General features: G+C 39.8%; 1 protein-coding gene and 1 pseudogene across 1 annotated transcript; both read right to left on the minus strand.

Moving 5' to 3' along the window:
• Positions 1-976: 976 nt before the first annotated feature.
• MND1 (meiotic nuclear divisions 1) lies at positions 977-51684 on the minus strand. Its single transcript, XM_029077175.2, has 8 exons — positions 51610-51684; positions 42346-42411; positions 40354-40411; positions 35267-35415; positions 14010-14084; positions 11618-11732; positions 4698-4742; positions 977-1314 (listed from the first exon to the last, which is right to left on the minus strand). The coding sequence occupies exons 1-8, from the start codon at positions 51610-51612 to the stop codon at positions 1208-1210; spliced, it is 618 nt and encodes a 205-aa protein (XP_028933008.1). The 5' UTR covers positions 51613-51684; the 3' UTR covers positions 977-1207.
• Positions 51685-61713: 10029 nt separating this feature from the next.
• LOC114815634 overlaps positions 61714-72089 on the minus strand; it is a 10926-nt pseudogene continuing 550 nt past the window's right edge.

Raw genomic sequence — 72089 nt, forward strand, 5'->3', positions numbered from 1 at the left:
ACTGAGGCACAGAGAGATGAAGTGACTTGCCTTAGGTCCCAAAGCAGACAAGTGGTGGAGATGGGTTTAGAACCTAGGTCCTCTGACTCACAGGCTGATGTTCTTTCCACTGGGCCACACTGCTTAAATCAACAAGGTCTGATAGCAAAATTTCTAAAGCCTTTAAAGAATTAGCAGAATGCTGCTGCTGGGCCACCAGTTATTGAGTTTGGGAATTATAAAAGATGTGAAAGAGAGGACAATTCTAATGATTATGGCTTTGCTTAAAATCAAAGAGGAAAATACAACAAAGATCAATCAATTTGCAGCCACATAAAAAAGATATGAGTGCAAACATCATGACTTTGCAGTGATAATGCTCCACGATGCTCTCATTAGTACCAGTGAGAAAGTTTCTTTCAATTCATTTGGCTTGACTTCTGTGGCTCTGCTCAGCATTACCTAAATGCAACATGAAACCAGATAGTAGGGGAGGAAATGTGCTTTAGAAAAAAAAATATTTTTGTCAATACATGCACCAAGGATCTTAAAATATATAGATAAGCAAAGTGGAATTCTCTGTCACACCCACTGTTGGCAATAGAAGGTTAGAGGGAAGGGGCTGGAAGGAGAGAAAGGACCTTAATTGAACATATATGGCCTGAAGCTAGCGCTGAACAAAAAAGAAGGGGAAAGAGGCTACAGGCTGAGGAGAGGCCCTCTGAAAGATTGGGTAGGCTGAAAAAGGAGGTTCTGTGGGGCCACGAAGACTGACAATTAGCAGAGGATAAAAGACCAACAGAAACATAAAACAGAGGGTTGCAGACGAGGACAAAGCCAAGATCTTAAATTCCCTGCAAATTCTTTGCAAGTTTTGGCTAGTTGTGTATTTTCTAAAACTTCTTTAAATATATGTTGGAGGAAACTGTAAAAATAAGCTGTTAGGATTTATTAGAATGCTTGATTTGAAAAAATTTAACAATGAAACATGCACATATAAGCTTAACTCAACTTAGCCAACTTTATTGCAAAACAACTTATGACCATGGTATTTTCTTTTAATACAAAAGGAAGAACAAATACATTTTGAACTTTATCCACATTAATACCTGAAAAAATAAAATATAGGTTATGATTTATACATCAATAACAATTCACCAAATTTAGCCAGGCAACATTAAATGAGATATGTACAGTTAAATACAAATGCTGAAGACTGCTGGGCATTTTAGTCTATGTAGTCAAAGTCTTCTGGAATTCCAAAGTTTTTATCAATTTTATTCTCTTCAAATCCAAATTTCTTTTTGGCCCAAGATTTTATTGCAAATATATTATCTGTGAAGATACAGAGAAATATTTCAAAGAAAAAAGTCACAACATTCCACAACATAGTTTGCTGCGGTTCTCGCTTCTTCAGACATAGTTTGATCATTCAGAGGGTGCCAAAATAAACAGGTAGTTGCCAAGTTGTTTTCCTTCACTGAATCAATTAGTAACATGATAACAGTTCTTTAGGGGGGAATTATAAATACTATTACAAACAGAGGAGCAGAGTAGCCTAGGGGATAAAGCAGGGACCTGAGAGTCAGAAGGACCTGGGTTCTAATCCTGACTCTGCCACTTGTCTGCTGGGTGATCATGGGCAAGTCACAACTTTTCTGTGCTACAGTTACCTCATCTGCGAAATGGGGATTAAATCTGCAAGCCCTAAGGGGGATAAGGACTGTGTGCAATCTGATTATCTTGCATCTACCCCAGTGCTTAGTAGAGTACACGGTATGGTAAGCACTTAACAAATACCATAAAACCCCCCACAAACCACCCCGCCCCAAAGCAAATGAACTATCAAAATCAATTTAAATAATATTTTCTCATTTTAAAGTTCAACATTAATTTCTTAGTAGCTTTTTTTTTTTTTAACAGTCTAATAGGTCTTGCTGGAGGCACCTGCCAAGGGAGGCTGATGGGGAATTTGTGATAATATAGTAAGCACCCATGGAGAAAACAAGCCATTTTCCTGACCAAGTCTTTGGGACCTTGCAAAAATTTTAGGATGGAGTTATACCAGCGTGGTCGACCAAAAATTTTCAACAGGGGCACTTTTAAATATTTTAACGGCCATGGGCATTTGGCTGTTAAGCTGTTTTTTGCTAAGCCCTCTGGGCAGGTGAAAACTCAGACACCCAGCAAGACATGGAACAGCAGAAAGAGCAGCAACAGGTAGGAGGCACTTTGACATGCCAGCCCCACAAAACTTAAGTAAATATCGCCAGACACTATTTCCCCATCTCTAATTTCTTTTAACATCTGTCTCCCCTGTAAAGTGTAAGCTCTGTGTGAGCAAGGGCTGCATCTACCAACTCTGTCCTAGTGTATTTTCCCAAATGCTTAGTACAGTGCTCTGCACACCATAAACACTCAATAAATACCACTGCCTGACTGACTGAAGCATTTCTGCAGCTGCCCAGTGTCCATGCCTCTGCTGGAAGTCTGGCAAGTTGAGAGACCTCCAGGGGCAGTTTCCCGCCTCACATGCTTCTTTGCCTCTTCTGTGAAAATTTCTCCACACGCCCATGAAGGTGAATGTAGGCGCATGGGTAGGAAAAGGGAACTTCAGATTGTTACTTGAAGCTGCAGGGGATTTTTCTAAAAAAAAAAAGACCACAACCCTCTTATATCCAATACTCTTGTGCCCATTCAGCCGGCAGAGGGCTCTGATAGATTTTGAATATGTCCTCTCTTAAACAATGACATTTTCCTTTCAGTGGGTCATGGGATGAGACTAGGTATTGAAGGATAGGGTACTAAGGTTAGGAGTAAACAAAGTGTCATGACTAAAGAGAAGGCAGCTGAAGCAGCCAGGGAGCAAATGAGGAGGGCAGGCTTGACATTCACTCGCTTTCCAGTTCTGGCCACATCAACTTGACTTACTGCCCAAGAGAACTACTATGAGGCTGGTGATAATATTCATTGTGCTCTGTTGAAGCCCTCAACAGGCAAGATCCCAGATGGGTTTACAAGTCTGCTGATTCAGGTCGGATCACCCTCAGGCCACAGCAGAAGGAGTGGTGGCACTGTGACAGAGCTGCTGAGTGTCTGTTTCTCCTACATATCCGTCCAACCACTCTCAAAAATTTATAGACCCCTAAAAGTGTTTAGCCCTCACCTTTAATACTTTATCAAAATGAGGTTTTATGATGTGTAATAGATGCTTTGTTACATGCCATCCTGATAAAAGTATTTTGAAAAGGATGTAAACATCTTTTAGATATGGTTGAACTTGTAGTCATATTTCTAGCCAGAACTGGGAAAATGCATTGGTTTATTTTAATAAGCTTATAAGATAATTATTGACAGCTAAACATTCTTCAGCCTGGATAATATTTTGGTGACACTAAGTAGGAAAGAGCAAATTCAGCCTAAAAGCTAGGTAAACGGAGATTTTACTTCTGATAAAATGCCAGTGGTTGACACCATTTTTTTAAAAGCTGCCAAAGAATCTCAGTTTGTGGCAATTTGCTTCTTTTATCTCCATTATCTTCTTGTAACACATGTTTATATGGGGAGTATCAAGTTGTAACTACAAAATGGAAATACATGTTAGTAACTGCCAGAATGACTCTAAAAATATCTTCTCTCTCTGCTTTTTAATTCTTCCAGGGTCAAAAGACTTTTAAGAACTATTCAACTGTATCTCAAAAAGCCAACCAGGACATGAAAAATCTCTCCCTAAATTTAGGAACTTTTGGGGAAATTCATATCTGCTACTGTTTTTACCTTGTGATATGCTAGCCTTTTTCCTAAATCCAGTAATTCCTGCTTTCCAAATTTAAGTCGCCATTCAGTTATATTTTAACTATTTTTCTACTTCTATCTCACTAACTTATTTACACGGTTGCTGAACTATTAACCTTCTAATAATATTTGCTCTTCCATTTAACTGTAAAATACAAAGTATTTGACAAATTACAATGTTGGTATTTGTTAAGTGCTTACTATGTGCAGAGCACTGTTCTAAGCGCTGGAGTAGACACAGGGGAATCAGGTCGTCCCACGTGGGGCTCACAGTCTTCATCCCCATTTTACAGATGAGGGAACTGAGGCACAGAGAAGTGAAGTGACTTGCCCACAGTCACACAGCTGACCAGTGGCAGAGCCGGGATTCGAACTCATGACCTCTGACTCCAAAGCCCGTGCTCTTTCCACTGAGCCATGCTACTTCACCACCACCACATTTCAATGTGAAATACTTACCTTAATAATAAGACTTCTCAGTTTAATAGAATGCTAGAGGTTCATCAGTTTTATTTCCCTCTCCTGTAGGAGCTGTGGGCTGGTGAAAGCCCGCTGAGGACTGCCTGCCTTTGCCGACCCTTTTGTGTCTTTACGAGTCTTTGCTCACTCTCTCCACCATTTAAGGGTGGTGTAGCTATGTAACAACAGAGTGTCTGAACCACCACCCTAGCTGTTTGGCCTTAAAAGGGGGTAGGCAACCCAGATTTTGACCAGGTGGCTGACTCATTCCTCAGACACAGCAGACTCCAGCCTGGCAGCGGCTGGAGGATCTGGGAGGGTCGGAGGGAGCTCTCTTCCCCTCCCTGTCCTGGAAGGGCATGTTGCTAGCCCTGAATACAAATGGAACAAATAAAATCAGAGGCTTTAGTTTAAAACTACATATACTGTCCCAATGCCATTAAGTAATTAAATTGTACGTATACCAGTCCATCTGTTGGCCGCTTCCTTGGCTACAATGTTTGCTTGACCTGGAAAAAAAAAGTAGACATGCTTCACCATTTATTTTGATGTCCATAAATGTTTGTGGATACATAGATCGACATCACTAGACAGTTGCAAAGACCCCATAGCCTTGTGAAAGGGATAATGTAAAAATGGCCAAGACCACAGATGAAGCTTACCAAGTTCGGCAATATACTTTTAGAAAGCATTTCCGATTGCCCTTTTCATACAGTATTATCAAGAACACTGAAACAAAAGCCACCCTGAGCTGCAGGGATCATTTGGACAGGCATTAGGCGAATGGCCTTAACAGCTCTGGAGTTACCGGGCTCTCTTGGGGCTCGCAGCTGAACTGAATTCCACTGCTATCTTGGAGAACGCTCCCAAAATGGCTTCACCTTCTCTCCAGCGAGAAAGTCTGGAGGTGACTGTGCAACAACCCTGGAGGGAACATTTCAAGAGTGTTGGCACACAGTGGGAAGTCAAATAAATACTACTGATGGTTGTTGCCTGATGAGCCACCATGGTTATATCGAGACATTTTAACACCTGGGACACAGCCAGGCCCCGCACTGGTTGCGGTGTTAAGCAGCGTGTTCAGCACTGGGAGGTTGGAGAGCAGGAGGGGAGAGGTGCCACGCTTGCTGAATTGCTACTGTGGCCCTGCTCTTGGCTAGCAGACCTAGATGGCACTCCTTATCACTGAAGAAACCCCCATCTCCACATCCACTGACCCATGAATAAAAGGTCTTTGAAATACAGGAAAGAAATTCAGTCTCCCGAGGCATTCCCCGGTTAAATTAAAATGGGGTCTGGCTACCCACCTAAACTCATAAAAACCCAAGCATAGCGATGCAACAGACTATCAGTAAACAAATCACTCCAAAGAAACTACCAAACAGCCAAACAGTGACATGCAATATTTGTTTTACATTTAGATTTATTCACTTTTAAAGGTTTAGAAATCTGTTAGTCTGCATCTGTTCCCTTTGTTAAATTTATGCTCGAGTAAATTGCCTAGATACCATGAGTGCTTGACTACTTAACATTTCATAACTAGATTGATCATTATTTCAAAATATATCTGCTTCAATATTCTTCAAAAACTTTCTATGAGAACTGGTTTTGGAAGAGTTTATTAGTTTTCTCTCCCCACTGAAATGAATGCCAAGTTATTCCTATTAATTCTCACACCTTCACATTCCTTGATTATTCCCAAACCTCTTGCCAGTACTTGCCTAAGTATATTAATATTCAACTGTCAACACAAACCATATAATATTTACCTACCTCTAGGGCTTATTGAGAAACCAGTATAAGGTAAAGTACCCAGCCTACAAGGATACAGAGGCTACTGTTCCATCAGCAGATTAATTGTTACAGTTTGTTGCTGGCTCAGAAAATGAAATGTTTTACTCTGAATGCTTTGAAGGATGATGATGATTATGATTTTTGCCAAGCACTCTACATAGTGCTGAGGTGGATACAAGCAAATGGGGTTGGACACAGTCCCTGTCCCATGTGGAGCTCACACACTCAATCACCATTTTACAGATGAGGTAACTGAGGCACAGAGAAGTAAAGTGACAAGATCACCCAGCAGACAAATGGTAGAGCCGGGATTAGAACCCATGACTTTCTGACTCCCAGGCTCATGCTCTATTTACTACATCATGCTGCTTCCCTGGACTTTCATATCCTGCTTAAAAAAACAAAAAACAAAAACAAAAAACCCAAAACAAACCATGATCTAGTATTCTAGCGATGAGTTCATTTCAGTGAGTTAGAGACCAATAAAGGACTCTCAGAGATTCTGGGGGGTCCTTAGCCATCCCTCTCACTGTTCCCCTGGATTTGTGCATCATCCACCTCTTTCTTGAGTACTTCTGGAATAGTGGATGTGATTCAATGATAGACGGATGTTTGGGGAAGGAGAGAATGTATAAATGCATTTAAAAGACAAGTTCTGGCAATGATGATAAATTTTTAATTTGAAAATACTTGAAAGTACACAGCCATAGTTTATGTTGGCATATACAAATTACATGAAATCACAGGAAAATGTTCTCATGGCCCTTCTGATTTATATCCTGCTAAGGTAGTGTGTGTTCATTCAACATGGACCTAACCGCCCATTGTCTACATTTTAAGCAAGGCATATGAATATTGGGATTGACATTCAAATCACTACAGTACTCCATCAAAAAGCTCTCAGGAAGTTGACTCCAATCCTAGCAATTAAAATTCAAGGAGAGATGTTGGAGTCACTATCAAAATATCAGACTGATGAAAAAGTGACAGGGGGTGAAGACTAGAATTGGACAGGTTTCCAAAGCTAATAGGTAAGGAAGCCAATAATTTACATCTTTTTAGTTCTGACAGGAAACTCTCGGGTCTTGAAAGAGATCTGTAAGAGTGACATTCATAGTTGTGCCCCAAAACCTGTGGGGGCAATTGCCTCCATCACCCCAGTGGAGATAGGATTTATGGCTTTAAACATACAACTGAGGCATTTGGATGAGTTAGATGTGAAACCCTACTTATGGTTTACCAGGCAGGTGTAATCACTACACTGCTGTATGGAGATGAAGTGTGAACCAGACGACAACTTAAAGGTGCTGGGAAATTTTGTTAGTGCTGCCAATGGAAGATTCTCCGGATCTAATGGGAAACAGACCTGTTAACTACAGAATCATAACATAGGAAGAGTGGGAAGGAATCGAGATTTGTTCCAGGCCCTTCCCTTGAGGGAGATGAATAACAATCATCCAGGACCGATTGTTGTCTATTCTTCTCTTAAAGATGGTTGAAGGAAATAGATTCCACCACCTTCTTTGTTAGCCCATTCTTCCTTTTACCCATCCAAAATCTCTCCTGCCTTTTTGCAAACCCATTTCCCCCTTTGGAGTCAGTGATGTAAATGAGGAATAACCATTTCCACTGAAAATCCTTCATATTCCTGAAAACCTAACAATTCCTTAACCCAATGCCTGAAGCTTTCCTCCAAGTATTTATTTTTTTCTCCTTTTATTTGTTTTTGTGAAAAGGATGCAAAAGAAATCCTCTTTGCTTGATTTTTCACATCCTTTTAAAGACTGGGAAAATGAACTGGGAATTGCACTCTCTCAAGGGCATCCCTTATCAGGTGAATGCTTCAAGTCCTGAGGCAGAATCAAACCCCAGATGTACTCAAAATGCCTGTTTCTAGGTCCCCAAAGCATCTTATATATTTCCAATTAGGCCAATGATGTAACCAAGAGAAAACTGTTTCAAATAAAGTGATAATGTATCCACAAGGAGTCAGGATTTGTGAAGCTTCATTCTCGCACAGGGACACACTCTGGCACTTAGATATTATTGGTTCGTTGATTAGCATTCCAATCTCCAGCTTAACCTCAATCTCAAAGGTGTTTTTTTCCCCAAAAATCTTCGACTAAGTATCTTCAAAAACAAAAAAGCATAGAGATTTCCAATCATAGGGCTAAGGAGAAAGCATGGGTTATGGGCAGTTTTAAGGAAGATACAGGCAATAAGTTTGGCTCCAAAATATTGCTTTACTGCACAATCTTGAGCAAATAGCAATCTCTCTTTATTTAAATTGGCCTTGTGTCTGACCTGATCATCCTGTATCCATCCCAATGCTTAGCACTGCTTAGTACATAGTAAAACATAATAACTATTAAAATGTAACATATACTGGCTTCTTTAATCATGTAGGAAGGCTGAGGGTATAGCAGTAAATGCTTTAGCACTAAGGTACCTACCAGTGAGAGATGAGAATGTTTAAAATAAACAGACACAATGTGTCAGTTCAAAAAGCATTCAGAAGGCATCAAGGAGTAGGCAGAGAGAATACCCTTGATTACTGAAAGTACGATACAATAAAACCGTGGCTCAGAAAAAAGGGGATATGAGATTGGAAAAATAAAATATAAACAGGAATGTTTTTATGTAATATTAATTGCTATAGCTCTTAGCTGGTCCTCAGATCTGACATGGCAATCAGAGTGTTTTCAAGGACTCAAAGGAAACAGAATACAGACCAAATAGTAACTACACAATAATTTTTTTGTTGTTTAAAACTTACAGGACAAACTTAGAAGAAAATGAAAACGCTTTAAGAATGAAGGAGGATTGGTTTCTGCGAGGTGAAAAGTTACTGGCTATACATTAAGCACCTGGAGAGGTAGAATTATTCCTCCAGATCACTATCTAGTAAATGACTTCTCTAAGGGACTTTAGTACCCTATCAGTATAAGAACTAGGGCTAGGTGCATCCAAGAATTAATTTACTCATCCAATAGGCTATGATCCATTTGGTTCTATAAATCACCTAACTAGTCAATTTCATTTTATAAAGTGTTCAAAAGATTTCAAACACAGAAACTTTTTTTTTTAAGATAATGGAATGACTGGACAAATATTAAGGCTAGTATTTTCAAATAATGAATGCTGTAAATGAATTTACAGTAAATGCTGCTGGCAGGATTTACTCCAATTTCACCTATTAAAACTAATACATCAGATTAGGAAAAAGCACCAGTCTTTATTATTTCAAATTCCCTTACTACATCATAGAAGCAACTACTAAAGGTAATGCAGCTCTGCTATGGACTGGGGGGGGGCGGGGGGAGGAATAGTCTCAACTTCAAAAAATTAAAAAAAATTCAAAACTACAACGTGGTCTGATGGAGGCTAGTGTGAGGCAGGGCAGCTAAATTGTAATAGGTATTTTAGAAAATCCCATATAAGGCAGGAGAGCACAAAATGGATTCCAACTTAACTTTAGGACCAGGGAAAGTCTTAGGCCCTAAGGAAGAAGAGGCTCAATGAGATGAACATTTTCCTCAATGAATCTAGAAAGTTAGCGTTATTCACAGGGCCACCATGTGGTATCAGGCTACCTTTAAACATTACTAGTGCAAAAAAACCTCTGACAACTTGAAGCTTTCCTTACATGCTACACACCAGCTGAGTGTGTGACATTAGCAATCGTTTATCGATGACTACAAACACTTTCACATTCATCCTGAGTGGCCCACAGCTTTTCTGCTAGCCAAACAATGGGTGGGCAGAAAGAGTTGGGGAAACAGCACAAATCCTAATGTTAACGGGAACAAGGTATGAAAGTCAGGGTGGCTAGATATGCCCAAATGTAGAAGTGACCAACCCTGTCATAAATCATAAAGTATTTGCTTAACATGAAAACTTCTTGTGTTATAAAGCTACCAAATTACACGCTCCAAAGAAATTACTCTCATGGGTTCTAGAAAAGTCTACTCATTAAAAACAGCACAGACATACATCCCAGCAATTCAAATATATTTTCCAAATTGCTCAATGAAGAAACACTGAAACAGAAAATTTGAGAAATTTTGATTCATGGTTTCCAAGGCAATTTTAACACTGCTCCACGTACATATGTAGTTTGCGGTTTTGCATTATTTAAATCGTGTTTATATTAATAAAAAGGCAGAAATGTCAGTTTTCCAATCACAGTTGCTGGAGAACTATGGTTAAGTTTCTTAATTTTTTGTGCCTTTAAGCTAAGAGCACACAACCTTTTTATTTCAAAAAATGAGCAAATTATGCCCAAAATGAATGCATTTATATGCATTTGCTTAAGTCACTCAAAAGAAACCATTACATTGCTTTTCAGTTATGCACATTTCATTTAGCTCCCATCATATTTTGCATTAGCTCCACCCAGAGTGCTATCATGGGGTAAGGCACCTGGTGCCAATTAGGCTTAAAGTAACTATTTCCTGAGTCCCTCTTTCCCCTCAGTTTTAAAAACGCCGGAAGTATCTAGAAACACTAAGATTGTCAATTGATACTTTTATATTTTAACCTCTCAGCTCAATAACGCTCTACATATGTATTGGTGCAACATTTTGCAGATTTTCTTTTCAATTCACCTTTGTCTTTATATATATATATATATATATATATATATATATTATGAGGGCATCTGGGCTAAATGCTTCCTTCAAAGTCCTATGATATTAGGAATACCTGAATGGAATCAGAAGAGAGAAGGGTCCACCACACCTCTCTTGTATTCTCCTTCCCAAACCTAGTTATACCGAAACAGATAGGAGAATCACCCGAAAGCCTCTGGCTGTGGCCTGCTGACGGTTCTGGTTCCAAATCACATGCAGGGTAGGACAACTGGGAAGTATACCCATAGAAGGCATGTTCGCTTCTCTACTGCCCCACTTAGAAAAGATCCCAGGCCGAGGAAAGGCTTGAGTGTAGCAGTTCGCTAGAACTGGGTAAAACACATACTTCCTTTCTACCAAATAGGCCCTGGGAATCCTAGTATGCATTTAGAGTGGCCCTGGACACCCCTTCATTTTTCTTCAAACTCAGCTCATTTACTTGAGGTGATAAAATTGAAGGAATTGATCTGAGACAACTTAAGTCAATCACTAACATTTCTGAACTGTCATGCAGAGAACATTAGAAAAATAAGAGCGATTGAAAATTAGATTCTGTACCAGCTTGGAATTTTCCAGGCAAGAAATAAAAGGGAAATGTCATACTTTGGACTGTAGGTGTAAGATGAAAGTATTCTTTTTGTATTTTGTATCTTTCCGAGATTACTCGAATTCTTTAATTAAAACATCTAATCCCTCTCAACACCAAATATTGGGATCTGAATTCTAAAATTCCAAATGTTTCAATATTTGTGGAATTCAGCACACAGCGAATATCCCACAGTACAAAAGTGAAAAAAGTGGCACAGAAGATCTCATTTCAGATTCAGTAGCCCACTGTGCTGCTTTTAAATAAAACTAAACATTCCTGGGCTTATTTATATCTACCAGGACTCTAAATTCAAGATGTTCATTTAAGCTTTTCTCTTGTTCAACTGATTCAAATAACTACACAAACTTACGGATTTCTTCCACCACGTCTGGGTCACATTCTCTGTATTTTTCGACTTCTGCCTTTAACTGTTCCCTTTGCTGCCGAAGTGAAGTAAGCTCCTTTGCTAGCATAGTACGTTCTTCCTGTATTTGACAATTTGGGAGTAACAACCATTACAAAGGAAACTCTGTGGTTGCAGTAATAAGGAAACAGATTACAGCACTCAGATTTTTAAGTTTTACCATACCATCAGAAGGGCAAAAGTCAGTGAAAATGATCCTGGTTCATAAGTACTTCCTCTCCAGGCAATTGTTCTTATTTTGTTTTCTCTAATTACGCCCCCTGAAATTTTGCCTTAGTTTTAGAGCAATCAATCAGTGACATTTATTAAGAGCTTACTGGTGTTCTGCACATGTACAATTTCTTGGGAGCATAGAGTAGTGTTGACAGACATGATCTCTGCCCTCAAGGAGTTTGCAATCTTGTTAGGGAGACAGACATTAAAACAAATTACTGGTAGAGGAAGCAAGAGAATATAAGGCTAGGCACATAAGTACCCTGGAGATGGGGGACGGATGAATATCAAAGTGCTTAGGGGGTATGGACCAATGTATCCAGATAAAGCAGAAGGGAGGAAAGATAGTGTGGAAAGATGAGAGTTTAGTCAGGGAAGGCTTTCTGGAGGAGATATTATTTTAGTAGGGCTTTCAAGGTCAGGAGAATGTTGGGATTATTTATTATTATCATTTTTTTTAAGTGCTTACTATGTATCAAGCACTGTTTTAAGTGCTGGGATAGATACAAATTAAACAGGTCAGACATAGTCCCTGTCCCACATGGGACTCACAGTCTAAGTAGGAGGAAATACAGGAATTAAATCACCATTTTATAGTTGAGAAAACTGAGCCACAGAGAAATGAAATGACTTGCCCAAGGTCACACAGCAGGCAAGTGACAGATGGAATCAGAATCCAGGTCCTTTGGCTTCCAGGCCCCTTTTCTTTCCACTAGACCATACTGCTTCTCATGGTCTGTGGGATATGGAGGGGGAGGAAGTTCCAGGCTGGGTCCAGGGGGGGGCGGGTTGACAGGGATGGGGCGAGAGAGGCTAGATCAAGGTGCAGTAAGTAGGGTTAGAGGTATGAAGTATGCAGGTTGGGTTGCAGAAGAGGAATGAGGTTAGCTAGGTGGGAGAGAGCTAGCTGAGTGCCTTAAAGGCTACGGTGTGGCATTTCTATTTAGTGAGGTGATGAATGGGCAGCTATAGGAGGTTTTTGAGGACCAAAACAATAGATTTGTATACACATGCAGAGATCGGAGGGAGGAGATAGGTTCACTTAGGGTGAATTGAGGATAGAGAGGCAGAGGGCAGGTACTTCTGAAGTTTGTGTCATGGAAGTAGGGTAAAAGTCTTCCCCAGAAGGGCTCCTGACCCTTGCCCAGTACTACTACTGTTGTTTTTCCTCAATCCAATGGCTTCCTGAAGGAGGAAACCCACAACAGAATGGATAGCACCTGAAAATCAGTTGGATTGCTAATCCATGTGTACACTTGGATCATATTTGAATAGAAATAGGTGTTGTTGGTTCCTGGAGTGTTAGAAAGAGGCAGGCAGAAAACGTATCTATTATATGGTACTCTCCAAAGTGCTTAGTACAGTGTCTGCACACAGTAAGCACTCAATAAATATGATTGACTGAATGACTGTCAGGTAAGGACCTGCTTAAACAGAAGTACTTACTGCCTTATGTAGAATAAAAACAAAATTCACTCACAGGCAGCAGCCTTCTTTCATTAGACTTTTAGAAGGTGTAATGCTCTGCCTCCACACTGATTTTGGTGCTCCTGTTACTAACAATTCTTACTGTTTATCCTTGCCAGATCTTGGGCCCCTGCTTTCTGCAGGAGATTTGTAAATACAGGATAAATGGAAAGTGTTTCTTAGTTCACCCTAGTTGGCAGTGTTTTCCAAAAGTGATCATTATAGAAAGGAAGAACAGCAGTGGATCTGGAATGAAAAGTACATTTTTCTTCCCTTTTTTATTCCACTTCATAGAACATTAAAATTTGGATTCAAAACATCTGTGACTATTCTTTTAAAATCATTTTGCATTTATATAAACCCATAAAGGGTGTTGATTACTTTCATTTAAAGTCAGTGCCAGAATATTGAAATATGTATTAAAATATATGATATTAAAAGAAAAATCCCAAAAAAACCCTGACCCAAAGCCCAACTTTAGAAATTTTCCAGAATTCTGACCTGGTAAACATTAATTTACTGTATCTGTGACATTACCTCTTCATAGAAATCAATCCATACTGGAAAATATTTTAATGCAGGTTATCTATCAGGGTCTGGCAAATGTCATATTTCTCCTCAGAACCATAACCACTAAGGAAACCAAAAATAAACTTACTGTGTCCTCACGGCCAATCTTTGCTTTCTCAATGCTTTGCTGAAGATTTTCTTTCTTTTGGTTCCCCTCAGAAAGCTAAAGGGGGGAAAGAAACAATCAAGACTTTGTTTGCTAAAGTCCATTTTTTCACTGAATCTGAATTAGGTGTAGTATGGGACAAGGAAAAATGCAATTTAATCACAGAAGATTTTAGAGACAATTCAAAATCAAATTTGAGCAGAACTGCATGGATTCCCTGAGTCAAAGGAACAGCTCCCAGTTTCCCCCACATTTCAGTCACCCCCACTTCTTTCAGTCTTTGTTTAACACTTTTTCTTATCTGACTTGAGAGGTTCTACTACTAGGTTATAACATCAAATTAAAATTTGGAAAAGCTTTATATTTGCCTTTGCCCTCACTATCACTTTTACCTTAAATCTCTTCTCCATCTCTCATAACATTATGACCCTAAAATGACCATGTATTTGCTAAAATCTGCTTTCCTCTCCATCCAAACTGCTACTATACTGATCCACACTTATTCTATCCTGCCTTGACTTCTGCATCAGCCTCCTCACTGACCTTCCTGCCTCCTCCCTCTTACCATTTCAGTCCACACTTCATTCTACCACCAGATTATTTTTCTTAAAAAAAGTTCAGTCCATGTTTCCCCACTCGTCAAAAACCTTCAGCAGTTTGCCCATCCATTTACACATCAAAAAGAAACTCCTTATCAGCTTCAAAGCATTCAATCTGCTCCCTCCTTCTACCTAACCTCAATGATTTACTACTTTACCCAGTCTAATGCCTCCAGAATTGTAACTCCTGTGGGCAGGGAAAGTGGCTGCCAACTCTGCTGTATTATACTCTCCCAAGTGCTAAGTACAGTACTCTGCATATAGTAAGTGCTCAATAAATACCATTGATGATAAGAATGATAAATAAAACAAAAACATTACTCTTCATGCTCTCAAATAAACCACTTTTGGAAACTATCTAATCAGAGATCCTCAGTCCTTGGAGCTAGTTAATCTTGTGTCCAAGACTTGTTTTCATGTAGATGAACAGAATTTAAGTAGTCAAGATACCACTGTTCAGTAAGTAGATAAGAAATTGAAACAGGAAATAGCTTAGAAGGCATCAGTGCAAAACTATCTCCCCAAGTGTGGCAAATTCATTAGCTTGGAACCTCCAACCAAATAAGAGAGCTAGATAATTGGAGAAAATTACCACACCCCTCCCTTCCCTCTTCCTTTTCTACAAGCCTATGAATCCCTCCTGGCCTTTTCCCCATAACTAAATCATTTCCAAATGCATTAAAACTCCCCACCCTTTAAGGTTGTTTTTTCCTTAAAAGTACTGGCAAAAACTTAAGAAGCAGGCACCTGAGTAAACTGAAGATCTTACGTTACCTTCCTTTAACTGAATACATAGACTTGTTCTTGTATTCACAGATGACTCTGCTGCTGGTGAAGTTTACCTAAATGAGCTTCAGTAAAGTTACCTATGGGTGCTCCAGTAAAACAAACCCCAAAGGAACATTAAATCGTTTGAAAAACAATTAACCATTGAACAAAATTAACCTTTCAAGTAGATGATTTTAACTGACTTTTAAAGGGTGACAGAGCAAAATTTGTTGGCTGGAAGAGGCTCTTGTGAAAGTAAAAACTAATATTTTTGAGAATTTAGTAATTCCACCTTGTGCTCTAGAAACTTTCCTCTTTTCTGAAGCACAAAATCAAATTAGCTAGTTACCTAGTTGTTGATTCTGATCCCACAACAAATACACACATCACTGGGGCCAAGGTGACAATATCAGATCAGATATGACTCTTCTGGAGAGCAAGCATCTCCAAGCAAAGGAAAAAAAATCCACTGGAATGACCAAGGTCCAAAACAAACACTACAATCATAATATCAATTTTAAATCTGACATAGCATTGAAACTTAGAAAACTCCATTTACACTGTTCCCGAAGGCAGGTATAGCATAGAGCCAACTCTGCTCTCCATGAGGGTGGGGTGTCCGTGTTGGTGTTTTGGCAGCCAGAACTCTCATAATGCTGAGACTGGAGCTGCAGAATGGCAGAAGATCCCGGAGCCACACACTGTCATTTAGGGCACTACACAGCTCTCTATCCTCTGCCTATGCTCTTTTTACAAGCAGCAGCTGCCCAAAGTGGGCAGCAGGAGAAGGCAGGTTTATTCTACCCCACCTTAATTACTGTATCAACCTCCTTGCTGACCTCCTTACCTCCTGTCTCTCCCCACTCCAGTCCATACTTCACTCTTCTGGCCAGATCATTTTCTTAGAAAAAGATTCAGGCCATGCTTCCCCACTCCTAGAGAAACTCCAATGGTTGCTCAACCACCTCTGCATCAAACAAAAACTCCTCACCATTGGCTTTAAAGCACTCAATCACCTTGCCCCCTCTTACTTCACCTCACTACTCTCCTACCCAGCCCTCATACTTCACTCCTCTAACGTTAACTTTTCACTGTATCTCAATCTCATCTAGGTCACCACTGACCTCTCGCCCATGTCCATGCCATGTAGAGAAGCAGCGTGGCTCAATGGAAAGAGCCTGGGCTTTGGAGTCAGAGGTCATGCGTTCAAATCCCAGCTCTGCCACTTGCCAGCTGTGTGACTGTGGGCAAGTCGCTTCACTTCTCTGTGCCTCAGTTACCTCATCTGTAAAATGGGGATGAAGTCTGTGAGCCCCACGTGGGACAACCTGATTCCCCCGTGTCTACCCCAGCGCTTAGAACAGTGCTCTGCACATAGTAAGCGCTTAACAAATACCATCATTATTATTATGTCCTCCCCCTGGCCTGGGACACCCTCCCTCCTCATACTCAACAATTACTCTCCCCCCTTTTCAAAGCCTTATTGAAGGCACATCTTTTCCAAGAAGCCTTCCCTGACTGAGCCCTCCTTTCCTCTTCTCCCCCTCTCTCTGCGATGCCCTGAATTGCTCCCTTTATTCATCCCCTCACCCCCAGCACTTATGTAAATAACTGCGATTTATTTATTTTTATTAATGTTTGTCTCCCCCTGTAGACTGTAAGCTCTCTGTGGGCAGGGAATGTGTCTGTGTCTGTTTATTGTTATATTGTACTCCCCCAAGTGTTTAATGCAGTAAGCACACAATAAATACAACTGACTGACTTGAGGTTTCCAGTGAAGCCACTTCTGGTTTATAGTAATAATAATTATTAAGCACTTACTATGTGCCAAGCACTGAGGTAGACACAAGGTGACCAGGTTGCCCCATGTGGGGCATACAGTTTCAATCACCATTTTACAGATGAGGGAACTGAGGCACAGAGAAGTAGAGTGACTTGCTCAAGGTCACACAGCAGACAAGAGGTGGTGCCGGGATTAGAACCCATGACCTTTTGACTCCCAGGCCGGTGCTCTAGCCACTATGCAACACTGCTTCGTTGGCAGTGCTACAGAGACCTCATTTCCTGTGCCCGCTAAATAAATAAAAGGGAGAACCCCGTCACCCCAAACCCATTAAATGTCGGGGCTTTACTGTGTTACCACTGCTAAATAAAAGAGTGTCAATTTATAAACAGAGTCTAAGTGTGAAAAGTCCCTCTGATCTAACTTTCATGCTAATTAAAATACCTCCTGCTTTCTACTTTTGCTCTCTATACTACTGCCAGATGAAAGGTTTTGCTCAAAAGGAAGAAGTGTATGTTTTACACTGTTTAACAAAATCTCAGTTTAAGTGAAAGTTGAAGGAGAAATGAGGGCAACAGGGAAGCAGCTGAGGAGAAAGGGAAACTTAACAACCCAAAGCCGATTTAAAGAGACAGAGAACTGGTAGAGAACTGGCACATTTATCAGAAAGTCAAACACAAATTTAACATTCACGCACCCACACCTAGATTTACACAAAATTCATATATAGACCTAGATCTGCAATCTCAAAATTGTAATTGATTGGCACTTTCAAAAAGTATTCCTACAATTCAAACTTTTCACTAATTAAGACTGGTTACACAGAACAAATTAATCAAGTTTTACTGTAATACATATATTTAAATTGAGAGCTAAGAATTTTGCAAATCAATCAATGGTATTTCTTGAGTGCTTAATATGTACAGAACACCATACTAAGCACTTGGGAGTACAATAAAACAGAATTAGCAGACATGGGTCTGTTATATTGCTATACTATACTCTCCAAGGACTTAATACAGTGCTCTGCACATAAAAAATGCTCAATAAATATGAATGACTGACACGATGCCTGCCCATAATGAGCTTACAGTCTCGAAGAAAGAAACGAGTTAATATTTTAAATGTAATTGTGGGCTATTTCAAATATATAGCTAAAATGGACAATCCTAGACATTATAAAGGAGAAGTACAGGTTATTCGAAAAAACTTACCCTAAAAAGTGAAAAAAAGCAAACTGTATGATAAAACTCTCATTGTTGAAATTCTGGGAATTTGTGCTTCATGGAGGGCAGCATTTTCAGTTTTGTCATCTTGAGGCCATTTAATAACACAGGTAAAGCAGAGACAGTAACCATCCCCAACGACCTTAACATACAAAAGTGATTTGGGTCAGCCCCAAACCATGGCCACACCCTACCTGGTTCTTAAAGTCATCCTATGTTGAAGGCCTGGCCAACCACCTTGCTCTAATTCTGAACCAGCTGCATATCACTTGGAATATCTCTACAATTCCTAACCTGGACACTGGACCTGACTCAAACCAAGGCCTCATATATTAGTCCCTGAGAGATTTCACAACTCTCTTCTTCTTATTTAGAAGCAGCATTGCCTAGTGTATAGAGCCCTGGATTGGGACTCAGAGGACCAAGGTTCTAATCCCGCTACTTGCCTACTGTGTCACAATTTCTCTGTCCCTCAATTCCCTTATCTGTAAAGTGGGATTAAGTCTGTGAGCCCCATATGGGACAGGAACTCTGTCCAACCCTATTTGCTTGTATCTATCCCAGAGCTTAGTACCATTTTTAAAACCAAAATGATTACTATTGTTATTACTGCAGTAAAGCTGGATTCTTTGCAGTAAGAGAACAAACCAAAGGCATGAGGCATAACATATGGCGGAATGCTACAAAAATAAAGATGGTTCCTACTAAAAATGAATCTTGTATTAGGGCAAAATACGCAAGGCAAGGGACTTATTGCAGGTATTGCTTCATTTTTTTTCTCTCAAATGGCATTTAAGCACTTACTATGTGTCATGCACTATTCTAAGTCCTGAGGTAGATTCAAATCTCAGAAACAGTTCATCTCCCACATGGGTGGTGCTCATAATCTAACTTGGAGGGAGAACTGGTGTTGAGTCCTCATTTCACCATTGAGGAAACTAAGGCACAGAGAAGCTAACTGACTTTCCCAAGGTCACACAGCAGGAAAGTGGTAGAGCTGGGATTAGAGAAGCAGCATGGCTCAGTGGAAAGAGCACGGGCTTCGGAGTCAGGGCTCATGAGTTCGAATCCCAGCTCTGCCACTTGTTGGCTGTGTGACTGTGGGCAAGTTACTTAACTTCTCTGTGCCTCAGTTCCCTCATCTGTAAAATGGGGATTAAGACTGTGAGCCCCACGTGGGACAACCCGATTCCCCTGTGTCTACCCCAGCGCTTAGAACAGTGCTCGGCACATAGTAAGCGCTTAACAAATACCAACATTATTATTATTATTATTATTAGAACCCAAGTCCTCTGACTCCTAAACCCGTGCTCTTTCCACTAGGCCACACTTCTTCCCCAGTGAAAAACCTATATATTATTTAGACGATGCTTACAAAGAATGTTTCCCTTTAATTAGAAAAAAAGCATATTTGTCTGAAGATTCATACATCTAATACAAAGTTTTCTTTTGTATAAACAATACGCCACCAATATATTTGACTTACAAATCATAGTCCAGAAAATATAATGCTAAGGTTCTTTAAATAACTAATGCATTGCTTAAAAGGAAATGACGTTTCCAACAGAAATTTAAAATGACTGTTTCAAGCTGCACAGGATGGGAGTTCTGGTTGCTTTCGGGAAATGACAGATTCCAAAGACATCAGATCCAAATGGAATGGAGGTTTCCATAGTAAGGTCGCTGTGGGCAGGGGAGCATTTAATACAGTGCTCTGCACACAGTATTGCTCAATAAATACGACTGATTGAAAGGAAAAGTATACAAATGACAGTGCACCAGAGATCTCCTTGTTGAAGAAAAAACTAGTCCAAGTCTTTTGTTTTTGCATTTGTCAAGGCACATTACTATTTGTTTTCACAAGCTGTGAACTGTCATGAAGTCAGTGGAGTTAAGTAATTTTGCAGGTCGGTTTAAAAAGTGAAATGCAACTAAAGTTCCGCAAAAACTGCTACTTGCACTACTTTTGCCAGAAGTGAAGGTGAGGCTTGGATTACAGGTGCTAGAAATTTGAAATGTTACACCATACAGTTTACAAAACAGCATGTTCTCATAGCTCCTTACCAGTGGCAGGCTAAAAGTAAGGTATGTTTTAACATCAAACCTGGAGGAGCCAAAGTTTAATTTAATATCTTCCCAAATACATTTCTTTTACCTTTCAATATTGGCATTTAAGATGTAGGCATTATGGATTAGGTGAGGTTGATCTAAATGACATAATATTGCCCCTTATACTTTGCCAATTTGTCCATTTTACTTAGCGTGTGCCATTTAATGTCTGTTTTGTTTGTATTTTCCAATTATAAACTGAAAAACTGTAGTCATAAAGAAATGAGAGGTAAACAGTTACTAAAGATGCATTTTTTCATAAAGTTAAAAGTTTAGGGTTTTTGCTTTCCAATGACCAGGATGTGGAGATTTTAAATGGAAACTGATTCCATAGGAATTCATCCACTATTATTTTCACATTAATAATAAATTACAATGGATGGCAAATTGAATTCCAAAAAATTTCAAAAATACAAATACAAGAAAACTTGCAGATGAAATTGAGAAAATAATATATTACAAACAAGGTGGTTGACAGAACAACTGAACAAATTATTTTTGATCACTTTTAATTTCAAAAAATCACTTAATCTAGTGTAGTGTATTTTTTCCAGAGTATAATATCCTTCATTACTGTCCCTTAGTGATACTACAGGATTAAACTGTTGAATTTAAAGGATAGAGTCTGTCGGGCAACGTTTTAGACTTTCAAAGCGAAGCTGAAAATACCGGTCCTAAAGGAGATGTGTTTTGGTTCTGCTAGAGTGATGAATTGTCATGGAGACTGCTCTCTTCTCTCTCAGAACTAATGGTTTTCTTTGGAGAAGAAAAAAATGGAATGTATCCAAATGGCTGTAGAAATAAACTCAGGGGCTTTTAACACTCCCTATCCACCATCCCGGCCTTTTTTCTTTATTATGACTATTTCAGAGAGCTTTTATTTCTATCAAGAGAAATCTCTTTAATTTTTGGCATCTTCACCTGTGATGATGTCTGCCCATTTTGGAAGTGTGTCTATTATTTTATTATGCAGCATGATTGAACACAATAGAGTGTTGTAGATGACAATAATTAGTTTATATCAAGCCTAGCTCTAATTTTTTTTTTAAATGACCACCTACAGCCTATAGGATTGAATTTGAGCCGAGATCTTATATGATATCTAAACTTCATCCTAAGTAGTTGGCTACAACTATTGTCCTTTTGTGCAGGAAGGCATTACTACGATCTGGTATCAAATTAAACCCATGATAACTAGGTTTTTCTACATGGTGCAGAGTGGACTACAGGCCAAAGCACTGTGCTATGTGTTGGGCTAGAGAGAAGATAACTGAATTAGACATCAGATCAGATACAGTGCCTGTCCCACAAGGGGCTCAGAATCTAAGAAGTAATGAGCGGGTATTATCAACCCAATTTTACAGAAAAAGAAACCAAGGCACAGAGATGTTAATTGACTTGCTCATGGTGATACAGCCGACCAATGGCAAGGCTAGTTCTCGAGCCTGGATCTTTTGATTCTCAAAACCTGGGGTCTTTCCACTAGACGACGGGCTTTTGTAAATGAATGGACAGTAAACTGTAAGTAAACTCCTTGTGGGCAGGGAATGGCTCTCACCAACTCCATTATACTGTACTCTCCCAAGCCCTTAGAAGCAGCGTGGCTCAGCGGAAAGAGCCCGGGCTTGGGAGTCAGAGGTCATGGGTTCGAATCCCAACTCTGCCACTTGTCAGCTGGGTGACTGTGGACAAGTCACTTCACTTCTCTGTGCCTCAGTTCCCTCATCTGTAAAATGGGGATGAAGACTGTGAGCCTCACGTGGGACAACCTCATTCCCCTGTGTCTACCCCAGCGCTTAGAACAGTGCTCTTCACGTAGTAAGCACTTAACAAATACCAACATTATTATGAGAGAAGCAGTGTGGCTCAGTGGAAAGAGGACGGGCTGGGGAGTCAGAGATCATGGGTTCAAATCCCGGCTCTGCCACTTGTCATCTGTGTGACTTTGGGCAAGTCCATTAACTTCTCTGTGCCTCAGTTCCCTCATCTGTAAAATGGGCATTAAAACTGCGAGCCCCACGTGTGACAACCTGTTTGCTTTGTATCCTCCCCAGCACTTAGAACAGTGCTTTGCACATAGTAAGCGCTTAACAAATGCCATTATTATAATTATTACAGTGCTCTGCACACAGTAATCAATAAACATGACTGACTGACTGGAAAAGTTTGCTCTGAGGAAAGCAAATTTTAGTGGGGATCATGTTTTAGAGGAAAATTCATTTCCCCAAATCTGTATAGGGCTAGTCTAAGTTTTAAATGCCTTCCTCCTAACATGGGGAGTGCACCATGCAAACAAGATCATGGTTTCTGTATACCTGTATCCCTAGCCCTGCTTACCCCCATAGAGTCTCCTGCTGGTAGTCAGTATTAAGGAAGGTTGCCAGTGGGATGAATGGAGGAGCATGGGCCCAAAAGCACTTTTGGCAAAAGCTTCTGGGTTCAGTTAAACAAAATGCACAAAAACATGTTTCCAACCAAAACCACCCCGTTTAAGATTTGAAGCCCTTTTTATCAGTCCAATCATGCTGAATTATGACAAAAGTACTGTACTTAGCAAATAGTAAATCTACCTATTGTTAGAAAATTTAATAATAATGATAATAATAATAATGTTAGTATTTGTTAAGCGCTTACTATGTGCAGAGCACCGTTCTAAGCGCTGGGGTAGATACGGGGTAATCAGGTTGTCCCACGTGGGGCTCACAATTAATCCCCATTTTACAGATGAGGTAACTGAGGCCCAGAGAAGTGAAGTGACTTGCCCACAGTCACACAGCTGACAAGTGGCAGAGCTGGAATTTGAACCCATGACCTCTGACTCCCAAGCCCAGGCTCTTTCCACTGAGCCACGCTGCTTCTCTACAAGTCAGGTACCACTAGCCATTGAGATGAAAGAAAAAAATTCAGTGAAATTTTTACTGATTCTTTTGTTTATGCCTTCTAGAAGTTCTTCTGCCACTACTGTGGCCACATCACAAAATTTAAAGGCCAAAGTCTCCAAACTCAGAGAATTCAAATTTAAAAAGGAAGAGCCTTCCTTTCCATTTTATTAGAAGAAAGTTTTATTGACTGATTTTTATGACTTTGGGTAATTGGCAGGACGTAGAGAAGCTGGCTGTCTCCTTAGAAGTAAAATGACTTCGCAATCCAAACTTTTGGTGAGCTCCAAGAGCTGAGGAGGTCACAGGCCGCTGGACCATCCCCCTTCCATCCCCATGCCCTGCAGGAGTGGATAGAAGCAAGGAGTCAATCAGCCTGGATCCCCTTTGCCATCAGGGCTCTGCGGGGGCCACAAGGGGTTACCCATGCCTGAACTAGCCTTCTTCTTTCCACAATCTGAAAGCCCAACTTGTCTTCTCAATTTTTAGAATATTGGCATGGCTTTGGGAATTTTGACCAAGCATCAATCAATCAATGCAACTTACTGAGCACTGTACAGAGCACTGTCCTATCACTTGGAAGAGTACAACAGAGTAAGCAGACATAACTAATAGACTAAAGATTACAGTCTAAAACACTGAAGGACTGTTGCCCGGGGCAATGAGAGACTGAAAACTGGCCCCTCTGAATACTTTTTAACAGAAACATTTTTCACCTGCGATATTTTTATGGAATCATCCTTTTTTTTCAATGTGTCTTTTGTCTTTTAATAATAATTGTGGTATCTGTTAAGTGCTTACTATGTGCCAGGCACTGTACTAAACCTTGGGGTAGATACAAGGTAAGTGGATGCTACACAGTCCCTGTCCCACACAGAGCTCACAGTCATTTTCCAGATAAGGTAATTGAGGCCTAGAGAAGTGAAGTGACTTGCTCAAGGTCACACAGCAGACATGTGGCAGAGCTGGAATTAGAACCCAGGTCCTTCTGACTCCCGGGCCCAAGCTTTATCCACTTAGACACAGTGCTTCTCTGCCTTTCCTCTCTTAAAAATATTGTTGGTCCTTTGTGGGCAGGGGATCATTTCTGACTTGATTTTCATGTAAAGACTACAGGGCTTTGCATAATCTAAGTGCTAAGTACGAGATAGCAATGATGAAAAAAACAATCAAAAAGGCTGATTTTTAAGCGGTATTTGTTAAGCACTTACTGTGTGTCAAGCACTGTTCTAAGCATTGGGGTAGATATAAGTTAATCACATTGGATAGAGTCCCTGCCCCACCTGAGGCTCACAGTCTAAGTCTAGCTACCGATGACTGGTTGAGAACATGGCCAGATGTAGGAGTTTCTTACTTAGGAGTTAAAAGGAACTATAATCATAGGTTCTGGCCAGCAGGCTAATAAATTCCACTGGAGAAACCAAAGAAGAGCTGAAATTGTGAGCTGGAGATTGACCTTAAGATTCTCCTAGTGTTGAGGTGAGGAGAGAGGAAGCCATGGGAGACCCTGGTAAAGCTCAAGCAACACCAAACATTTCCACCAAATTTTAGCCTTCAATAATGGCCTGACAATAAGATAAATTCAGCTTTTGAGAGACAGCAATCTTATATTTCATTTTTAGTTTTATCATTGACTAACATAAAAATCACAGAAATCACCCTCAAATCATAGCTTTTAACTTTTTTAAGCTTTAGGGTTTTTCAATAATTACTTATCATTTACCCTCTAGGAAACAGACTGACAAATAGTGCATCAAATGTAAAATCAGAGTCCTAGAGACAGAAATGGACTCCTGAAGGTAGTTATGTATAAGAAGACCGAAATTAAATTTCACACCTAAGGTCTATAATTATAAAGAGCCAAAAAATATTCTTTTCCAGTACATATAAAAGTTTTGAAAATTATTGAAAATGTATCTGTCAAACATTCAAAATATTTTATCGATACATCACGTCATTTTTCAGCCTTCCTTTCTGGGAACCAGTGTGCTCTTATGGAAAGAGTATAAGCCTGGAAATCAGAGGACCTGGATTCTAACCCTGACTCCACTACTTGCCTGATGTTTGAGCTTGGGCAAATCACTAACTTCTCTGTGCCTCAGTTTCCTCACCTGTAAAATGGGGATTAAATACCTGTTCTTCCTCCTACTTAGAGTGTATTGACCCTGAGGGACAGGGAATGTGTCCAATCTTATTACCTTATATCTGCAGCGCTTAGTACAATTCTTGGCACATAGTGCTTGAAACTATGCATTTATTATTATTATCAGCATCACCATCATTATTATTTCCTATTAGAGGCACCCAGGTAGTAAAATGAATGAATGTAGGATTATTTTCTACATATCTACCATAAATCATTACTTACATAGCTACCTGTATGGCTAATCATGATCATATGAAAATCATATTTTGAATTCTGGAGGTCAATTCTTTAAAAATTGAACAGGTGGTGATTGTAAGACTGTGGAAATTTGCCCAACAGCTTTAAAGATAATCAGAAGCCAAATCACTCAGGCCCTTTTCTATAAAGGTTAGAACCGTGAATTAGATGAACATAATATATAAAAACATATATAATGGAAGAGTGGCAAGGAAAAACAGTAAACTCATGGCATGACTTTAATAGCTATCCTAGAGATCCATAACAGGTAAGCTCACTGTGGGCAGGAAACTATCCATGGCCTAGTGGATAGAGCACAGGCTTGGGGATCCAGAAGGACCTGGGTTCTAATCCCGGCTCCGCCACTTGTCTGCTGTGTAACTGGTCTGAGGAGCTGGGATTAAAACCCAGTCACTTCACTTCTCTGTGCCTCAGTTTCCTCATCTAAAATACGGGGACTGAGACTGTGAGCCCCATGTGGGACATGGACTGTGTCCAATCAAATTTTCTTGGATCCACTCCAGTGCCCAGTACAGTGGTTGGCACACCGTAAGCAATTAACAAATACCACAATTATTATTAACTTTGTTGCACTGAAGTCTCTCCTCTGTACCAAGTGCTGGGGTAAATTCAAGTTAATCAGATTGGACATTGTCCATGTCCCACATGGGGCTCACAGTCTTAATCCCCATTTTACAGATGAGATATATGAGGCATAGACAAGTTACTTGCCCAAGGTCACACAAGCACTTCCTACAATGCTCTGTACACAGTAAGCACTTAATAAACGCTATTGATGACGACTGATGATGACGACCTGACTTCCTGATTACCTGTAGGAAAAAAAAAATTCCATAGTTCATAGCAAAACTCTTGGGGTCTAAACAAACTCTTCAAAACTGAATGTTAAGGCAGGCCCTCTAGCTCTATGGAAGGGATGATTCATAATTTTATGACTAGGTGTGGCAAATATTATAGCCACATCACCTTTTGATATGTTCTGAACACTTCAATTTTTTGTTGTTCTTTGGATGCTTTTTCTCTGGCTGAGTGCTACGCAATTTAGCTAGTGTTCCTCTAGCTAAATACCTTTTGGGAATCCAAGTGTTTCAAGTAAATACTTGCTTAAGAACTTGGTGTAATTATTTTGGAAACTTCAACTGCTCTTGCCAGAAGGCCACAGAGACTATAAGGCAATTTATATATAATGCAATACTGTACTGATAAAGAAGTATGCTGGCTAACTTCTTAGCTATGCATTATTAATGCTATTATCACAGGGTCCCTCTTGGGATAGAATGTAAATATGTGGATGAAGTATACTGTACAGAGGGGGAATAATTCACTAAAGCAGTTTGTCAAGAGATCTTTCATAAGGAATATTATGCGACTAATTAAAAGAATAAGCCAAGACAGTTACTATGATTATATTTTGTGCTATTACGACAGGAAAAACCATCATGGAAAATAAACTTCTCTTAATATACTTCATTCTCCTCTTAAGCACAGTTACAATAAAATAAACTATTTTTAAGAAAGTGTAGGGGTGACCTACAGTATTGAAGACTTAGGGATATGGTAATCTTTGAAAGTCACAGGAGGCAGTCAGATTGATAAAGTCTGGGATTTGTAAAGGCCCAGTAGTTTAAAAACTCCAGCAGAGATGCTGAATTTCAAAGGAATACCTTGATTCCCTTAGGCATATTAACTTCAGGGGGTGCTTAGGATGTGAAATGGCATTTTCACATTTCCTCACAAAGCAGAAGTTGTATTTTTATATGACTTCTAGGATACACAAATAAGCTTTTATATTCTGCTTAAAAGAAAAAAAACCCTTTAGATGTGTTCACTTGCTCTAGGGAGTCTGATAATGAGAGCAGTTGCCTTTAAAAATGCCTAGCAATATAGGCAAGTAGTCAACATGACTGGGCCAATAGCTTACCTCATAATCTAAGTATTATCATTATTTTATACATAAGTTAAAAAACAAAATATTAAGGAGTCTCACTTGGCAAATCAGCAATAGACAGTGATAACGAAGATACAACTCCAAAACTACACTCTTGTTCAGTACATCACTTCATGTCTATGTGTCACAGTATCTTGTGTACAAACACAAATCCCTTGACCAAAGCATAGATGATTACATAATAAAGGTTAATACCAGAAAAAAAGATTCCTTTTATGAAAAGGGTTCAGATTTTGTAAAAAAAAAAAAAAAAGGACTGCTTAAGCAACAGGAAATATTAATTACATTTAGGTAATATTTTTGAATTTTCTTATAAAAAATGTTTTTAAAAATCTAGCCCAGGCAAATGAAGGTGGAATTCCTTTAGGTAAACCAAGTTTTGAAACAGTACTTTTGAGATTTTATTTCTTCAAAAAAGCTCTCTCTGAGACAATAACTTTGAAATATTTAGAGCACTTAATTCTGAAGCACATCATGAGGTATAATTACAGAAGCCTGTAATAATAGAATTACACCATTAGGAGATGATTGTTTCCTAGCTGTTTATGAAAATAACTGAGTCACTCTTGCTTCTCTCATGCAGGGGAAAAAAAAAAGGAATTGGGGAAAGAAGTCTTGAATTTTTTCTTCTCAATCCCCAAAGCCACAGCCCTAATGCAGGCTTTGGATTAGTCTTAACCACCTGCAAAACACCTTGCCAATATTCTTCTCTATCTGTCTTATATGAAGAAGCACAAGTCATCTGATTTTGATCGAAGAACTTTAAATAAAATTTTGATCTTAGACTCTTAAGAACTAGGCTGCCCATGGCCAGGAGCAAATGACAGCCCCCGACTCCATGGGCCTGGCCATGTTTTGAGTTGAGCAAAACCCTGCCCTCGTGCAGACGCTGGAGGAGAAAGTCCTGCAGTGGCTCCCAAGTGAGTCAGTGGTATGGAAAATCCCCATGCCCATGGCCAGGGCCGGGTCAAACTGCCATCCAGGGCACAGAGAAGGTGTCCACATCCCAAATTAGCATATAATTTCACCTTCTAATACTGGCCACAGGAACGCACCACCAATATCATGGAGGCTGGGTAATTTTCTGGAGGCCTAATCTTGAGTTAATCCCAGCAAAGCTGATGCAGCTGTTCTGAGCAGTTTGAGAGACAGGCAGAGTAGGCCGTCCTCAAGTTGGTCAGGAAGGCTTCTTAGTGGAGATATGATTTTAATAGGGCTTTGAAGACTGGGGGGAGTGGTCAGATAGGAAGGGGGAGGGAGTTCCAGGTCAGAGGGGTTAGCAGTGAGAGAGATGGTATCAAGGTACAGCGAGTAGGTTGGCGTTATAGAGCAAAGTGTGGGGGCTGGGTTGCAGTAGAGGGTGAGCAAGCTTAGTTAGGAAGGGGAGAACTGATTGAGGGCCTTAGAACTAAAGGTGAGGAGTTTCCATTTGATATGGAAACATTCATTCATTCAATCATATTTATTGAGCACTTACTGCTTGCAAAGCAGTGTATTAAGCACTTGGGAAAGTACAATACAACGATAAACAGACACATTCCCTGCCCACAAGGTGCTTAGAGTCCATAGCAGGGGAGACAGATATCACTACAAATAAAAAAATTACAGGTATGTACATAAGGGCTGTGGGGCTGGGAGGGAGGAAGAACAAAGGGAGCAAGTTAGGGTGACACAGAAGAAAGTGGGAGAAAAGGAAAGGGAGTGCTTAGTCTGGGAAGGCCTCTTGGAGGAGATGTGTTTTGAAGAGGGGGGGAAGAGGTGGGAGAGTAAACTGTTGGGTTGGAGAAGGGAGGGCATTCCAGGCCAAGGGCAGGATGTGGGCTAGTGGCTGGTGGTGAGATAGGCAAGATCGAGGCATAATGAGAAGGTTAACACTAGATGAGCCTATCTACCGGACCTAGAGGTCAGGTAATCCAAGCCCCTGCTTTATGTAACTATTAATATCTTGGAAAAGAGATGCCTCTGGTAATTATTCAAATAGCAAACTAGAGTCAAAAAGTCCTTCAAGACTAACAAATTTCTCAACAGCTGTAAATTGAGCCCATTTCTCCTATGCAAAAAGACATTTCCTTCTGAAAATATCTTCTTTCTTATTCTACTACAAGTTCATATTTTTCTACTAGGAGAATGGACTGAAAATAAAATTCTTATCTTCAACACCAGCTGCTTTCTAACTTGATGCTAACGTTAACCCACAAATCAGAGAGAGTAGTTCTGATAAGAATGATCCATCTTTTGCCTTTGCTTTTCAACAGCTTGAGAGGAAGCCCCAAATAAGAAGTTGCCAGCAAGAAAAAGGTGCACTACTCTTTTGGTATTATTGTTACTTAAAAGGAAAAACAGATGAAAATTTATGTACCTATAACTGTCCTCACTCACAAATCAATTTCCCCACCTCCTTCTTCTGTACACAGCCTCTTCAAACTTTCTTCATCTAACTTAATTCAAATATATCATATGTGGGAAGCTCTCCTTTTATTTATTACATGTGCTTAACTTCCAAAATTAACTAAAGAAACAACCTCATGTACTGTTTGTCACCTGAAATTGGTGTATATGATAATTAAAACTCACAGGTCACCTAAAAATTCAGCTTTAGGTTGTAAGATATAAACTTGGGTTCATAACAAAGAAGAGCCCAATATGACACCTCACTTGCCACAAACCACATTAAAGACACTTAATGAATACAATTTACCACCAACTTTTATGGAAGTTCAGCCTGGAAAAAAAAATAAAGTCATATCCTAAAGCTGGGCCATATCAGAGGGGGGATAGTAAAGAGGCCATCCTAAATTGAAGTGTGTATTCTGGGTGTGTGGTATTTGGAATAACTAACCTCCAGAAGAAGTGGCACAATAGCTAACAATTATGGCTCTGCTACCAGGTTGCAACAGAACACTTCCTCGGATCTCTAAGGATGTAAAAAGTATTGGGACACTTATGTAAGCAGATGCTGATGAGAAAAAGATCCTAACATTAAATGCAACTAAAGTAGGACCTCATTTCTTTGGCTGGCCTGGGAGTGAAACAAATATCTGGATCATCTGGGACCAGGCCATATGGTAGCTCCAGGGACCTGAGAACTTGAGCTTGGAACCAAGTCACCTCCCCCAACCATCCCCAGCACTCTCTTCCCTGCTATCTCCATGGGTGGCTGGGCTCCAGGTAAAGCAGATAGCTTAGTGGACAGGGAACATATCTACCAACTCTGTTATATGGTACTCTCCCTCTCACACACTTTGTACCCAGTAAGTGCTCAATAAATATCATCAATGGATTGATCTTGTGGTGTCTCTCTGCCTACAGAGAGCTAGCTTGGACTGGGAGAGTGCCGGGAGTGGCTGCAAGACGATGTAACTTCCTGGAGCTCCGCAAACACTTGCTTCTGTTTATTACAAAGTTCCTAGTTGTGTGGAAACTCCAAGGGCCGGGAAACCTTCATTCATTCAATTAAATTTATTGAGCACTTTCTGTGCACAAAGCACTGTACTAAAGCACTTGGAAGTGTACAATATAACAGCAAATAGACACGTTCCTGCCCACAACGAGTTCACAGTCTAGATGGGGAGGTACACATTAATGTAAATAGACAGATAAGTAAATAAATCAATAAATAAATTACAGATACATATATATACACACATATGTGGGGATGGGAGGGAGGATGAATGAAAGAGCAAGTAAGAGTGGCGTAGAAGGGAATGGGAGAACAGGAGAGGAGAGCTTAGTCAGGGAACTCTTCTTGGAGTTGTGCCCACAATAAGGTTTTGAAGGGGGGGGAGAGCAATTATCTGCCTGATATGAGGAGGGAGGGTGATCCAGATCAGAGGTAGGATGTGGGCGAGAGGTTGGTGGACAGACAAGATCAAGGTACATCCCTTTATCATCATCATCATCATCATCATCATCATCATCATCATCAATGGTATTTACTGAGCACTTAATGTGTGCAGAGCACTGTACCAAATGCTCTCCCAATACAATAAACTTAGTAGACACTTTCCCTGCTCACAACAAGCTTACAACAGCTTACTTCTGTTCCTGGACTAAAAAGGGTCCACAGTTCTTCAGAGAGGCACAGTATCAGGGTTTGGAAACCTCAATTGCTACAGTTCTGACTGGGAAACATTTTAAGGGATGATAAAAGATTTGATATGGGATTTTTTTTTTTTTAGCTTACCTGTAACACTGATCTAAAAAATACGTCAGCAGCGTGCTTTAAGACCAAGTGAAACATGTTCCACGTTTATAGAGCACATATCTGTTCCTGTACATTTTCATTCAGATGTGATCAGGAGGCAAACAATAAGCAATAATTTAAAAATAGCCAATGTACTATCTACTATTAATAAACTACACCAACATTTACATTCCATCATATGTACCTGCATTTACATAAATATGCTTTGCAATTTGGCTACACTGACTCAGTTGCTGTCTGTATGGTGACATTCCTATTTAACAACTCAATATTTAGGACCATGAGAAATATGAATCGTCATTTCAACCACCTAAATTAAAATCATTTTAAAAAACTTAAATTAGCCCACGATACTGCACCACTATCAATCAGTCTAGGGCCTATAAATACCTGGCGGAAGTGCTAATGGGGCTAGACACTATTTAAAGACAGTTTGCGAAGACAAACAATAACGTGATAACCATTAAGAAGCAACAGGAGTTGCAATACTGTAAATTTTACTAGTTCTAGCCTGAGAATATTACCTCAGTACTTAACGGAAGGCAATTATGCAAAAAACCCTTTACGGCTGTTACTTTCAATATTCTTTCTTACATATAAATGGCTGACTGTGGCTCAGATTACTAATTCCTACAAGCAGGAAGCCTAATTCCACCATTGTTCGGTAAGATGTCTCCCTCTTCAGGTGCTCTTCGGCAATTAGCTCGATTTAATTATAATCCTTACCCCAGGAAGGTAATTCTGGATTAATTACACAAAGCTCTGCCTCATCTCATCAAAACTCAGCATGGAATCGATTAACTAGGAGATACCTAAAGTTACATCCTTTTTATTAACTTCCACTTTATATAGTTGTTCTCCATACTATTTAGCAATTACCCGTTTCCAGATACTGTAACACAACTACATTTTTTTGAAAATTTCTCCGGCCCCAAAATTCTATATGAAGTTCAAAAAACTGTTTATGCAAAATGATCTTGACAACACCGGAAACTTAGGACTTCTGCTTTTCTGTTAGGGTAAATGCCAGGGAAACCCATGAAATTTTTCAGAAAATGCTCAGAAAATAATTTTCTAATCTCCTTTTTCCAACTAAACCTGGATAATGCACTTTGACATTTGAGATCCTTAACAAGTAACATAAAAAGGAAAAGGTGGTTGAGATGGAACAGGAAGAACAAGAAAAACAAAAAGAGATCTAAATGGAACTATAGGTTGTATAAGGACAGTGTCTACTCTGATCACTTGAAAGTCAAATAACATCCCTTGGAAAAATAAAGATTAAGGAGAGAAGTCGGAAGATTCTAATAATTTTAATTTGTCTCAGGTTTTCAGCAAGATGAGACATGATATAATTATCTTTTTAGCATCCAGATTGTGTCTTACAAGATAAACTCCATCAGAGGAAAAGAGGAACCACTGTTAAACAAGCAGCTTCACTAGATCCAATAAATGAGACTCAGAACTTGGCACCTAGATTTGAATCCACTGATGCAACTCTTTGGGCCTACACATCTAACAGTTTTGATTTGAAATTTTAATTTGGGATATTTAAATTCCCACCTCATGAATATTTTTCAAATTAACAAGTAAAAATAGCTGAGGTCTCAGAAATGGGCAGTTTGTTCAACATAATTAGAAGAGATGAAAGCAAGCAATTAATAGATTTCTCAAATTCTGTTAAATCAAAAAAATACTGAAATTAACATGTATGAGAGTTCAGGTAAGGAACTGTATACAACCCTAATATATATAACCTAAAATCTGTATGAAAAAGTAGGAGCAAGAGAGAGAGGTCTTTCATTTTTAAAGATCACCCAATTGAGATTGATGCGGGATCAACACTAATGATGGCATAGATGCACAGTGCTGGTACAACATTAAAGGGAATTTTACTGTCCATCTTCAGGATATGAGAAAATTGCAACTTTTCAATAAAAACATTTTACATTTTTTGCTAACTAAAAGCACTTTTTAAAACAAGAACATTAAAATAGTTCCTCTTCTTTCCCCAAATCACCAGGAAATTTAGAGGTGGAATGATAAAAAAAATACAGAAGTTATTAAAATAGAAGCATCGCAAATAGGTTCTTCTCAAGGTAAAATTGCAAACAGTAGAATGCCCCAGAATTAGTCAATCATATTTATTGAGCACTTACTGTGGGCAGAGCACTGTACTGTACTCTCCCTCCCTTGGGAGAGTCATATAACAGAGTTGGTAGACACATTCCCTGCCCACAGTGAGCATACAGTCTAGAGGGATAAAAATAGGAAAATAGAATCATGACTAATCTATCAAAAAAATTTAGAATTCTACCACTGTCAGGAAAATTAAACATAATATTAAAATGATAGAAGCAGAGAAGATTAAGAAGTACAGACATATTTACATTCAATGAGTCCAATTTTTCTGGTGCCTAAATTTATTCTGCAGTAGTTTAGTTTAACAATTTAATAAAATTTAATTATTTAAATTACTTAATAAAATTTAATTGGAGAAGCAACGTGGCTCAGTGGAAAGAGCCCAGGCTTGGGAGTCAGAGGTCATGACTCTGAGTGAGAGCAGGTATTAACAACCCAATTTTACAGAAAAAGAAACCAAGGCACAGAGACGTTAATTGACTTGCTCATGGTAATACAGCTGACCAATGGCAAGGCTAGGTCTCGAGCCTGGGTCTTTTGATTCTCAAGACCTGGGGTCTTTCCACTAGACCATGGGCTTTTGTATATGAATGGACAGTAAACTGTAAGTAAACTCCTTGTGGGCAGGGAATGGCTCTCACCAACTCCATTATACTGTACTCTCCCAAGCCCTTAGAAGCAGCGTGGCTCAGTGGAAAGAGCCCGGGCTTGGGAGTCAGAGGTCATGGGTTTGAATCCCAACTCTGCCACTTGTCAGCTGTGCGACTGTGAGCAAGTCACTTCACTTCTCTGTCCCTCAGTGACCTCATCTGTAAAATGGGGATTAACTATGAGCCTCACGTGGGACAACCTGATTACCCTGTATCTACCCCAGCGCTTAGAACAGTGCTCTGCACATAGTAAGCGCTTAATACTAACATTATTATTAATATTAAAATGCCCTTGTAGTAGCAATAATATAGTATTCTGAGGCCAATAAGGCCATTTTTAAGAGAAATATTTGCAAAGTATGTATGAAAACAAATTATTTTATCTCCTAAACATAATTCATTTTGTTTCAGACTGTGTCGGAACTGTTTATTTTGCATTTAGCCCTATCCTTAGTACAATGTTGGGCATAATAGGTACTCAATAAATACCGCAATTAACTTACTATATTTTAGTAGCAATGACTTACCTGTGTCTCCAAAGCCTCCAATTTACATTTCCTCGTATGAAGAGCTTTACTTGGGAAAGCCCAGAAATAATTTGATGACCCAATCCTCTCACAATCCACCATACCATCGTCAACTAAGCTTTGCAGGACCTCCTTCACTGACATAGCAGCTACCAGAAACAAAAAAATATAGCATACAAAAATAGTTTTAAGTCATACAAAGAAAAAAAACCTCAGATACTCAATAAAAAAACCTCCAAATAAGAAAATACAGAAAACTCACAACTGTGTTTATTACAGAATAAACCATTAGAAAATGTAGCATTTGAAGTTTTCAGAATTACAACACTAATCGTTCCTGGAAAATTGTGTCAAGTCAAAATATAGGAACCAATTTTCTCATAGGACTAATGTTACAACAGAGGGTTGGTTCCTAACCCAAGGTCAAATGCCCTGCACTTACCAAAATTACTCAGAATTTTGTACTTAATCATTTTTAAATGAATGATATCACTATATTAAAGTATATTGCATCTGGGAAGTTCCACAATAGTTTAGCAGAATAAATTCATTGTGATGATGTAACAACCCTCCCTGGCGAATCCACCAAGCGACCACGTATCATTATTACGGTATTTATTAAGTACGTACTGTGCGTCAAGCATTAAGTGCTGGGGTAGATGAAGGTTTATCACTTGGGGCTCACAGTTCAAGTATGAGAAAGAACAGGTACTTAATCCCTATTTTGCTGATGAGGAAACTAAAGCACAGAGAAGCTAAGGGACTTGCCCAAGGTTGCACAGCAAACAAGGGGCAGAGCCCGGATTAGACCCAGGTCCTCTGACTCCCCCAGGGCTGTGCTCTTTCCACTTAGCCATGTTGCTTCTCCCATCTCTATCTCCCACCCTCTCTTGCTCTATCCTTCTTGCTCTCTAAATTATTTCTCCCCGTCAAGCCTTTTAAAACTGATCCTCGGTTCTCCATGACTTCTACCGACTCTTACATTGTACTCTCCCACATACTTAGTACCAGTGCAGTGCACACGGTAAGCGCTCAATTCGACTGACTGATTTATTCTGAGCCCTCCTTGAAACACACCATAACACCAGAGTCAATACCATAACTGAAGTCAGTGTTGTAGAGAAGCAGCGTGGCTTAGTAGAAAGAGCACGAGCTTGGGAGTCAGAGGATGTGGATTCTAATCCCCTATCCCCCACTTAGCGGCTGTGTGACCTTGGAAAGCCACTTAACTTCTCTGTGCTTCAGTCACCTCATCTGTAAAATGGGGATTAAGACTGGGAGCCCCACGGGGGACAACCTGATTACCTTGTTACTATCCCAGTGCTTAGAACAGTGCTTAGAACATACTAAGCACTTAATAAAAACCATAATTATTATTAAAGTTGAAATTGGTAAATTTATAAATGCAGTGAGGTTCAGTGGAAAGAGCACAGGTTTAGGAGTCAGAGGTCATTGGTTCTAATCCCGGCTCCACCACCTGGCAGCTGTGTGACTCTGGGCAAGTCACTTCACTTCTCAGTGCCTCAGTGACCTCATCTGGAAAATGGAGATGAAGACTGTGAGCCTCACGTGGGACAACCTGATGACCCTGTATCTCCCCCAGCACTTAGAACAGTGCCCGACACATAGTAAGCCCTTAAATACCAACTTTATTATTTATTTCTCTACTCAGAATGTAGTAAACTGAGGATTTCCAATATATTAAATAAACCTTACAGAATAAATACTTTTATCAGAGTGTATCAGAGATTTTTTCTTTAACTATTAGGATTGAAGGCAACAGAGGCAACCAGTGCACCTTTTTTCTATTAATGCTGTTTCCACTGTCAGCTGGGAGGACCCGTATCCAGGGGAGCAGCATGGCCTAGTGGATAGAGCACAGGCCTGAGAGTCAGGAAGGAACTGGGTTCTACTCCCGGCTCTGCCAGTGGTCTGCTGTGTGCCCTTGGGCAAGTCACTTCTTTGTGCCTCCGTTCCCTCATCTGTAAAATGGGGATTGACTGGGGCCTCTGTATGGGACTATGTCCAACCTAATTATTTTATATCTACCCCAGCACTTAGAACAGTGCCTGGTACATAGTAAGCAATTAAAAAGTACCACAATTTTATTATGGTTATAATAATATTATAATTATGATTATTATTATTATCACCCCTGCCAACTGCCATTTATGCACCACCTATGTACTTAGTAACATTCATGTATATAATCTTTTTGATCTATTTCTTCTTCCTAGCCATAACTGACTTGGGTTCTTTGTCTCTCCTGCTGGGTTGTAAGATTTTTGAGGACAGGGAGAAGGTCTACTAATCAGATTGTACTCTTCCAAGCACTAAATACACCGCTCTGCACACAGTAGGTACTGGATAAATATGATTACCTGATTAGGTAATCCCAGAGGCAGGCAGCCTTGGGTAAAGACATTTTCTTCCATCTTCAAATACAGAGATGTAATTCTTATGCATAGACTTTGTACATTAACAGATCCTGGGGTTTTTCACAGCTGAATAAAGTCACAATTTGGATAATTCATTCAATAGTATTTATTGAGCGCTTACTATGTGCAGAGCACCGTACTAAGCGCTTGGAATGTACAAATCGGCAACAGATAGAGACAGTCCCTGCCCACTGATGGGCTTACAATCTAATCGGGGATAATATTTACTAAGAGTTTTTATTATAAATGTTACCTATGGAAAAATCATTTATTGGCAATAACAATGACTCTTGGCTGAAACTTCTAAACCTCTACTACAATTCTACTGAGTTCACTTGCACTGGAATGGATTTTAGGTAGGGCTAATATTAATAAGGCCAGAATTTTGAGGAAAAATGCAACGATTCATTTCTTCAAAATCACCAGCCACATGGAATATATTTATACCAATACCCAACATATGCCTTGGCTGGTTAATCGCTTCTGGGAACAGCATTCAAAATCCTATATACTTTAGCATCTACAATATATCTCTTCTTGGAAATGGCCTCATCTTTTGCTCCTTTTGTCTAGTAATCTTGACTCTGGATCCCTGGATCAACTTTACCCTGAGCTTTACCTGAAGGAATCTACTGAGATATTTATCTTGTTGGTTCTCCATTCCCTACAAATAGTAGGAGCAGCAACAGTAGTATTTATTGTGTGCCTACTGGGTGCAATGCAAGCAAGTGGTACATTCCTTGCACACAAGGAGCTTACGCTCTAATGGGGAGATGGATATAAAAGTATTTGTCAACAGAGTATAAAAGGTAATTGAATATACATGAATGCAGAAGCATAAGTAGGCATATAGGTGCTATGAATTTGGTATTTATTGAGTGTTTACTATTTGAAGCACCTGATACTAAGTGTTTGGGAGACCAGACTGCAATAAGAGCTCTTAGATACAATAACTGCCCTCATGAAGCTTACAGTCATATGACTGGAATGCTGGGAATTAAATCAGGGAAGGCATGTAGGAAGAGGTGGGCTCTCAGAAGAGCTTTGAATATGGATATGTCTGTGATCTGGCCAACCGAGAAAGGCGGTAGAAAGCTCCAAGCCAGGATTATAGCATGAGCGAGAGGAGTGAAAGTGGTAGAGTCTGGAGTGAGGAACAGCTGAAGAGTTGGTTTATAATTCCTTTGGGGCAAAAAAATGATTTGTGAAATGTCTTTTTTTTGCTGGAAGCACCAACTTTTAACGGGCCATCAAAACAGAGTCTCTTAATGTTATAAATGGAAATACAATATATTCTTTGCTTTAGCTAAAATGGAAGGTTTTATTTATAATTCAAAATTAAAATTTCAGTGCTTATTAAAGAACACTTCTCTTCCTTAGAGTAATCACTGCACTTAAACCCAGGTTCATGAGCCAGCAACATCCCAATCTCCCATGTAGAATCCATTTTTGCAGACTGCAAGACTCTCCTTTAAAGTTAGATTTATCATAGGAATGATGTTCTGCACCTGATTTGACTTTAATGTTTAAAGTATAGGTCTATAAATTTGCTGATGCTTTGGAAAGCTTCCCACATCTTCTATAATGTTTGGATAGTCTCCTATCTTTTTACAAGTCTTTTTACCTTTTGCTTTCTACAAGTCTTTTTATTGGCATTCTAAAGTAGTTCTTATGGAGTTGGGAATTCTATAAGTTGAAATAATAAATGAAAATAAAGCCACCAAATTAGGGCACTCCTAATAGAAACCTTATTCAAATGCAAGGTCTATACAAATAATATCTGACATGCTAATTTCACTTAGTTTACTACATTTGGACCGTTCACGAGAAAGAGACATTCAAAAGAGAATGTTTTTATATATGACATTCTGTATGGCACATATTTCCATAGTCCAGAATGCTATTAGTAATTAAACCATTTAAATCAGTCTACTGGTACAGCATATACAAATGAAGTGAGAGCACACATTTAGGTTGATTTATTAAAATTTTATAAAATGTATTTTCTGTGAACTTAGTGTGAATTACTGTCCTGAATACTTTGAAATAGGAGATAAAATAATCTGTGTAGAATTATTCTAAAATAACCAACCTTAAATATAATTTTTCCATAAGCCTTTTGTACCCGTGATCAAGATTCTACTCAATAAATTATTACCATAGCTCTCAATGAATCATACAAGACAGCACCAGGAAATTACTTTAATCTCTAACAGAAAAGCTGTGCCATTCGCAAATGACTTCATCCAACTTCTTAATAACAGGGTCAATAAAAATAAAAGAAAAAAATCTGGAAGAGTAGACTTTTGCATCACAGATGTTTGGAGTTTTTAATAAAATAAGTCATTTCACTTATAAAAGCATTTCATGAGGAGACACAACAGAAATATTTTATCTAATGCCTGCATACACTAGTTTCCAATGCTAGTTTTTTTGAAAAGGTAGAACAAAAGATTTCAAAAAATATACTAAATATAGGAAATTAAAATGAGCATTCACTCCTCCTCTTCTCCCCCACTGTAAATGTTCCTTTGTAATATACTTTATATATATGACAAGGCAGGCGCAACTGAAGGCAGGAAAAATGATTTACAAAGAAGGCTTGGTCTCTCTGATAAAAAACAAAGATGAAACAGTCTGAATACTTACTAATTCCTTTCTCTTTAGGAGCAATCTTCTCCATATCTTTCAATTGAAATACATCTTTCTGTTCAAAAGATAAATAGTACTGTCAACGAATTATTTAATCTCCAAAGCATTTTTACAAAGCTTGAGCCTACCTCTCCTCATTGTGGAACAGACACTAATTTTGGAGGTAATCACTTGGTTACATACACAGATACTACGCCGAAACCCAGCTAAGAAGTTCGGCTAAAGCACCCTCATTTGGGGCCATGAGCCTACCTCCAGCCCAACATGAGTATTAAAATACTTTAATTCTACCCATCTACCCAAAGGTAAGTCATGGAAGAGATGAGGAGAGAGGAATTTTTCCCTCCACACAAGAATGAGCAAAACAACGTGCAGGAGAGAGAAACAGGTGCAGATAAAATGAAACAAGCAGCTTATAGAGCTCAACAGTTCTTCTTGCCTAAAAATATATTTTTAATTCCAGAGCTGATAATTATTCATTCATTCATATTTATTGAGCATTTACTGTGTGCAAAGCACATTAAGTGCTTAATTAGAAAGAGGCGGGGGAAGTGATTCCTCATTACTTTTTTATATTTTTATATTATATTTATATTTTAATATTTAATAATCCCTTGATTTGAGGGATTCCAAATACTGATCTGGCAATGGCAGACCAGACAGCTCTTTAAATAACCTACTCCTTCCACTTTTCTTTTCCTAATTATAGAAATTACTAAAGTCAGAAGCACAGGCTTTGTGAGACTGTTCAGTGTCAATCAGCCAGGCAGTCTCAGAGAGTAAAAATAATAATAAAAATATGACTCTTAGCACATTCCCAAGAAAAACGGGGTTGGGGCAGGGAGGTGAGCCAAGATCCATTTGCTTCCTCCACCAAAGCCCAAGTGATCATGACTGAAGCATAGTACCCAAGAGAACAATGGTAAAAATCAAGACAGTGTTACAAATTGCAAAGTATGCTAACAGAGGATTGAAAAGACTAAAGCTTCCTTAATGTTATTGAAAACCACTGAGGTTTCAAGCTCTGAATTCAAAGCTTGACATTACAAAAGCCAATCCTCCATGTGGACCTCTCCCTCTATGGTAAAGGAGGCAAATTCCTCTCAGAAATTCCCAGTGGAATCTGGAAGTGTCCTGATTGAGCCCCTCTGGGTCCTATAGCTTTTGCTCTTTCCTTCCCTGAAATTCCCTTGCCAACTATCAACCAGGCCTGACAGGAGGGATTTCTGGGGCACCCCACTGTGACTTGGTAACATGTCTTGCTCTTCTGCTGTGATCGTTGACATTTACCAAAGGCCTCCGCCATGTGTCTCCCGGCTGTTGTTCCTTAAAAAAAAACACTTGCTATCAAATCCAATCAGAGGAGAATTTTTGTGGGGATCAAAGATTTTTGAATCAATGAAAGATAGAGAGTTCCGTCTTGATTTTCTATTCCTACCTCTCTGCCGAGTGGCAGGAAGAAAACCTTGGGCCTAGAGACCCACGGGAGAAATGTAACTTTATCTATGGGAAGAATTAAATATTTTTGTTATAGAAACTCTCACTTTGAATAATTTCTATTCCTAATAATAACAACCATAACTTCCTGCACTGAATAATGGAGTTTTAGGAATAAAATAATTATGCCTATAAGGATAACATTTTTAAAATGATCTTACATTATTATGCCGAATGATTAAAATAAAAAGTAGAAGATGAGTAAATTCACTGTTTTTCTCATTCCTTATTGTTTTATTTCCCTTGATTACCAAGCTATTGCATAATGAAAATGGTTACTGCACAATGCATTTCTGGATTTCATCATTTTTCAATAAACAGCGCTTTCAATCTCCATTAGAATGATTTTTTCATAGCTGCTTAATAACACGTCAAAGAAGGCTCATAGAAACCATGATTGTTTACAAAGATCAATCTGTACATTTACCGGTATTATGGTACTTTTTGTTGTGAGAATATATAGTTACCAAAAACTTCAAGAAAATTACTTACTGTCTCAAAAAATATTTCCATCATGCGTGTTCTCTTCTCCTCAGCACTCAGTCCTTTTTTCTTAGACTAAGAGGAAAAAGTATAAAGTTTCTTTGAAAGCTACTTTAGAAGATAATTTTTCCAGAAGTTTTATGCAAATTCTTAAATCAGTTCAATTCCCTTCTTCTCCTGGTCTGACTTTAGATCACTTCAGCTCTTACTTAAGGTGAAAAGGAAATTTGATTTGGCAGCTCCATAGAGTAGCAATCAGTGAAGCAAATACCTATCCATTATGGTCCATTTCAAAGCCAGGTCAAGTGCCAAACTCTGGACCAATCTGGTTTGAAGTAGGTGCTCAGAGGTTCATTGTGGTCCACAACTTGATCCAGAATGATGTTGGGTTCTTCACAGTTGTCCGCCTGGAGCAGTCACCCAAAAGAGTGGCAAAGACTCCAGCTTCGGTTGGGACCTCTACGGTCAATTTAAGTCAATTCTTAGAGTAATCCAAACACAAAGGAGGGGGGTTCAAGGCTAATTCCATCACCTCAGACTTTTCAGGCCTGAAGATGACTCAGGTTAGTCTGGCTAACCTAGGGATTGCCTGAGATTCAAACTGGCTTGGAAGAAGTAAAAAAAAAAAAGGACTTGTGAGCTCTCTGTGGGCAGGGAATGTGTCTGTTTGTTGTTGTATTGTAGTCTCCAAAGCACTTAATATAGTGCTTTGCACACAATAAGCACTTAATAAATAAGATTGAATGAATGAATTTTTGTCTCAATACCTTTTTAAAAATATCTAGTAAAAGCCTGAGATGCCTTTTGCCATTGTTCTGTAGATTTAACCGTAAACCTTTGAAATGAGGTTTAATTCAAATAACTAAAGTTATCACAAAGGTCCAGTGAATAGTTTCCCATTAAGTGCTTGCAGAAATGACCCCTGCCCTCAAGGTGTTTACAATCTAAAAGGGGAAACAACACTACAACAAACTGCAAATAGAAGGAATTGGTAGAGCCTGTAACTGAAGAGAAATAGCACGGCTTAGTGGATAGAGCATAGGCCTGGAAGTCAGAAGGATCTGGGTTCTAATCCTAGCACCACCACTTGCCTGCTGTGTGACCTTGGGCCAGTCACTTAAATTCTCTGTGTCTCAGTTACCTCATCTGTAAAATGGGGATTAAGACCGTGAGCCCCATGTGGGACATGAATTGTGTCCAACCTGATTATCTTATATCTACCCCAGCACTTAGTAGAGTGCCTGGCACATAGGAAGCACCTAACAAATACCACTAAAAAAAAGGGGGGGGGGAGCTATGGGAGGTTGTGGGTACTTAACGGCTGAAATGGAAGTTGAGGGACATTAGAAAACAAATGGGAAGGCCTCTGAGAGGAGACATAATTTCAATAGGCCTTTGAAGAAAGGGAGATCTGTGATCTGTCAGATATAGAAGGAGTTACAGGCAGACGTACTCTCCCAAGAACTAAGTACAGTGCTCTGCATATAGTATGTGCTCAATAAATATCATAAATTGATTGACTGGCGGTGGCATGAGCAATAGGTCAAAAGTGGAAGAGATGGGATTCAAGTACAATGAGTAGGTTAACATGAGAAGAACAAAAAGTATGAGCTAGGGTGTAGTTGGAGAAAGGAGTGTAGGAAGGCCCAAAAATCATTAGCCTTTTCTCAACAACATGACAGCTGGTGGAAAGTGTGCTCTGCTCTGCAAAACTGGCTCTAAAGAACAGTTTGCATTAGAAGATTCCTTTCCAAATGTACTCCTAGACCCATGTAGATTAGGTTTGCCTTGTTCATTTTGGTAATTCCTCATGGTACCTGTTTAGATTAATAATGATAATTACAGCATTTGTTAAACTCTATGTGCCAAGCACTGTTCTAAGCACTTGGGTAGATACAAGGTAATCAGGTTGTCCCACGCACTTGGGTAGATACAAGGTAATCAGGTTGTCCCACGAGAGGTTCACAGTCTTAATCCCCATTTTAGATGAGGTGACTGAGGCAAGTTAAGTGACTTGCCCAAGTTCACATAGCAGACAAGTGGCGGAGCTGGGATTAGAACCCACATCCTCTGATTCCCAAGCCCGGGCTCTTGCCACTAGGCCATGCTGCTTCTCCCAGCACACCGTGGCCACTTCTATACTACTAGACACCTGATTTTAATTTCATAATCTCATAGGGATACTGTTTTTTAGGAGAAGCCTGGCTGCTGCCCTTCATATCTATAAGACCATGATAGATTTCAGAGGCATGACTGTTGGATAAAATTAGGGAAGCTTATCCTGGGGAGGGGGTAATAGCACATGCATATAATCCTCAGCCTCGTGGCACTTATGTACATGATGGTAATTTACTTTTCTGTCTGTCTCCCCCTCTATGCTATAAGATACTATGGGCAGAGAATACATCTTCTAATTCTATTATATACTTCTAAACTCTTAGTACAGTGCTCTGCACACAGTAATACTGTGCTCAATAAATACCCCTGATGGATAGATTAAGCACTTTCTCTATAAAAAACACTTCATTAAGCCTGGTAAAGAAGTGCACCCATGGGGTCATAATCTAAAATAAGCAGTGGGAGTTAAAAGACATATAAGAAAAGATGAAACAAAAATATGAAAGATGCATGAAAGATGTGAGTATTGAAAGGCTTGTGCTAAAATAGGCATTTTCCTCTGGAAAAAAATTCATATTTTTTTTTAAATTTCAGAATCATTTCCAAAACAGAATAAAGTGAAAGTTGCTAAAAAAAAAAATGACTGGAAAATGGCTAAAAAATTCCACCTGTTTCAGAATATGGCCTGAATAGGTAAGGTTGCTCATAAAAACCTTATTAAAAAAGCAAGACTAAATCAAATGATGATTGAGTTTAACTGATTCGCATTAGAATCCTACTTCAGACTATGTACTAGGGAAAGGACAACAGGAAAGCGATAAAGGAAAGCTCTGAATTGTCACTGTGGGAAAATGGCCTCAGTCTTTATTGTATCTACAAATTCGGATATCGTATTTGACATAATAGACTTTTTTCATATTTTCCCTTACCTTTCTCCTGATTTAGACTTCCACTTACTACTTACTGTTCTAATCTCTTGATTACTATGAATAATTCTGTCATTACCACCCACAGAATGGAAAAATGCAGCAGACATGCAGGTCCTAAATTAGCAGGGCTACTTGACACCATGTGAATAAATTTAACAGAACCAGTTTCAACAAAACAAAATAATCTCTAGTTACTGGGGAGTGGGACAATATATATTTGGCAAGTAAAAGTGATAGCTGTCACAGAAATAGAGGAGAAGAATGAGAAGGAGGGGAAATCACACTTTGCCTCAGAGGTTAACAGGGCTCCCCAATTTGGCTGCTTTCAGTTATCAGCTTTCCACTGGGACCTTCCAGGTGCACAAGAATACAAGAGGTTGGGATGTAAACATTTTCTGCTTTTATGGATGCTTCAGACTAGACTATTTAAATTTTTTTTCCCATCCCAATAATTTGCCTCAAATACACCCTGTATTAAAATTTAGTTAACAATCCTTGTATAAAATTAAACAACCATTAACCCTAAATGTATCAGGCCTTACAGAATGTAAGAATTTAAGAATGTATGAATTTGATCCAAAGTTTACTAAATTCTTCTTTCCTGAATACACTTAATGTCATGCAAGCAATATCTATAATGTGGGCAGGGAATGTGTTTGATGTATTGTGCTCTCCCAGTCACTTAGTAGCAAAGCCCTGTGTTATTGATAATAATAATAATATCAGTGCTCACTGTGTGACTATATACAACCTTCTCCACTCCAAATTATTCTTCTAGACTGTGAGTCCATTGTGTGCAGGGATTGTCTCTGTTGCTGAATTGTAGCTTCCAAGCGCTTAATACAGTGCTCTGCATACAGTAAGTCCTCAATAAATACAACTGAATGAATGAATTATTCAGTAATCCCTCAAAGCTACCAGAGACTACCATCAAGAAAGATCTTAATGTTAAAATAAACTGTGGCCATACTAAAAAACAAAGTAAGAAAAACAATGTGATTAAAAGAAAATAATAATAATGTTGGTATTTGTTAAGCACTTACTATGTGCAGAGCACTGTTCTAAGCGCTGGGGGAGATACATGATAATCAGGTTGTCCTACGTGGGCTCACAGTCTTCATCCCCATTTTACAGATGAGGTAACTGAGGCACAGAGAAGTTAAGTGACTTGCCCACAGTCACACAGCTGACAAGTGGCAGAGCCGGGATTCAAACCCATGACCTCTGACTCCCAAGCCCGGGCTCTTTCCACTGAGCCAGGCTGCTTCTCTAATATTTGAATTATTTCTAAAATAAGAATAGAAAATTTGAATACAAACAACACATAATCACTTAACTTTGGACAAAAAAAACAAAACACCCATCAAGAGAATGAGAAGAAAAATACTGACTACATCCTATTGCCTTGTTTTTTTTTTTTAAAAAAAAGATGTCTTTTTAAATCTAAATCGGCATAAGATAAACCTAACTTTAAACTTCAAATTAATGTTAACATGAATTACACAGGGCAGAATAGTGGTGTTTCTAGAGCCATGTAGCCCCACATCCAGGATTTGAGAACACTGTCCTGATTAACAAATGCCACTGGGTGCTTTTCCAGTCTCCAGTGTGGCGGTTGCAGGGGGGTGGTCAAAGGGGTTGGCGGACAAGGGAGAGACAGAAAGAGACAGAAAAACAAAGGGACCCAAATGGAGATTTGGGGGCACCTGACAGATGCTGTAACTCCTGAGGGTGAGGGCAGCAGACATCCTGGCCCCACTGATCTATGGACAAGGATGCAGTTTTACAAGAAAATAATAGTAACTCTGGAGGAGACCTCAACCTCTTGCTTTTTAGTCCTTCTACAACGAATTTCAACAAAGGGTACTAGCTGCTATTAATGAGGCACTTTATTAGGGCCATTAAGAGAAACACTGGCAATCCGGAGAAACAATTTCCAAATTGATTCTAGCTTTGCCCTTGGCATTACCGGGCCTCAAAAATCTTTTTTTAAAAGTTATTTGGGCATGACAGTGGTTCTTTTAGATCACTATAGCCAACAGGTGGCTGTGTTGTTAGTTCAACCACAGAGGAGCCGTTATCACTGGCATTTACATCTGGAGGTAACTTCAGCAAGTCTCCAGAATCCTTCTAAACAGTTTCTTCTGAGCTCTTGGTCAACTGTTTGACTAAAAAACACACCTAACTCACCCTTAATGTGTCCATGACATGAATACAGATGGAAAAATGATGTTCATAGGGTACTATTTCATCATTTACGTATATCCACCTTCTTCTTGCTATTCAAATCCCAACTTTCCAATCTTTTTCTTCCATCTGCAAATTATTTTATGTCTCCCTTGTTAAACTGGGAGCTCCTTGAGAGCAGGGATTCTATCTTCTACAGCTACTGCACTCTCCAATGATTCAGGGAATAGGAAATCAATAAAACAGTGAGTGCAGAGAACTGTACTATCTCAGTAGAATTAGTAAATGTGATCTCTGCACTCAATAATAATAGTTGAGGTATTTTCTAAATAGTATTTGTTAAGGACGTACTATGTGCCAGGTACTGTACTAAGCACCAGGGTAGCTACATGCTAATCACATTGGACAGTCGGTGTCCCACATGGCGCTCACAGTCTAAAAGGGAGAGACAACAGGTATTTAATCCCCTTTTTAAAGATGAGGTAACTGAGGCACAGAGAAGTTAAGTGATTTACCCAAGGTCACGTAGCAGACCAGTGGCAGAACCAGAATTAGGACACGGGTAGATCCTTTTCAGTTATGAGTTTACTATGCTTCAGGTACTATTCTAAGCACTAGAGTAGATAAGAGATAATCAAATAGGACACAGTTATTGTCCCACATGGGTCTCAGGGTCTAAGAGGGAGAGACAACAGGTATTTAATCCCCATTTTGCAGATGAGGGAACTGAAGCACAGAGAAGTTAAGTGACTTGCCCTGGATTATACAGCAGAGTCATAATTAGAACCTAGTCCTCTGACTCCTAGGCTAAATCTCAGTCAGTCAATGGCATTTATTTAGTGCTTACTGTGCACAGAGTGCAGAGAAAGTACAATAGAGTTCATATACACGATCCTTGCCCATAGGGAGTTTACATCCAAAGGGGAAGAGGGACTATTATTATTATTATTATTATTATTAGGGACACTAAAATATATTACAGAGTGGGGAAATAGTACAGCATGCAGATTTCCATAAGTGCTGGGGGACTGGAGTGATTATCAAAGTGCTTAAGAAATTTACAATCTACGAGGGGAGGCAGAATCTAAAATAAATTACAGATAGGAGGATGTAATAGAGCAGAAGATCTGTATTTAAGTGCTACTGGGGGTGGGAGCACCCAAGTATTAAGGTGATGCAGAAGTGCTCAAATTGGAGTTGGGGGGGGAGTGATATAGGGTTATAGGGAGATGAGAGTTAATGAGGCAAGACCTACTAGAGAAGCTCTGATTTCAGAGGACTACTTTTTTGGAAATGAAATCGAGAAAGGCCAATAGTCCAAACTAAGATAAAAAATAAACTTCCATCATCTATACTAATACTGTTCCACGGTGGGTAAACTGGGTTATACCTGATTTATTCTATTACACTTAAATAAAAGGTGAAGAGTTAATATATAAAACCAATACTTTCTCAAAAAGAATAATCTCATCCTAATTCTCAGCAAAATGAGCACTTGGACAGTTTTGTTTTATAGAAGTATAAATCAATAGTAAATCAATCAAATGCTTACTGTGCTTATAAACTGTAATGGTAGGGTTAAAAGCAGAGGGGCATGTGCCTGTGTATGTGTATAATATGTATAATACAGAGTCTGCCGCTTCTCTGCTGGGTGACCTTGGGAAAGTCACTTCACTTCTCTGTGCCTCAGTGACCTCATCTGTAAAACAGGGATTGTGACCGTGAGCCCCAAGTGGGACAGTGACTGTGCCAAGTCTCCTTTGCTTATATCCACCCCAGTGCTTAGTACAGTGCTTGGCACATAGTAAGCACTTAACCAAATGCCATAATTATTATTACTGGGTTCTACTCCCGGCTCCAACAACTGTCTGCTGAGTGAATGTGGGTAAATTCATTCACTCATTCAATCATATTTATTGAGCGCTTACTGTGTACAGAGCACTGTGCTAATCACTTGGTGTGGCTTAGTGGAAGGAGCACAGACTTAGGAGTCAGAGGTCATGGGTTCTAAGCCCAGGTCCGCCACCTGTCAGCTGTGTGACTTTGGGCAAGTCACTTAACTTCTCCGTGCCTCAGTTCCCTCACCTGTAAAATGGGGATTAAGACTGTGAGCCTCATGTGGGACAACCTGATCACCCTGTATCTACCCCAGTGCTTAGAACAGTACTCGGCACATAGTAAGCGCTTAATAAATACCATCATCATTATTATTATTGCCATTCAGCTAACGGTCCTGTGTTTGTTTTTCCATCTGTAAAATGGGGACTAAACGCCTGTCCTTCCTCCCCCTTAAGCCCTCTCTGATTCATTCATTCAATCATATTTACTGAGCGCTTACTTTGTGCAGAGCACTGTATTAAGCGCTTGAGATGGACAACTGGGCAACAGAGAGAGACCATCCCTGCCCAACAGTGGGCTCACAATCTAGAAGTGGGGAGACAGCAAAACAAGTAGTCAGGCATCGATACCATCAGTGTGGTAAAGTGGAAAGAGCCCGGGCTTGGGAGTCAGAGGTCATGGGTTCTAATCCCAGCTCCACCAACTGTCAGCTGTGTGACTTTGGGCCAGTCACTTCACTACTCTGGGCCTCAGTGACCTCATCTGTCAAATGGGAATGAAGACTGTGAGCCCCACAGGGGACACCCTCATCACCCTGTATCACCTTCCCCAGGGCTTAGAACAGTGCTTCGCACAAATAATAATAATAATAATGTTGGTATTTGTTAAGCGCTTACTATGTGCAGAGCACTGTTCTAAGCACTGGGGTAGATAGAAGGCTATCAGGTTGTCCCATGTGAGGCTCCCAGGCTTCATGCCCATTTTCCAGATGAGGTCACTGAGGTCCAGAGAAGTGAATAATAATTATGGCATTTGTTAAGCGCTTACTCTGAGCAGAGCACCGTTCTAAGCGCTGGGGGAGATACAGAATCACCAGATTGTGCCACGTGAGAAGCCACGTTGCTCAGTGGGAAGAGCGCGGGCTTGGGAGTCAGAGGTCATGGGTTCGAATCCCGGCTCTGCCACTTGTCAGCTGTGTGACTGTGGGCAAGTCACTTCACTTCTCTGGGTCTCCGTGACCTCATCTGTAAAATGAGGCTGAAGACTGGGAGCCTCACGAGGGACAACCTGATGACCCTGGATCTCCCCCAGGTCTTAGAACAGTGCTCTGCACATAGAGCTTAACAAATACCAACATTATTATTATTACTTGTCAGTGGTGTGACTGCGGGCAAGTCACTTCACTTCTCTGTGCCTCAGTTCCCTCATCTGTCAAATGGGGATGAAGACTGGGAGGCTCACGTGGGACATCCTGATGAACCTATATCTCCCCCAGCGCTTAGAACAGTGCTCTGCACATAGTAAGCGCTTAACAAATACCAACATTATTATTATTATTATTGTCAGCTGTGTGACTGTGGGCCAGTCACTTAACTTGTCTGTGCCTCAGTTCCCTCATCTGTCAAATGAGGATGAAGACTGGGAGCCTCACGAGGGACAACCTGATGACCCTGGATCTCCCCCAGCGCTTAGAACAGTGCTCTGCACATAGGAAGCACTTAACACATACCAACCTTATTATTATTATTACTTGGCAGCTGTGTGACTGTGGGCCAGTCACTTCACTTCTCCGGGCCTCAGTGACCTCATCTGTAGAATGGGGATGAAGACTGGGAAACACGTGGGACAACCTCATCGATTAGACTGTGCGCCCGTCAAAGGGCAGGGACTGTCTCTGTTAACGATTTGTCCATTCCAAGCGCTGAGTGCAGTGCTCTGCACATAGTAGGCGCTCAGTAAATACTATTGAATGAATGACTTTGTATCCCCCCCCCCAAGTGCGGTGCGCATAGTAAGCGCTTAAGAAACACCAACATTAGTAATATTCTTCATCCCCATTTTCCAGATGAGGTCAGTGAGGCCTAGAGAAGTGAAGTGACCGGCCTAAAGGCACCCAGCTGACAGGTGGCAGAGGCGGGATTCGAACCTGCGACCTCTGACTCCCGGGGGGGGGGGGAGGGGGCGGCGGGGCGCAGCTTACCATGGCGCGGCGGGCGGGGGGCGGGGCCGGACTCCGCCGGAAGTGACGCACCGACGAGAAGCGGCGGCGGGACCCGGATGTTCCCTCTGGCCCCCCCCGCCGACAGCCCGGCGCGCAGCGCCCCCTGGCGGGTCCAGGCGGAACAGCGGAGGGGGCCTAGCCCCGCCCCCGGCCTCCCTCCCCGCCCCACGGAGGGCATCATTCATTCATTCATTCATTCATTCATTCATTCATTCATTCATTCATTTAGTCATTCAATAGGATTTGTTGAGCGTTGACTACGTGCAGAGCACTGGACTCAGCGCTTGGACTGGACAATTGGGCAACAGAAGCAGCGTGGCTCAGTGGAAAGAGCCCGGGCTGGGGAGTCAGAGGTCATGGCTCTGCCACTTTCATTCAGTAGTATTTATTGATAATAATAATAATAATGTTGGTATTTGTTAAGCGCTTACTATGTGCCGAGCACTGCTCTAAGCGCTGGAGTAGACACAGGGGAATCAGGTGTCCCACGTGGGGGCTCACAGTCTTGAATCCCCATTTTACAGATGAGGGAACTGATGGCACCGAAGAAGTTAAGTGACTTGCCCAAAGTCACACAGCTGGCAAGTGCAGAGCCAGGGTTCGAACCCATGACCTCTGACTCCAAAGCCCGTGCTCTTTCAAGTGAGCCACGCTGCTTCTCGTAAAATTGAGCATAAATTGAGCGCTTACTATGGCGGAGCACTGGACTAAGCGCTTGAATGGACAAATCCGTAACAGAGGAAGACAGTCCCTGCCCTCTGACCGGCTTACGGTCTAATCGGGGGAGACGGACAGACAGAACAATAGCAATAAATAGCATCATGGGGAAGAACATCTCATTAAAACACTAGCAAATAAATAGAATCAGGGTGATGTACATCTCATTAACAAATAAAACTTGTCAGCTGTGTGACTGTGGGCAGGTACACTCTTCATTATCGTCTCGGGCCTCAGTGACCTCATCTGGAAAATGGGGATTACTGTGAGCCTCACGTGGGACAGTCTGATTACCCTGTATCTATCCCAGCGCTTAGAACAGTGCTATGCACAGAGTAAGTGCTTTAATAATAATGTTGGTATTATCATTATCATATTTTCTATTAATACCAACATATTAATGTTGGTTATTATTATTACAGCTGCTTAACAAATGCCAACATTATTATTATTAGATAGAGACCATCCCTACCCATTGACGGGCTCACAGTCTAATCGGGAGAGACAGACAGACAAAAACAATAGCAATAAATAGAATCAAGGGGTGTACACCTCATTAACAAAATAAATAGGGTAATAAAAATATAGACAAATGAGGATGATGATGTTGGTATTTGTTAAGGGCTTACTCTGTGCAGAGCACTGTTCTAAGTGCTGGGGGAGATACAGGGTCAACAGGTTGTCCCAGGTGGGGCTCACAGTTAATCCCCATTTTACAATGAGGTCACTGAAGCCCAGAGACGTGAAGTGACTTGCCCACAGTCACACAGCTGACAAGTAATAATCATAATTATAATGTTGGTACTTGTTAATAATAATAATAATGTTGGTATTTGTTAAGCGCTTACTATGTGCAGAGCACTGTTCTAAGTGCTGGGGGGATACAGGGTCATCAGGTTGTCCCACATGGGGCTCACAGTTTAACCCAATTTACAGATGAGGTAACTGAGGCACCAAAAGTTAAGTATTTGCCCAAGTCACGCAGCTATAAATGGCGAGTGGGATGAGAACCCATGACCTGTGATTCCTAAAATCTGTGCTCTTTCCATGCTGCTTCTCTAATCCCTGTGTCTACCCAGCGCTTAGAACAGTGCTCGCACATAGTAAGCGCTTAACAAATACCAACATTATTATTATTAATCCTGCCTCCACCACTGATCAGCTGTGTGATTTGAGCAAGTCATTTCTCTGTGCCTCAGTTACCTCATCTGTAAAATGGGATGAAGACTGTGAACCCCACATGGACAACCAGATTACCTTGAACTCTGTGCTTAGAACAGTGCTCAGCACATAGTAAGCGCTTAACAAATGCTACCTTTTATTATTATTATTATTACAGGATGCAGTTTTATGCAGTCTTTCAAACTCCCTTTTCCCCAGCTTCCACCCCTGCCAAAAAAATAAAAAATCAGGATGCAGTTACAGAAGCCTCTGACGGCATTTGAAAACACAGACCACGCTTTTGTGGACTCTGTCCCCCTCACATTTTTATTTAAACGTTTTCCTTGAAAATAGTTTTTTACAGTGCCCATATCACCCACTCAGGAAACAACAATAAGAGCAATAAAAATAATAAGCCTTAAAATTTTCCCCAAAATGTGCATTTTACCTCATTTTCCTAGCAAGTCACCACCACATCTTCCCCCATCTCTGAAGCCTGCAGCCTTGACACTCTTCCTTAGTCTGTTACAGATCCTCTTGGTTTGTTCTCCCCCAACCCTTTCCAGGATTCCTTCTCTGTAACCAACACTTCTTCTTCTTGTAAGGGTTTACACTGCTGGGCACTCTACTAAGCACTGGGATAGATACAAGCTAATCAGGTTGGACCCAATCCATGACCCCCATAGGGCTCACAGTCTTATTCCCCATTTTACAGATGAGGGAACTGAGCACAGAAAAGTTAAATGACTTGCCCAAAGTCACACGGGTAGATAAGAGGCAGAGCCAGATTAGAACCCAGGTCCTTCTGACTCCCAGGCCATGCTCTATCTATAGGCCACACCGATTCTCGTGGGAAGATGCAAGATAATCAAGTTTAACTCAGTTCCTGCTTACCAAGGGCTCACAGTCCAAGTAGGAGAGAGAACAGGTATTGAATCCCCATTTTACAAATGAGAAAAACTGAGGGACAGAACAATTAAGTGACTTGTCAAGGTCACAAAGCAGGCAAGTGGCAGAGCTGGCATTAGAACCCAGGTCCTCTGACTCCCAGCCCAGGATCCTTCTCCTAGGATACGCTGCTTCTACAGGAGTATAGTCCAGGGCCTAAAAGCTGTAACTGTGTAAACAGCTTTCCCTCTGCCCTTCAGCCCGCTGTTGCCTTTTTACAGGCTTGTTGTAGGGACTGCAGAGAATTTAAAATTATGTGTGGCTCTTAGAGTTCCCCATATTCCAGAGGTATCTGTACTAGACAAAATATTAACTCCCGGAGGCCTACTCAGGTGCCACGATCATGTCCCAACCTGACGTGTATTGAAAAGAACATGTAAATAGATTTTTTATAAACAAGACAAAATTCTCTAGTCAGCATGGTATGGCTGTCTTCTCAAGTCTGTGTTGCTTTCATCTACTTGCCTTTTTCTCGTATTTATTTGACAACTTTTGGCAACTTCTGACCCCAAGTTGGAGTACTTCAAAATTCTATATTTCCAGGAGTCACAAAGTGCATTTTGAAATCCAACATTCCTGTTAAGGTAAACTTTGCTATTTACCTCTTCAGCAATACCTGTAACAGAGACTGGATAACCAAAAAAACATTCGGTAGTGTGAAAAATCAAATAGTAATAAGTTTGAGTTTGATTGTAAATGTGCAATTCTGTGGCATCTGCCAACTGCAAAAGGAGTCATGAGTCCTTGCCAAGGAACACAAAAGAAAAAGTGACAAGTGGCATCTGGTTTTATAATATCTCCCCCTTGTTTCCTTCAACCGCATTTATTGAGCCCTTACTCAGTAGTACAGCAAAGCACTGTTCTAAGCATTTCTTTACTCGTTTTACTTCATCCAGGAAACTGCCACAGTCCAAAAGAAAAAACCTGCAAAGCATTATTTAGTTAAGACCAATGAAAGTCAATCAGTCATATGTATTGAGTTCTTACTGTGTGCAGAGCACTGTACTAAGCACGTAGGAAGAGTACACCATACAGAGTTGGTAGACATATTCCCTGCCCACAGAACTTCAAAACTCTATAGAAAGAAAAAAGCCGTTTCCCTGTAGAGAATTACTTGGGGAAATTAAACTCAAAAGAATATGTCACTGTGATTCTGTCCAAAGTGAGTTTTTCATACTTTCTTCACACTTCACACTCAGTTAAAATAAACTGAGGTCATAGGCTAAATTTCTTCTCTCATGCTGATTATTTTTATGGCATTTGTTAAGTGCTTTGCTATGTGAGCAGCACTGTTCTAAGCACTGGGGTAGATACAGGTTTTGGTTCTTTTGTTGTTGATCCTAAAGTCATCATCATGATCGACAGATTTACTAGGTGTGGCACAGAACAAGGGATTGATATTATGAGTACCATTTTCCCTTCCTCTCTTCTTTCTGAAAGGGCTTTGGAAATCTACCATTTCAGAAAGGAACCTCATTCTACACGTAGCCCGAGAAGAGAATAATTTTATGATGGCCAGCAAACAGTTTTGCTGCACCCCTTCTGAAGGGGTCCTAATAAGATTTCTTCTAAAAAGGCACAGGGGTTAAAAGTAATGGCTGCAATGTCACTTGGAAAACCAATGCTTATTTGGGGAGGTGACCTGTCCACCCCAGACTCAGTCAGATCCCAAGCCCCCTTCCTATCATTCTGGTGCATCTGAGATTATGTTCAGCCTCTGTTCTATCACATAGTGCTCCATCTAAGTGGTGCCACATGGAATACTGAGTTTCTATTCTCCTTATAGTGATGAAGAAGGATAATCAAGCCTAGAATTTTTATTATTACTATTAATTATATGAGTATGGTTCACCTCATTTAAATACACTGCTGATAGTCCTGTTTCTCATCCACAAATCTCAGGGAAGCTTCTTTCTTAAAAAATTATTTCTTTCACTGGGAAGACACCGAGAAAGTAATGCACTGAAAAATAAATCTTCACTTTGAAAATAACAGAGGAACAAGCTATTATAATTGCTTGAAATTTTGTGCATGGCAAAGATACACATTTGATTCTTGCTTCTCCTATGGTTTCAAGACAGAGCAAATTTAAAGTTTTTATTGTAGACTAAAGCATCCAAAGAACTGTGGCACACATGAAGCTACACACATACAAACACTTTGATGCACAGCTTTCATCCTTGACCTTAAATAGGTAAAGTTTGTATCTTGTTTCTAAGAGAACAAAAATTAGAATATTTCATTATCCATTTCAGAATGCAAGACGTTATATTGTATGTTCGGTACATAAAACAGTGGAACAGACTTACAGAGATGGAATGTGCCAAAAAGAGCCCCAAATCTTTACTGTCTAATATTAATTCCTAGTACTGGAAGGGTACAGAGTAGAGAACGATACAGAATTCTAGCACAGAGATACAGTTTGCTGATGATGGACCATTCCATGCCATATTGCAAAAAGAAAAGCATTGAGATTAAGACCGTGTTGCTTACAGACATTAATCCAAGTGCTGTACATTCATTAGCACAACACAGCTAATTTATCAACCTACTCTAGGGTGCTAATTTGTAGCTTTCATACAATCCCCACAAACAGACCACACATCACTGCACACAATTCGTCTTCAGAGATTCTCAGGATTACATCATGGTTTTTAGCTTGCTGTCATCCAAAGCAAAAAGAAAAAAATCACTTCTTTATAACAAATACATCTTAATGGGCACTTAGTTTCCATTATGCAACTCTAGATCCTCAATTATCAAAAATATTAACGTAATTGTAGAGTTTAAGCCCTGTAACCTTTACAGAATAGCATTTACTACTGCACGTTAAGCAATGTTAGTGTCTGCTTCAAACCACCCTCATTAAATTTTTCAAGTTACATTCCTGAAGCATTAATCTATGTATAAATCCATTTGTATTTCATTATGATTGAACTGGAAAGCAATTTTTCTTCCTTTGCAAAAACTAGCGGAGAGGATCCTAGTGAACCCTGAAGTACTCGAAGATTTCTCCCTGTTCAGAGCAATTCATGATCTGATAACTATTGCGGCTATCAACAGTAGATGTCACCAAAATTAATTTTATTAGCGCTTTCACTGCTGGGTTTCCAAAACCTGCTGTTCTGGTGAGTCGTCTGGACAAACCTACACATTCAGCAGTATCGCAAGTATCTTCTACCCGCCTGAGTTTTCAGTCTTGGATAGCAATCAAGTGGTCAACAATGGAGAAAATGAAAACTGGGAAGTTCTGGGGATTGCTGATTTAGCAGGAGAAAAGACTTGGACAAAAAACAAGTATCCTTAAAAAAAAAAATACATTCAAATACACCACACCGCAAACGTTAGTCTTCGGAGGCTTTAATTGAAGTATTTTGGTTGGTTTAAATAACATGTTTGTCAGCCTCCCTGTGCTTGCAATATAGGTGTCCATAGTCAAATGGATGCTTTACATTAATGTCTTTTTAACTACAAATGCAGGTTTTTGTGCTAAGTGCTCAGGGAAAATCTGAATTAGTGTCACTTTTCAGTACTGCTCATTACAAAGGTATGACAAATACTGCACATTCGATGAAGGAAAAACAGAGCTGTAGGGCTAGGAGAAGGCCACATCTTCCACTATGTTTCTCTCAGCTAATTTAGGCATAGTTCCAGATTTCATTAGTATATCACGGATTCATGTATCTCTAAATCTTGTTCATTAATATTTGATTAGAAGAGGTTTTCAGAATATGCTTATAAGAAAAATAATACAGTAATGCACACATATGCACACGGATGAAATGTTTAAGTTCACTTCAACAAACATGTATAAATACATCAGCTTTTCAAAATAATTAAATAACGTCACCTGCAGTGGCCATAGCAAATATTTCAGTATAGTTAGACAGGTAAACAGGTCTGTATTGAATTTCTATTAAATTCTATCCCAGTTTTTACTGTTATTGTAATAAATTAAAAAAATCAACCTAAATATGTCCACTGGGGAAGCGAGCCTATGGATTCCATTTATTGCTCCACTGCACCTGAATTTCAATGGATGAGTTACAGTTTATGCCACTTCCATAGTTTAACAAATACAAGCAGAATATTATACAGATGGCAAAATCTATGAGTAAAATATTCTTAGTGTGTATTAAAGTAGTGAATTAAAAGACATTTTTATTTCACTAGGGCAAACTGATTGTAGTACAACTGATTTTTGAAAGCATTTTTCTTTAATTGTACTGGAACTGTCCTTTCTGTCCTGCAGAATATTAGGACATCCAAAGTCAATAGCCCTGCTTTCCCCACTTTGGCAAGCACTATCTTAGTTTAACAGTCTGAAAAAGTTACTTAACTTCCAACTATATGCTTTCTCATTAGATCAAAGAATGGCTCTCGATTGCAAATGGCAGACTGACTCGTTCCTACAAAAGTGAGAAATCTACAGGACAGTGCTTGATTCTGAAAAAAACTAAACAAAGCCACAAAGCCTACCTTTAAATAGTTTACAGATAGGGAGGTGTTAAAATTATACAGCTTTATGGTCCTTTAAAAAAATTCAGCTCCAAGATACTTCTAGAACTGGCATCATGGTCGTGGCAACTGAGCTGAGACTTAAAGGGGAGACGGAGTGATCTGACGATATTTTACAGAATTAACCATGCTTTTAACCATTAACTTCATTATTCTTAAAGCATTTCTTATAATGATTTAGGCTCAGTTTGAAATATGCTGCCCTAGGGAAAGACCTCATTTTTTAATTTTTAGTTGAAAAATCATTGGTCATCCTCTGCCCATAGGTGTCCCTGGCAGCAGTGGGAAGCGGCAACCTAGTTGGGTAGTAGGTTTACCCCATTCGACTGTTTCAACTGCCTGTAAAGGAATATAGTAGCAACTAACACACATACAGGGATGGTTTTAGCTTTCAGAATGCCCTATTTCAGGGGGCTTTTAATCGCAGCCATCTTCAAATACTTATTATATACTTCATATTAGCATAATCATGTATACACAAATCCCTTCGATCCTTCACTTCATTGACAATGACAAATAACTATTACATGCTCTTACTGTTAATGCTCTTAAGTTAACACAACTTTGGTAACACTTGATTTGAATGAAACAACCATTAATCGTCACCTATGTCCCCCTGACGGATCACCACAGGTACTTTAGAAGGCTCCAGCAGGTCTTTCTGACTCGGGACAAGGAGGGTCCTGTCATTTGTGCGATAAATTGCCGATAGAACAGTTATACTTGAGTGGGATGGGAGGCTGGCAACCTCCTGCGTTTGTGATTTGTTTGGTATTACAACTAAGTGCATCAATTCAGTGTTTACAAGCTGTCTGCCTACTAGAAATAGCAGTGATAGCTGAAGAATAGTAAAGTTCTTCCAAAGCATTAGGTCTCCTTGGCAAACATTTAGTGGTCAGGTACCAGGTGAGCCAGAGGGGAAAAGAAACATGAAACATCTTCGATACAGCCCAGTACAGGGAAATCTGCATTGATTCTTAGAGTGCTAAGTCAAGGCGTGTTGGGTTTTAACAATCAGAGCTAAGAGGATTTTGCTTTACAGCTTTACCTTTACTAAAAGAACCTTTCATTTACATTACTAAGAGCTGAAGAACATTATGAGAGTAATACCTACATGAGATGAGGTCTAGAAGACTCCCAATCGTACAGCTGGTAAAATAATACATAACTACAAGAGTTTTTGTATTGGACTCTGAATGGGACCACCATTCACAGTTCAATAAATGCCAACAGATAGCTTTGATTTAGTTAATGGTTTCTTGTTTGCAAATTAGTAACTGCATATTCTTGTCTTATAAGCTATCATTTATAGGTAAGATCCCAAGTTCTTTAAAGACTTGGGATGTGTTTTCCCTTTTTTTAAAACCTACAGATCAATTATGGAAACAAGAGCATTGTCTCAAGTAAACAGTTACAGGAAATAACCACGGACAGTCCCCTGGAAACTCCCTTCCGACATGAAATGAACTCAGTCAAATTGTAGGTAGGTCCCACTTGGAGAAATCTCTTCCAGTTTGTGGTGTAGGACATCTGTTAAAGGTTATCCTGTTGCCACTGTACTGCAAATATCGATAGACCTTGAAACAATGATTTCCAGAGTCTGCAACTACAACATGGCCATCTGAAGTCAGAGCCAGGCCTTGGGACCATAAAGGGTCAGCAATGTATTAATGTAGGATAAAAAATGATCCGCTCCCATCGAAAACCTTTACAAGAATAAAAACAGAATTAGAACTACAGATGAATGAGATAGTTGAGTGGCAAAGTTTTAAAAGAAAAGAGAAATTTCTCCTACTGAAATAGCAGATGTTTTATTGAATTCTTAAGTATGTACTGTCTCAAAGGAATTTCACGAGTAACTTTTTTTGGATAATGGAGGGCAAGACCGATAGAGTTTCAAAAAAATAAAAAATAAACAAAAATAGATCATTTACTCAAGTCATCCCATCAGTCCCTTGCTTTTGTCTCCCTCTCAATGTCACATACTGTTGTCAAGGAAAAAGGTACAGCAGTAAGGGTTAAGTTAGGGAAGACAGAAATATAAGCTCTTATAGAAATGACCTCACATGGTGATTGAAAATATATGCTAGTATTTTATTCTTTTGGTTACCAGTGGTTTTTGTAAAGAAAGTAGCAGCCCAGTCAAGCTAATTAGACATAAAGGGAGAACCATTCTGACAAATGGAGAGTGAACTTTTTCATCACTTCAGAAGTTTTTATGCATGAACAGAAAATGTGTCTTGTGAAGATGATTGACCATTTAGAATAATGAATAGAAGATTCAATACATAGGCTAACTCATGAAGGCATGGTCAGACAGCTCCCACAGAACTTAGATTTTCCCCAGGTGAAAAGAAGTCCAAAAATGGCTCTCTGCCTGAGCGCTATTTGAGGCCTGCCTCTTCTCAGTCTTCACCCACCCTAAATCCTGGCCCTTTCTGCCCCTGCACCCACCATGAACCTATGGGGTTAAGAATTCTGTGAACCGAGAGCCGTGACAATTCAAATTTCTACTCTTAATGCAGGAGAACTAATGTGACTTAGTTCTCACTTTACTGTCTAAGGTATGGCTCGCCAATGAAGTAGGAGAGAACTACAATCTCTGTCCGTCAGTCCTGTGGTTTACTTAAGCATCAAACATCTTGGATATTTGTTTTAATAAAAATTAAAAAAAATCCAAGCAGCATTTTCCAATACCTGGATTCGACGTTCCCCCAGTCAGCCACATAATAATTTCCATTGGATCCACCGCTACACCTGTTGAGCATTAAACTGTCCATTCCTTCTCATTGGAGCCAAATTAAGCATGAACTCTCCTTCTTGGTTAAATACCTGTGTGATTTAAAAGAGCATTTTTAAAAATTAATTATAAAGGCTGGAGCCATATAAATGATCTTTTTATCTACCTCAGCTCCTACATGACTAACCATTCACCACCAGCAGCAACACTGTCCACTGTCAGTCAGTCAATCAGTGTCAATTCACTGAACTCTACTTTGTGCAGAGCACTGTAATAAGCAGTTGGGAAAGTGCACAAAGTTATAGACATGATCTGCTCCACGGAGAGCGACACTGTGGAAAAGTACAGCCTGGAGTCAGAAGATCTGGTTCTAATCCTGCTCTGCATCCTTGCTATGACCTTGAGCAAGTCACTTAATTTTCTGTCCTTATTCTCCTGTTCTCCTTCCTACTTTAACTGTGAGGTCCATGCAGACAGGACTGTGTCCACTCTAATGAACTTGTATCTACTCAAGTGTTAGAATGTGTTGACACATGGTAAGTGCAGTCTTGTCTTGTCTTCTCTTATTGCGTCAGTCGCCTCAGACCATAGCGACCCATGGACGCATCTCTCTCCATAGCCTGACCCCACCTCATCTGCAACATTCTGGTAGTAACTAAGATTTTCTGGTAAAAACGAAGTGCTTACGACTGCCTCTTCGCTCAGTAACATGAGTCTCACCTAGACTCTCTCCCATTACCCTGCTGCAGCACAGGTGAGTTTTACTAGTAGAAATTGCCTTCCTCCTATCTACTGCCCAAGAAAGGAAGTGGATATGCCTCTGCTTGACTCTCCCTCCATAGGCAGAACTGTAGTATGGAAACTCTCCAGTGCGACCTGAGAGTATGAACAAAATACCATAAAAAAGTCTATGGGGAAGACATAAAATGAATTATAGTTAGGAGCTGATAACCTGTGTTAGTTCAACGAGGCAATTGTAGCACTTGAGAATTTACAGAAGCAGGCTTAGAGGAATGGGCTATAAAATGAAAACTCCCACAAGTTACTTAGAGATTGGTTAAGAGTATGGCACTGTCTCTGCATTAGAAGAAACTCTAGAAAAACAGGCTTGCCAACATTACTATACTGGATCTAAAAAACCATGCATTTCATTCATTACATCTTTCAAATTTACTACCATTATTTAATAAGAAAGCTATCAGGAAGAGGAATTGTTCGTTCTCAGATGAGGCACAGTTCTTATGCATATAGCCATGACAAACAAGCAGTGATTCAAATGATAAATTGTTAATTAAGAGAATATCAGGATAACTGGTGAGGTCATTAGCATAGAAACTAATAAGTAAACATGCATGTAATTTGCATCATGTAATTCCACAAATAATGAGACTTCCTTTGATCTATTTCTTAAACTACCTTTTTAAATACTGTAGTTCTAAATTGCAGTGCTGACTTGATTAACTCTGAATGAGCACATATACTCTAGGCTGTAGCTCCTGAGGAAGGATTCATGTCTACCAACTCTATTTATCTGATTATCTTCTATCTATTCAGTATTAGTAAAGTGCCGACACACAGTAAGCCCTTGGCAATACCATTAATATATTATTATTGCATGTCTCTCCTTCAAGACTGTAAACTTCTTGATGGCAGGGATCATGTCTACTGATTCTACTGTATTCTCTCAAGGCTTAATACAGCATTTGCACTTAATAGCATTCAGTAAAGACAAGTGATTGACTATCAATCTGGACCTTTTAAATTGATCATTTCTGCCTCTCAAAGTATAGTTGGTTCTCCCATAATGCATTTTGGACAGAATGCCACTAGGCATTAGGGAATGCATGTCTCTCTGAAAGGAACTGTGACATTATGTCAAGAGTGACTCTCGCACTGCAAGTTTTCTTTGAGGTTTATCAAAATTAATCCTTGTGTTAGAGTAAACTGACATATATGCCGTATTACTTAGTTCAAGTAATTAGAATGGGAGTCACCACTATCAAAAATAGAAAAGTTAAGTTAATCTCTCTTTGGGTGGAAGAAAAGAACAGAGCGATATTCACTGAAAATACACGCCCCAGATGGGAACCAACCTCTAATCTTACAAAGACAGTGACAGAATGAATTTAGGTTGCTAAAATGCCATCTTTCTCCTATCTTCTGTCATCTGTTCGCCTGTTCCTTGCCTTGCAGATTATAATGGTTCAGAACACGGCATGATTTGATTAATGCAGAAGTCTTGCTAGTGAGCACATAATTGATTAATCTCTGCCGCTCCCTTGTTAGACAAGTCTGTTTCTCATCCCTATCTGCCTGAAAGTTTTTTAAAAATAAAATCCAAACTGTGCAAACATTTTTTCTCTCTCAGAATAATGACATACAAAACCCAGACCGCAGTTACAGAAATAGATGCTTATAGAAAGAATGTGCTGAAAACCCAGTGACAGCAGGGAAATCACATGTGAGTCTGACCTGCCTTGTTACTTTCACTTATCCTAATTCAGAAATGGCATACCAGATTGGGTTAATACTCATCCTGCTAGAGAAGTACATGCTTGGGATGGAAATACAAAAACCAGTACACAAAAGAAATGCAGAAAAAGCTCCATAAGAGAAAAACCAAGAAATTAGAACATAAATGAACTTGAAAAGTGCCATCTTGCTTCTATCCATTAGAAAATGGTGAAGGCTCTGTAAGTAGCACAAAATGATCAAAGTTCTTATTCTCCCTCAGTTAAACAGAATCACATGCATAAAAATCATGCAAAAGAAAACCAAAGAAACTTTGAGCAGAAGTTAAAAAAGTTGAAATAATTCTGTGCCTAATATTTTAGATAGTTCAATCTTTGGTGTGTACCAATCACTGCCTCCAATCCCAGTCATGCCATATCAAAACACTTGCCCTCTCCTTTCTTCCCTCTCTGATCACCATTTCAACTTTCATTCCCAGTGGGTTCTTCCCACTACTTTCATATATGTTCATATAACCCCTATCCTTCAAAAAAACTCTCCCTGATCCCATGGCTCCATCCAGTACAGCCCCACCTCCTTTCTACCTCCTTCCAAACTCCTTTGAGCCAGGTGTCTACCTTGCTGTCTCCACCTCCTCTGTTTCATTTCTCTCCTTGGCCCATCCAGATGGCTCCAGCTCTTCTCTCCAGGGAAACTACTCTCTCTGAGGTCACCAAATCCAATGGCTTCTATACGCCATCCTAATCCTCCTTGACCTCTCATTGCCTTCAACACTGTGAAAATTCAACATTCTCCTTGAAACATCCATCTTGGCTTCACTGACACTGTCCTCTCCTGGTTCTTCGCCTTATCTCTTTGATCGCTCCTCCAGTCTCTTTCACAGGTTCCTCCTCAGCCTCTACCATCCAACAATAGGAGTCCCTCAAGGCTTAGTCCTCTTTATTCTTCATTACACCAGCCTCTTGGAGACTCTTTTCCCATGACTTCAACTACCATCTCTACATGGATAATCCTCAACTCTACTCTCTATCCCTGATCCATCTCCTTCTCTGCAGTCACATTTCCTCCTGCCTTTGGGACATCTATAGTTGGATGTCCCCGACATCTCAAACTTAAACATGCCCAGATCAGAACTCCTTATCTTCCAAATCAAATTCTGTCCTCCCCTTGCCTTTCCCATCACTGTAAAAAACTTCCCTATCCTTCCTGTCTCACAAACCATAATTTGACATTTTCTGGACTCATCTTTCGCATTTCACCCACATATTCAATGTCACCAAATCCTTTTGGTTCTACCTTCACAGTATTGCTGAAATCCTCTCTTTCTTCTCCATCCAAACTGCTTTCATGTTAATCCAAGCACTTTATCCTATCCCACTTTGATTACTGCATCAGCCTCCTCACTGACCTCCCTTCCTTCTGTCTCTCCCCACTCCACTTCATATTTCATCTGATGCTGGAACACTTTTCTTTAAAAAAAATCATTCAGCACGCATCTTTCCTCTCCTCAAGAAGAGGAGAAGCAGTGTTGCTCAGTGGAAAGAGCACGGGCTTGGGAGTCAGAGGTCATGGGTTCTAATTACAGCTCTGCCGCTTGTCAGCTATGTGACTTTGGGCAAGTCACTTAACTTCTCTGTGCCTCAGTGACCTCATCTGTAAAATGGGGATGAAGACTGTGAGCCCCACGTGGGGCAACCTGATCACCTTGTATCCTCCGCAGCACTTAGAACAGTGCTTCATACATAGTAAGTGCTTAACAAATGCCATCATCATCATTATTATTATTATAGGAACTTTCAGTGGTAGCCGATCCACCTCCACATTAACAGAAACAGTACCATTAGCTTAAAAGCACTCAATCAGTTCACCCCCTACTACCTGGCCTCGCTGATTTTCTATTACAATGCAGTCTGCACACTTTGTTCTTTTAACACCAACTTACCTTACCTCAATCTCATTTATCCTTACTACAATCTTATACCCACATCTTCCCGCTGGCCTGGAGCTCTCTCCCCTTCATATATGCAGACTGCCACTCTCTCCACCTTCAAAGCCTTACTAAAATCACATCTCCAAGAGGCCTTCCTAGACTAAGCCCTCATTTCCCCTACTCCCTCTCCCTTCTGCAATGCCTATACATTTGATTCTGTATCCTTTAAGCACCTGATAGTCACCCAACTATATTTATATCCAAAATTTATTTTAATGTCTGTCTCTCCTTCTACTACTATGTTGAATTGTACTCGCTCAAGCACTTAGTAGAGTGCTCTGCACACAGTGAACACTCAATACCATTTGATTAATGATTGGTTGTTAGTGCCATCAATCAACTAGATGAAGGAAAATTCTATCTTGACAATGTTCATTACCCGTATTCTAGTAATGAGCACTGGATGTGTTTTTTTTAATTTATTACTGAAATATTATTTATAAAATTAAGAAATTCTTCCCAATTAATAGTACTGCACTGATCTGTTCAAAGATGTGGAAATAAGAGCAAAGTTCAAATTGGTAAAATCTTTATCCAAAAACCATAAAAACCAGAAATGTAAAATCTTTATCCAAAAATCATAAAACCAGAAATGTACAACTCCCTATTTATACATCTGAATACATGTTGGAATATTGATATACAGTCTCTAATCCCCAAATTTAAAAGCCACTGACTACTAGATTTTTTTCCAATCTTCAAATCCCTAATCTTGAAGCAATCTACCTTTTTTTCAATCAAAGCCTTTGTAATTAATCAGTGCTTAACACTCCTAGGAAATATGCTTCAGCATTTTTTAGAACACAGAATATTAAAATAAAGTACAGCTAATAAAGGGTTACCAATAGAAAAAAAGTGGTACGTGTGCCCAGTACCTTGACAGAATGTTATGGAAGTCTGTCACAATAATTTCATTGTTGCTGTTTACAGCTGCAAAATGAGGTCCTGGAATAAAGAGTGAAAACAACAATAATAATATAAAAATGTATTGTAACATGATTCAGTAGATCAACTACTGGATTTAAGAACAAAGCAAAGAGCATGGATCAGAGCTTGAAAGAACCTCAAGAGGTCATTTAGTCCCTTCCACTGAACGAGAAGGATGGAAAACTATGCCAATCTAGTAGATTGGTTATCTTAGCCTGAGGCTCCATTGCCATCTTTAAGATCATGATGAAGAAATTCGATATGCTATTGAAGTTGAAGAAGCAATAAACTTCTGAATCAGTCTTCTGGAATCACCACCTTCCACAGTGAAGTTTGGCAGTGTACACTGATCACTTATAGGGATGCTTCCTCCGAAGAAAGATATGATAGCCAATAGAGGGAAGAAAACAAGTCAATTGTTACAACACAGCAGTAGGGAAACCTGCACTCCAAAACCTTCAGAAGTTGTCAAAACTGGAGGGAAGGCACAAACAAAAGTCATGTGCAACTAATGCTACTCCACAGCACCTACGTAGTAGAAAGAGCACTGGCTTGGGAGTCAGAGGATGTGGCGTTTTAATCCTGCCTCTGCCACTTGTCTATGTGACCTTGGGCAAGCCACTTAACTTCTCTGCTTCAGTTACCTCATTTGTGAAATGAGGATTAAGACTGTGAGCCTCACGTGGGACCACCTGATTACCTTGTATCCATTTCAGTGCTTGGCACTTAGTAAATGCTTAACAAATACCATAATTTCTAATATAAATTATATATTATATTATAAATTATTTATGTATATTAATGTTGATCTCTCCCTCTGAACTGAAAGCCCAGTGTGATCAGCGAACATGTCTACCAAGTTTTGTATTATTCTCCCACAAGTGCCTTAGAACAGTGCTCTGTACACAATAAGCACTCAATAAGTAACCACTGATAATGATGATGATAGACAGACAGAGAAAAAATACTGAGCTTGATTCTTCCATATTTTCAAGGGGGGTGTAAATTCAAACGCCCCTCACAGGGAAGAAGTGTATAACTGGAATAAAGTAGTGGTTCCTGTGTTTCTATAACACTTAAGTATTTCTTTATTTGGGTATTTAACTATGTGTTAAGCACTGTTCTAAGCCACTGGGGTAGATTAAAGTCAATGAGATTGGACACAGTCCTTGTCCCACCTGTGGCTCACAGTCTAAGTAGGAGGGAGAACAGTTACTGAATCCCCATTTTACAGTGTGAGGAAATAGAGGCATGGCAGAAGTTAAGTTGACTACCAAGGTCGCACAGCAGGCAACTCTGCTAGATTGCCATATCCTTGAGGTCAGGGTTTGTGTCTTCTAACTCTTTTATACTCTCTAAAGTACTTAGTACAATGCTCTGCGCACAGTAGTTAATAAATACTATTGATTAATCCCTTATAATGACTTTATGCAACTTCTAAAATACTCCATGGTAAAATCAATATTACATTGTTGTTCTTTGAGGTTATTTAGAATGGTTTGTAATGTGGTGGAAATAGTCAAGCTACATTGGTAGCTATAATATAATAGTAATTGGTGGGAATATCAGAGAAAGGGAAAGAAGGCATAGGTTACCAAGAAATAACTCTTAGAGATTACCTCCTGCAACTGTTAGTTTTTCTCTACTCCTTGGTTAAAGTTAAGAAGTACTGTTGCCTAGCCTCATTGTACCATTTCAAACTCCAAAAGCAAAAATGGAACATACCACAAATAATTTAGTCTGGTCTAAAGATACCATAAATTTAATAAGCTAGCACCTTGGTTTATAAACCACCAAATATCAGCTCCCTAGTAGTCCAGATTGTTTCCTGTAGGGACCAGAAGTAATGGGAGACAGCACTGGGGAGCTGCCAGCCTAGGCCATCCAAGTCAGTGTTAGGGCCACCAGTAGGCTAACATGCTGGGAGAAGCCCAAGGGCCAAGGGCTATGGTACCACTGCTTCCCATTTAGCAGTGGTGATCCCTGAGGTTGCTGACACTGGGCACCAAATCAAGAATGTAGTACCTACGCAGGCGAGTTTTGCGGCTGAATTCAGGATGTGACTGATTTGCTAATAATAGTACCCAGTTGCACGAATGTACGGCGGTCGATTAGACAAGCGACAGTTTTTAACCATGTCCGGTTTGATGGCTCATCACTGCCCACGGCTCTGGCACGCGGCTCTTAGAACTTCTGAGGAGGAAGTACATTTGCACCAGGTAGGGGCACATTATGTTTTCTCTTTTCGGGTCTCATGCCATAACCCTAAAATACCATCCAGACATTCTATTTAAACCCTTCATCGCTTCTGGTGCTCCTCTGCAGCAGCCCATGTGAGCAAGAGTTGGCCCATTTGGGCTCTCCTGGGTCCGGTAAGCAGGCAGGAAGTGCAAGGCTGATTGGAGAGAGCTGAATCTGGCTCATTTTGGATCAGGAATCACCACTGATAGAGACCAGGGGAACTGCATCACCTATTTAGCACTCTCCTCTGCCTCAGTCACTTTGGGTGATGTCCCTGCCTTCTGCCCCACTGATTGGTGCAGGCAGAGAAAGGGTTCAGGGCACCCATGGCTTGATGGTACAAGGCATGGGTCTCCGGAAGATTTTCTGCATGATCAGATCCCTAAATTGATCTTATTTTTGAGTCATCCAGATTAATTATTGTCCTGCTGAACACTGACTCAGTTTTAGATGGAATCATTTAACGTTTCAATCAGACTTTAGTGGTTATCAGTACTTCTAAGGGTTTCTGTACAGGCAGAAGTTGCTAAGTCCATTTCCATTATCAAAATGATGTGTAGAAAATTTATAGTGAGGAGAAGGGTATGGGCATAAACAAATTTCAGCTCCCCTGCTTTTCTGTCCTCTCTGTCTCTTGAAGAAGATGGGAAGAAAAGATCCAATCATTAAAAAAACAAAATCCACAGACAACACAAGAAAATGCTCATTAAAATCTGTGTCCACTATCATTTGGACTTGGGAATTCTAGTCATCCTTATACTACAAAGTTAATGTAGTTGGTGAAATCGAGGATCTGGACAGTAATACAATTCCTGAATTTCCCCAAAAAACAAGGGTGAGAGAAAGCTTGGGGATGTAGAAAAGTCTTCCTTTCCTTAGATGTTCTTAGGAGGAAGAAGATAGAGAAAAATGAAGACATCATTAACAGATATAAGAAGAGGGTCAAAAATTACAATCTTAAACCTTTAATAACCTCTAATAGCATGAAAATGAACTCAGCATTTGTGAAGCTCCTGGCTTAAAAAAACACAACAAACCAACAACAAAACAATCACAGCATTAGCATTGAGACAAATTAGATGGTTTTACCTAATTCTGCAAGTGAGAACAGAACAGGTGGTGAATGGGAATTCCAAACCCAGAATGTGGGGCTCTCAAACACTCATTCACCACCTCTAGTATTTATTGCCCCAGCTAAGCCAGGCCAAGTGAGCAAGAGGACTTTGCAAATGGTCACCTTGCTCAAGGTTGCACAAGGTAACTCAGGATGTGTTTTGAACCTGAAATTATTGTTAACGATATTTATGAGTAATTTCCATTGCAACCCAAGTGCAATAAATTACAAAGCATTCATGCCCCAATTTTTTTATTATTTGTAAGTGCTTACTATGTGCTAGGCACTATATTAAGCACTGAGGGAGATTCAAGTTACTCTGGACAAAATCAATGTCCCACATGGGCTCACAGTCTTAATCCCCATATTACAGATGAAATAATTGAGGCACAAAGTGAGTTGCCCAAGGTCACATAGCAGACAAGTGGCAGAGCCAGGATTAGAACCAGGTCCTTCTGACTCCCCGGCCCGTGCTCCTTCACTAGACCACGCTTCAGAACTGAGGAAAAGTGGGCTGACAGATAAGAACTCTGCTCTCTGCGGGGGAATTGCTAAGAAGCATGAACATTCTTTGCCTTGCTTTCATCCCCAGCATCATTCCAATGACAGGAAGCACCGGCTGGGATGTGCATCTTCAACATGCTCAAACATCATGCAAATGTGAGCAGAAGAGGCATAAAAAAGGGGGTTTACATATTACCATCGAGTGTACCTGCAAACTGCCTGTCCCCATTTCCTCGGCTACCAAACCTGGTCACTATTTTTCCATTTGGGCTGGAAGATGAAAACGCAGCTGCTTGTGTCCACAACAATGATGTGCCCGTACGGTCCACAGAGACTCCTTTTGACCCATCAGTTTTCCTGATCCGATTTTTGGTGCCTGATGAAAGAAGGAGAGATCAGGTAGAATTATGACATAACCTGTGAGGTGAACAAGAAAGGCAAGCATCTACCACCACAATTAAATGACCCAGTTAGTATTTTTATAGAATTAGTAAAATAACTCACTGTTGATGTTTGATACTCTCATATTCAACTTTGATTTCACCAGATTTAGCTACAGGATGATGACAAGATACCCCAAATATATAATCTTCTTCCAGTCCATTTTCAAGTACTAGGCATATTTGGTAGTAGTTTGGGTATATTAAATACTTTAAAAAGTAGCATCTTTGCCGCACCCAGAAGTTCTGGTGCCTTTGAAGTATAGTTAGGGAAATGTCATTGCATTTCACTGGTATTAGAATAGTTAACTGTAATATATCTTCATCATCTTATTTTATTTGTTTAATGAATGTACATCACCCTGATTCTATTTATTTGCCATTGTTTTTTTGACATGTTCTTCCCCTTGACTCTATTTATTGCCATTGTTCTTGTCTGCCTCTCTCCCCTGATTAGACTGTAAGCCCGTCAAAGGGCAGGGACTGTCTCTATTCTGTTGCCGATTGTACATTCCAAGCATTAGTACAGTGCTCTGCACATAGTCTAGCGCTCAATAAATACTATTTGAATGAATGAATTAATGGTTTCAATTTACCTAAATGTTGCCTAAAGGTCTAGGATTTTTAGATGAATTAAAACAAGATGCTCCTAATATGTTTTTCCATGGTAGATATGAAATACCCTAA

The sequence above is a fragment of the Ornithorhynchus anatinus genome, chromosome 12, assembly GCF_004115215.2.
Source record: "Ornithorhynchus anatinus isolate Pmale09 chromosome 12, mOrnAna1.pri.v4, whole genome shotgun sequence".
Lineage (NCBI taxonomy): Eukaryota > Metazoa > Chordata > Mammalia > Monotremata > Ornithorhynchidae > Ornithorhynchus > Ornithorhynchus anatinus.

Coding starts and splice junctions, on each gene's coding strand:
- MND1 (XM_029077175.2), bottom strand. Junction 11,733..14,009: donor AGATTGGCCGTGAGGACACA/GTAAGTTTATTT, acceptor TGTCAAATACAG/GAAGAACGTACTATGCTAGC. Junction 4,743..11,617: donor AGACGTGGTGGAAGAAATCC/GTAAGTTTGTGT, acceptor TTTTTTTTCCAG/GTCAAGCAAACATTGTAGCC.